Source organism: Coloeus monedula (genome assembly GCF_965178545.1).
Source record: "Coloeus monedula genome assembly, chromosome: 6".
Classification (NCBI taxonomy): Eukaryota; Metazoa; Chordata; class Aves; order Passeriformes; family Corvidae; genus Coloeus; species Coloeus monedula.
Window position 1 is genome coordinate 20,158,311 of NC_138786.1, and position 72,089 is coordinate 20,230,399.

The 72,089-nt window shown below is 38.5% G+C and overlaps 2 protein-coding genes across 3 annotated transcripts; one reads left to right on the top strand and one right to left on the bottom strand.

Moving 5' to 3' along the window:
- Positions 1–976: 976 nt before the first annotated feature.
- On the bottom strand, positions 977–16,640 carry APIP (APAF1 interacting protein). Of its 2 annotated transcripts, none has more exons than XM_082283116.1 (8): positions 16,374–16,640; positions 13,926–14,026; positions 11,012–11,060; positions 9,612–9,729; positions 8,425–8,560; positions 5,689–5,856; positions 5,026–5,148; positions 977–3,849 (listed from the first exon to the last, which is right to left on the bottom strand). In XM_082283116.1, the coding sequence occupies exons 1-7, from the start codon at positions 16,476–16,478 to the stop codon at positions 5,049–5,051; spliced, it is 777 nt and encodes a 258-aa protein (XP_082139242.1). In that variant the 5' UTR covers positions 16,479–16,640; the 3' UTR covers positions 977–3,849; positions 5,026–5,048. The 2 variants fall into 2 exon arrangements, with proteins under 2 accessions (XP_082139242.1, XP_082139243.1); XM_082283117.1 differs by lacking the exon at positions 16,374–16,640 and adding an exon at positions 14,874–14,897.
- A 113-nt stretch (positions 16,641–16,753) lies between these two features.
- PDHX (pyruvate dehydrogenase complex component X) lies at positions 16,754–53,476 on the top strand. Its single transcript, XM_082282746.1, has 11 exons — positions 16,754–16,940; positions 23,623–23,706; positions 28,393–28,493; positions 33,403–33,608; positions 34,881–34,979; positions 39,723–39,897; positions 41,324–41,471; positions 43,629–43,687; positions 46,367–46,525; positions 48,719–48,783; positions 50,775–53,476. The coding sequence occupies exons 1-11, from the start codon at positions 16,799–16,801 to the stop codon at positions 51,037–51,039; spliced, it is 1,503 nt and encodes a 500-aa protein (XP_082138872.1). The 5' UTR covers positions 16,754–16,798; the 3' UTR covers positions 51,040–53,476.
- Positions 53,477–72,089: the final 18,613 nt, after the last annotated feature.

The following is a 72,089-nucleotide window of genomic DNA, read 5'->3' on the forward strand; positions in this document are numbered from 1 at the left end:
AGAATTTATGCTTAACTACTCAAATAAATTCTTGTTGATCTGGTTTCTGGAGATTAACCTGTAATTTTATCTGTCATAGATGGGAGAAACTTGCTAGTACAACAGCACAGCATCTTAGAGTAAAAAACACAACACACATATGTAAGTACAGAGAGAGTGTTTGTAAACGCTACTCAGAGTATATGAACTTCCATGATTCCCCATCTGGACAAACACGCTCAATCCATTTTTTGTACTGAATATTAGGCAGTCACTGGTTTTCTTTGACTGCTCTAGCAAAAACTAGCAGATGCAATATTAAGTCTGAAGACTACAGAAAAATTTTAAAATTTAATATTTGGAATTGCTTTTGATTTCAATAGATTATAATCCTAAGAAATAGGCAATGGCTGTGGTTCCACTAGAGGTTTCACCTACAAAATAATTTTGCACTCATTATGCTGAAACCCTAGCATGCTTATTTAGCAGAAATACCACCCTATGCTAATCAAGTCAACAAAAAAATAGATTTTATTTACCATCCGTTTTATGCAGCAGTACCAGGATAAATGCCTGAGGTTTTTTTCAGTCTTTTCACTCTTTTATAAATCAGGTCAGGTAGCATTCTTCCTGAGTAACATTAAGCTTTTAACATTAAGCTGACTTGGAATTTAAGTAAATGTCCAGATCCATGAAGGCTTACATCAGTTGGTAGCAAAGTGCAGTCTCAGGCACCTCCACATGCTGTTACAAAAGTCTCAGCTCTGAGGGCTGCCCTTGGACACAACCTGGCTCTAAGACACAACTTCTATTTCACCTAACAGGTAAGAAAACAAAATAAAAAAGCCTGTGAAGGTTCACCCCCCCTTAGAACAAAAGTTAAACACAAAGTGGCTTGAAAAATGAAGCATTTTCCTAATTTTTTTATTGCTTATGAATCTGTAGAGATAATTCCCTTCAGTAGAAACACCTAAACTTGTGTCAGCTCAGACGTTTTTTAACTACTTTGAAATAAGGAAGGATTAATATCAAACTGTATTTTTTTCTTCTACTCCTCAATGTAAGAGTAATCTAGAGTGTTCCAGGGATCTTTTGTCCAAGGGAAAAAGGGGATCTTTTTTCCAATTTGACATCTTCTGTAAAATAGCAAAAAACTGTTACAAACCGGTTTGCCAAAAAGCACATCAAAAAAAGTTTAGAGGAAGGCTACTGGTTTATTTGTAATGTTCCATTGGTCAGTGGGCTTTTTTCATGTTAGTTTTTAAATGACAATTTCAGAGCTAAAGAGGATGCCAATTGTTCAGGCATTACAGCATTCACGACAGAACACACAGTGGCATCATAACTGCTTACGGTAAGTTAAGAGTTCTATCTATTCGCACTTCAAGATCCCGTATTCTGCAGTTTTATTTCCTTCTTGGAAAGCAAGCAGGATGTTTGCTAGGAAGTTACTTTTATTGAGAAATGTTGGAACTTACTTGGCTTTTTGGATGAGCCATTTGAAATGGGAATTATGTCATTTTGCCATAAGCCTATCTGGTGATACTAAACCTAGATAATCGGCTTCGATGGAGATCAAGTCTTTGCTGCAAACATAGAAAAATACCTAGCTGGCTTATAAGCCTACCATTCACATCAGAAAAACAGACAGACTTAAAATTATGTGAGTTAAGAAGCTTTGAATCATATGAGACATTTTCCTATTTTTGTTCTACATAATCAGAGCTGAACTGCAAGAGCTTTGTGAGCACTTCAGGAAACAGTAATCATTTCACAGGGTTATGAAGCCACCAGAGTTGCGAAGGCATTAATTTCTTTGATGAGGGTTCATATGAGAAGACATGAGAAGAGTGCATTTAACTCATTTTCAAATCAAATGGCACTCTGAGCATCTAGAAATCCTGTAGGAAAGAACTTAACTCCTACTGTAGAAATGTGATGATTTACAGATTTTACAAAGGATACAGAGTGGCAAATTGTAGCTGCCTGAGAAAAGTGAATATTGTAATTAACACAACCCCAGAGGAACATATTTGGCCAAAAATATCTTTCCTCATGAGTGTTCTTCTATGGTTTGTCATTATATATGCAAAACAAAAAGACACCAAATATAAAATGTTCTTTATCCTTACAAAACATCAGTATTATGGAATGATACAATCATTACCTATTTTGAAATCATCATCAGAATACCACACAAAGTTACTTTTTGCAAAAATCAGGCAGTTTTAATAAAAAATTAAAGGCCACAATAAATAGATGGCAACTTGATTTCGAGACTAATTAGATTGTCACATTAAGAAGTATTTTTTTAGTACATCCACAAGGAAGAAAAGCTGAGAGAATTACAGTCTGCTTTCCCTTCAGGTCAGCTGCACCTCTGAAGTCTTGAACCCACTTCAGAGATACTTTGTGCTTAAGTGAAGCAGCCTGTAAAAGTCACTCTCTGGTCTAAAAAACAGCATTTTCACACAAGTTTTACTGCAATCCACATACACTCAGAAGATGTGGAATCGTTGCAAAATATTTGCCACTGACAAACAAGTGTCTAATAATGAAAAAACATATAATATAGCCAACAACATGCAGTTACCTAGTGATAACCACTATTTCACAATAACCAAGGTCCCCTAAGGGTTAAAGGCTGCACACTGCAGGTACAGAGCTATGCACAAGAGGGAAGGACAAACATGCCTAACATACACAAAACACTGACCTTAATTGTGATCCCCCAGGAAAAGGGGGAAGTGGTGCTGCCATCTCTGGCATCAGCCATCTCCTCTCTTGCCCTGCCTCTGGTTCTCTTTAGACCCACCTTTGACTTTGTTCAGTGTTTTACCAGCGGCTTATTAGGAAATAACAGAAAAATTTTCTTTCTCCTATTCTCACAGTAGTTTTATTTTAGGTTGAAGAGTTAATTCACTTCTTGGAAGCTCAAAAAAAAGTGCCAGAGATGATGGAAAGGGAAGTGGTGGGAATGCATGGCCCCTAGCAGAAAACAGGGTCAGCCAGCACTTAGCCTGTCTCAATTCACCCTCAGGAGTGAGGTCTCAATACTCAAGTAGAAAGTTGGTCAGCTGAAGCTTACACTGATGCCACTGGGGGCCATGGCAGAAGATTTTGAAAGGAGACACTAAGTGTCACAAATATGTGAGATTGTATTTTAATGAGCAGTTTGATTAAATCTACCTTGGGGGGGGGGCTAATCAGAGGTCATAAAAAGCTGTTATTCAAAGTGAAGGAATTTTAAGAGGTAAGACCCAGAGCAGTCCCTCAGTAACAACTACAAAATACATGCTATAAAATTATGTGTTTCCTTCTCATTATAATGACAATTAGGAGAATTTAAAAATACATATGCTACAGGCTTAATTTTAAAAGAAAAAACAAAACCCATAAACACGATCATGGTACGAAGGAATCAACACTTCAAACAATGCTTTAAACTTTATTAACTTCTAATTAAGGGGTTGTCCTCACTTTTTTCCCCTGAAGAATAAAAGCTACAATAAATTTCAGAAATGGAGACTTATTTCAAGTTAAGTGGTGTAGCATTAGAGCAGGATCAACAAATGCAGGTTGCTGAAATATGAATTTTTAAGGCACAAAACCAAAATGTGACATTGGTTCTCCAAAGTTTTTCAAACTATTTTTGCATCTGAATTTTCATTCCTCCTACTGTGGCATTTGACAGGATTTGTAAATTGCAATGATTGTTCAGTACTTGGTTTTTTTTAACTCTCCTTATCTTCTTGGATGCGTTTAACAGTTAAAAGTGCCTGAGATTTGTCAATCAGCAGAGGACCAGCACCCCCTTCTGGCTTCAATAGTGTGGGGTGAAAGCTGGAACTCCCATCATCAGTAAGAAACCTGTACAGGAGAAACAAAGTAAAAGCAAAAATATTCTAAAACCACGCATAGTAAACAGGCAAAGGAATATTAATACCACTACAGTAGCCCAACTTATCCAGTTGCAGGGGCTGAGGAGCCACTTTAGAATGGTTCTCATGGGCCATGAGGTAGCTCTGCACAGGTGTGGCAGCCAGCGTGTCTTCATCACTGCAGGCAGTGGCAGCACCCTGAATACCTGCTGAGGCAGAGGCTCACTGACAGCAAACCTCCTGTCCCACTGCCTCCTCCTCTGGGGTGGGCATAAAGGCTGAAGAGCCAAGTCCCTGTCTCTTCTGGGCTCATGCTGCCTGAGCAAGCATTTGTTATTTCTTCTGAGGAAAATGTGGGTACAGTGAATTAACTGCAACATTAGCCGATCCTGTTTAATTACACCACTGCTTTGCTCAAGAAATTCCTTTATAATTTCAGTACTGGTACCTTTAAACTTGCTTGCATTTTCCAACTCTGCAGTGTTAAGCTATCACTGCATTTTGCCATATCAAGCTGTACATTATTTATGTGAGAATTGTTTCAGGTATCCTTCATGCAAAGTACATCCTGATCATGTTACCAATGGGGTTTTACTTCAAAAATTTCTTATGAAAACTTTCAAAACTGATCATTGCTATAGTAAAGTCAAGGTGATTTTCTGCATGAGGTAAGTGGCTGACACTAATCAGTGAAACTCAAACCAGCCAAGTCTGCTGAAGGAAAAAACAAAACCCCCTAAAACCCCAACCAACCCACCATATAAGTAATACCACTGAGATGGCCTGAAATCAAATCTGATCCTGCCAGCTGAAGAACAAATGTGGGTGTTCAGACATCTCTGTACAGATCAGCTCACTAGGCTCTGGCCTTTTTAGTGCATTGGCTTTTCTGGTAATGCTTTTGATACTATTTTGTTTTAAAAAGAAATCACAGTCCATGCTGTACCTTGGTACTAAATATGCACTGGACATACCTAGCTATTAATACATACACTTTTTGTTGTACTGTGTGGAAAAGGATCATTATTTCAGGCATAGATAAAATTGCAGACTGGGGGAAGATGAGCAATACTGAAGTTTCCTGAGTGGGAAAAGCAGACTGAAGTGATGGTGTCATCTGTAGACTCTCCCTCCAAACAGATCATCCTGCCAGACAAATTCACACCTGAATATAAATGTTGTTGACATTTACAAGATCCCATTTTCTCCAGCTGGATGTTTTGAAGGATCTAGCCCATGCTGCTTCATCTGCACTGCAATATCAAACAAGTAGTCATAACATTCACACCTAAAATAAATAGGGAAAAAATGCAATGTAAGTAAGGCTCAAGTCTTACCATGTTTTATGAAAATTAGTATTTTCCTTCCTTAAGCTTTTTATCACCAGTCTGACTGTCTGACTGGACAGCTCTATCATTGTTTACTTCCAATGCTGCGGAATGGAAAGTGCCCAGCATTTTTGCTACATAATATTGATTTGCTGCATTTCGATCAGCAGATGAAGTAAATTCCAAAAATGGGACTAGAGAGGGCCACACAAACAGTATTGGCAGGTATCATATAAAAGCAGGGACTGCCTGCACGTTTCATATGAGGAGGGACTTGTTGACTTGTCTGAAAGGAAAATGTTGGCAACCCTATGAGCCAGCAATGATATGAAAGGAAAAACAAGCAATGGAATCATGGATGAATCCATTCCCAAAAGCTCCCTATACATGCAGTGAGGCCTTAATATTCTGAATCATTGTCCATGAGCTGGAAATATACATAGCATTAAGTTCATTAAGATCTTGAGGCAAGAGATAGCATATTCCTGAATTGTACTCACATGGTTTTGGCTTTTTCCCATGTCTCTCCCCATACATAAACACCGTGACGTCTGACCAAGACAGCACAAGAGTCTGGGTATTTTTCCATTGCACGTGCCATTCTCTCCTTGAGATCCTTCTCTTCTGGTGTATTCTCAATAATAGGAACCACTAGTGTATCATCATACCTATAAAACAACCCCATGGTCATGTATTTAAAAAGCCCTCTGCTTGGATGTATGAAACCTTTCCCTAAGAAAGAGATTATCCTCTGTGTAAAATGTTAAGTTCTCAGCACTAGATTTTACGCTCTTCTCTTGTGAGTCATGCTGTAGCGTAAGAATTCTCAGGACCATCTCTCACAAAACACATATCATGCTGGCAATACCTGAGCTACACTTGAGGCACAAAAAGAAAATAACACTTTAATCTATTAGGTGTAGCTGTTTATTCCCATATCACTTTGTAGTTGGGTCCCTTTACAACTTTTTCAAACTTTTCATCCTGTATTGGCATCATCTACAAGCTCTACCTCAGATTAAATTATTTAAAAGAATCATATCATGAAGAAGGAAATTAAGTTGTTTGCTGAAGAGCAGAAAAAAATTAATTTAGGTAGTCCAAAAAGCCCCTGGAAGATTGTCCTGCTAAGGCATATAAATAGAAGGTAGAGTCAACACATGAAAAATAAATTCTCTGTGATGGAGTCATTGGTGGGCTACATGTGATCTTAAGAGAGCCTGAGAACCCCAGTTCCAAAGACAAGATGATGCACGTTACTCAGTGGAACTTGCCTGAGAGTTTCTTCTGAAGGAGGACTGGGATATTTGGCATTGTTTGAACCTTAATTAGCACTAGCAGAAACTTGTTTAAATAGTTTTAATAAGTCCCCAGTTCAGGTTCAGATTTATCATTGAGATCACATAGGTATTTCGTGAGTGGATGCTAGTTGTACTTTCTTTTGTAAACCACAGAAAGAAAGCAATGGTAAAACACCCAAACAGCAACAGCTTGTATTTTAAATCAAATATTCAGAAGATAAAGTCTCATCCCTTATGATTCTCAATGCTGATGCTTTCTCAAGGAAGGCTATAAAAAGTGAATGAAGAAAGTGAGGTGGCATTTGAAGCTTTACTCTGACTCTTATAAATTGTGATCACTAAAATTACACTTGGAGTGTTTGTTACTAACTGGGCCAAATGAGTTAATGGATCGGCTTCGTAGGTTCTGCTTTCTACTTGCACGTGAGCTTGGAAGCTGTTATGAACACCTAACTAATTCCTAATCAGGACCATAAGCTTTCTATCAAGAACTAATACCTAAAAAATGCCAACAAGACTCTGAATGAGCTAAATACTTGGTATCTCTTTTTAAAATTGAAATATAAGCAGCCTACATTAAGTCAAACCTTCATGTAAAATACCATGTGCCAGTCTGACTTTGAAAGCTGTTTACTACTGACCTAATTCTCCTTCTATGGAAGTCAAGGGTAAAACTAGTTTGGGGTCACTGGAATCATATTTAGGCCAACATATACTTCTGATTATTCTATCTGTAGCATTTTCCTGGACAGCTTTTCTAGAAAAGCTTTATGTAACTAGAAACAACATACAATCCCTTTTTTCAGAAGGTCCCATTTTGTACTTTGAATCCAAGGTCCCACTTTTCTTTTGAATTCAATGGGGAGACCTGTGTGAAGCAAGCCAGTGGAATCAGTTTAGTATGGATGAATATGTGCTTATGAGCCATATAACCTGGAGCTTTGATTTCTTTAGTTTTTCTGGTAAATTAATATAATGACACAGGTCGACTTGGAGGCACGGAACCCAATAAATACAATGTTTCCTGACTAACATATAGGAGTGTGTAGGAGTTCAAAATGCATATTAAAAAAATTGTTGTGGATTTTTTTAAAACCAGTGTTGTTAGACAATTCAATAAAAGGGCTTGTATTTTTACCACATTAAAAATGCACATGCTAATGGTGACAAGAAAGTAAAGTTGGCAAGTCAACCAAAATGGAATAAAATATGCCTGGGTGTAAAAATCACATATGGCTTGTTCCCTTGCCAAAGGGCAATAGTTAGATACAAAAATTAACATCAAAAAGTGGAAAGAATTCAGCATTTCAATTTCTCATCTCCTTGTCACATGTTATATAAATGTTGTTTGCAGATCCCAATTCAACACTCTGTGGGTGGAGACCTCAAAACAAGCCATCACACATAATTTGGAATAACTCAGCACTTACCTCAGAGCTCATCCTTGAAAAGTAATAACATTATCTTTAATGAGCTGTTTATTCTGAATTTTCTTTCAAACTCTGTCAAGTAAATCTGAAATCCTCTACTCTCTTAACATGCCCTAAACTAGCACAGGCAGTGATATGTGAAGTCCACCCAAATGTAGTTTGTACATGCTATCAATCCAACCTAGTGCTGGCTGGCTCCAGTTTCAGCTGAATGTTGTAGAGATGTGGTAACAGCTCAGGACGTAGCTCTTTATTTGGCTTGTTCCTGTAGCTCAACAGACCACAGCAGCCTTGGCATTACAAGATTTTATCTCAGATCTCTTCCACAGGCTTCAGACCTTACAGAGAACCAGTGACTCATTCATTCCAGAGGTTTTTTTTTACTTCTTATTCCTAATATTTTATATTACACACTTTCAAGTACATAACTCAAATTACTTGTATTTATATTGTTGAAAACAAATGATCAAATATCACGCCTCTTTTCCTAAATATAGAGGAGTACCTGTAATAGCCTCCTGAAGTACACTTCTGGATTCCTTTTATCATCTCCTGATGGGTAATAGAGAACTCACTCCCTGGGTAAAGAAGGGTAGCCATAACAGCAGCCTTGGAATGTGTATGGATCACTGCACCTGCCCCTAAGAGCAGAAAAAGAAAAAAAAATTAGAATTAATTTTAAAATATGTCTAATGAGAAAATTTAATGCATATTCTTGATTAATTTCCTTTGATTAGTCATCTTAGCAAATGGTGATCTGCTGTATGAGATGAAAAAATATACAGCAACCTAAATGAAAGAATGAGGTAATTACTCACCTGTAAGGGATAATTATGGATTGTCTTAGGACACTTGCGTTAACTTTAAGTTCGTGACAACGTCAAGGAGAGACACTACTTGCACAAATTCAAGCAGAAACACTACTTGTACATTTCTTTACATACTGCAGTAACTGAAACACTCTAAATTTTATCAGAGTTCTGAGGTTATGAAGAATTCCCAAACTTATTTGTGACATGAAAGTTTAACGCCCTTTACTCTTCGTCAATTATCTGCTGATTCTCTGAAAAAACACTCATCATTATCTTATTGTGTCATGATGGAAAGACAGGTAGACAATAATTATAATCTACTTATAAAGATGCAATATTGCTTTTCCTTGATTACACATGTAAGCTGCTTTTGCAGGAAGATCAGAAGAGACTCCCTAAATCCCCTCTAAAATAACATATAAATTTTACACAACATCAAAAGCTTTATTACTTTGTCCATCTGCAAAAGAAAAGTTTCATACTGTTTTCAGCTATTCATAATTTGTAACTGTTAATCTCAGCCAATGGATGCAAAAGGATTTAAACCATAATAGCTGAATTGGTGAAACTACTGATATAAAACTGCTGCAAATCCTGGGCTTCCCCTGCAACCTACCAATATTCTGCACAAAAAATCAGTGCTGAAAACATGATCACAGGCATAGCTACAAGAGAAGATTAAATTGCAAGTGACACTGACAGGATGTTACTATGGATTATATCCCACTCTATACATACCTTTGCAAATCAGTTTATTTTATAGTTTCATGTTTATTTCACTGTAACTTCTATGTATAAAGAATATGGTACTGAATATCAATTTTGTGGATGTACAAATACAGTGTTTCAGTCACTGCTGAACTACAACACTGCTAGATACCTCTCATAGTGTAGGCATTCATAAAAAGAGGTGTGCACTGGCTTTTCTTTAGTTTCTTGTGCAGTGGAGGACCGCTGATGTCCTGTTCATCCATGTCACAAACAAACATATCTTCTGGCTGTAAGAAAGAAGAAATTATTTTGACCTGTGATAACTCAAATAGTTTTGTTTTCCCTCTAGGGAAACAAATATATACAAACCACATATTTAATATAGAATGTGATTTTCACTTTGTAAAAGTGCTGTAATGCACCACATTTATTCCAGTTTCTAATACTACTTACTGACATTGTGTAATGGAAATTAATATTAGGTACTCTTTTTACTTAGATTGAAGCCACGCAGGTATTTGTAAAACTACAATTTTCTCAGAAAGGAGATAGTCTGTAGCTCAGTAATAACAATAGATCAAAAGGTAAAGTAGTAACTGATTCAAAATAAGAAATGTAGATGTACTTTTCCTTCCCTACTTAAAAGAACCAACAAATGACACAAGTTAAACTTAATACATTTAACTTGTAGAACTACTTCTTTTTAAACCTTACTTTTAGTAGCTGTACATGAATATTACCTTTGCATCAATTGGCTACTCATAATAGTACGAAGAATTGTTCAGGGCAGTAATAAAATTTTAATGTTATTTTAAAAATCAGCAGAAAATACAATCGCAAGAGATTTCCTTCCTCACTTTGCTTAATCCTCTGCTACTGCAAGCACAGAGCAGACACCATCCTGGTTATCTTACATACCTTTGCCTACCTTACCTCTCCACATCCCCAGCAAACACTGCTGTGAGACCCCAAGTTTCTATCAGTGAAGAAATTTCTTTCACTCCTCACTATTTATCCTCAGATTTATGAGATGACAAATTCTTTCCATGTATTACTCTACTCTGGGAGAGTACCTGCTGTCATAAAATAGTTATCATTTACCATTCTCCCCTCCTCTTACATTTTGGGGTTTTTGGAAAACAGACAGACAGACAAGGTCACCTTTTAATGGGGAGAGTATCAAGATAAATATTTGCAATCACTCAAACGAAAATAGACGGCAGTGAGGTGTTAATGCCTATTCACGCGAGCACCTCGGTGACTTGAAACTGTAGCCAGACAGCTTTAGCCAATCAAGCTTGACAAAGAATAAAGCTGGACTGGAGTAATGCCCCACTCTCACACTCCTTTGTGTTTATTTCAAGCAAAGAGATCATCAAGACTGGCCTCTGAAACACATACTGGCTTGCTATGATAGTGGAGTACTGGGAGAAATCACCAGTTGTTTCAGTAATGTAGTCAACAGTATAACAAGTTTGTTACTTCACATAAGGAAAAATGAAACTCTCAACAAAGGCACTTTTATCCATCTCAAGATGAGCTCTGAGGTAAAAGTACAGCTTAACATACCTGTATTCTTTCCTTCTGGACTCCTGAAGGAGCGATGTAGATTTCATCCCTAGGAAAAGTTGCAGATGGGAAAAGTCAGTAAACACAGTTGAGCAATGACTGTTCAACCGCACAGGCCTTAGAGCTCTTGAGCCACTGGAAAGGAAATAGCAAATCTAGACCCTCACAATTTAAAAACTTTCTTGCTCTTTCCATACACTGATAGGTAGATTATTTTCAAAATAGAACCAAATTGTACAAGGGCAAATAAAATCTGTAACTTGCAGGGGTATCAATCCCTGGTTTCAACTGGACAGATACCTGAAAAACATGTAAGAAGTGCAGCCTTACATTTCCAACACAGTAGAACAGCCTCTCCCTGCAATAACTCAAACTACAATTCAGAATAAAAATTAAATGAGAAATTGCAAGCAGATACTGCTCTGTGACAAAGGTGACAAAGCCATTACATAAAAATCCATAAACTATCTATAAACAGTAATAACTATCTGTAAGATTCGACACTGTAAATACTTTCTTTTTTAACTGTGCAGGTTAGGTTTCTAGTGCAGTTACGTATTTATTTGTGTTGATAAAGAGATAGCACTAATTCAGTACAATTAAATGGCTGAAATTTAAGTAGAAGTGCATCACTTCTTGCAAGGACTACATGAACAAAAACTGTAAAAACTGATCAAAACTAAAATGATTTCAAGATGGTATCTGCATTATTTTTGTTATTAGCACAAAAACCCCAACTAGATTCTCTCTCTCAATTGCAATCACTATTCAGCTTCAGCAGTCACATACTAAATTCAGGAGCACAGAGACATCTAGTGAATAAGTAGTCACGTTACAGACACATTTCCTATGGACCACGGGATGTTTCTACTTCTGGACAAGAGTAATGGAGCTGGGGAAGGGTCTGGAGCACAAGTCTTGTGAGGAATGTCAGAGGGAGCTGGGGGTGTTTAGTCTGGAGAAAAGGAGGCTCAGGGGAGACCTCATTGTCCTCTATAATGCCTGAAAGGAGGGTGTAGCAAGGTGAGGTTGGTCTCTTCTCCCAGGAAACCAGTGACAGGACAAGAGGAAATTACCTCAATTTGCATCAGGGCAGGTTTATATTGGATATTAGGAAACATTTCTTCACTGGAAGGGTTATCAAGCATTGGAATGGGCTGCCCAGGAAAGCAGTTGGCTCACCATCTCTGGAAGTATTTAAAAAACATTTAGGCATGGTGCTTAGGAATGTGTTTTAGTGGTCAACTTGGCAGTGGTAGGTTTATGGTTGGACACTTGAGCATCTTAAGGATCTTTACCAACCTAAACAATTCCGTGATTTTAATTCTTCCAAAAATAAAACTCTTAAGATGATGTACTATTTATAGTGGTAAAACGTCTGTGAAGGACAGAAAAATGTGGCTTTATCATATTTGTAATTTTTAACATTAATGAATTAACACTGCTGGCATTGTATTAATTTAGTCTTAATTCATCTGCATGAGCAAGATGAGAAATCAAGTGGTAATTCTGTTACTTGTGACAGACACACAATTTTTCTTAAACCAGTTTTTTATTTTTAGAACTTAACCAGAAAGGGAAAATCCAATGACAAAATAAAGTCTTCAAATACAAGATACCTTACAAAGAATTCTATATCCATTTTTAAAAAGCTATCCCACAACCAAATTGACTTTTTTTTCTTCCTGATAGTTGATATGAACTGCACAGTAAGGCTGATTAAGATTAGCTGGTAAAAGCAGTTGATATATATGAATCAAATTTCAATTGTTCTTTCACATTTTCCTATACAACAATTTTAAGTAAACAAGCTATAGAACTACTAAGGAAAACTGCATCACTATATTAGTGCATCCTCTGATAATGCCATTTGTCTTGCCACAACAGGAGTTGCACTGGAATGACAAAGAAAATAGGCTACATTTAGCTACTGATGACAAATTAGTGCCAGAAAGTTCTTCCCATAGACTACTTTAAAAACAAGAATTTACCCTCTTTTCATTCATCTCATTATTATTACTATTGTTGCTTTGCTTGCAAAATCAAGCAGGGAGGTTGAATGACCTGCACAAAATACAAACAGCACAAGTATGAGCATTTAGGGTCTTTTATTCATGTATATATAAAATATATATTTGAATAGTAATGGCTGTTTGTGCATGCATGCAAGTGTATACCAGAACAATGAGAGGTCAGATACTCTAAAGTTCGTGTCACAACCTTGTGACTGAATACAGAATTGCAGGCACTGTACAAGGCTCTTTGCAGAATGAGGACTTACCTTTTTTTTCAGTGGCCACTGAGAGGAGCTCTGTTTCCACTAAAAGTTTGGGAATTATGAATAGGTGGGAGACAAGCAAATTAAAACACAAAGTGGTGCTTCTTCATAGGAGATACAAACCAAAAATTATTGTTGTTACCTGTCCTGCTTTAATTATATGTTAAGTATTTGTCTCCTTAGAAATTACCTCAGTAGAATAGTAATTTCTTTCTTAGAGGAAATATCTGGCCTGCAAAATGTCCACGGTGAATTTGATCTTATTTAACCACAGGCATTTGAAAGCCATGTGCCTGATGTAACCCACTCTAAATTCCATACTGAATGAAATGAAAAGGGGGAATGCATTGTTCTTTAAAGACAATTCATCTACCTTAAACAAAGGTAGGAAAAGGACAGGATAAGATCACTCTCTCCAGCTGTCTCTCTCCATTGAAGGGTCTGCAATGATTAATTCAGATTATTCACCTCCCTTCTATAAGGTTAAATTTGGCACACTTCATTTCCCCCTCTAACTTCTTGCTCACTCTTGACTTGCAAACATTTCTCATGGAACTGAAATGCCCTCCTCAGCTCCTAAACACAGCCAGCCTCTCTCTGTAACTACCACATTATTTCTCTTTCATCATTACTTACCCATGTTTCAAGCTGATTCCTCCACCAGTTCCCGTTACCCAGCCTAAGCCATAAAACAGTCTACAAAGCTCTGGGATAAGATTCCTTGGATGTAACCCATCCTAAAAAGAAATTAAACAAATAAATGAAAAACCATCAGAAACACCTCAAACCTAAGAACTTAAGTTCTCAAACAGAGTTTAAAGGATTAGTACTTTTATACTGCAGCAGAAGTCTAATTTATGCTAATGAACTTCAATTACAAAATAATTGCATGTTTACACAATGCCCTTTAAGCTCTGCCAGGCACATTCACACCTTGAAACCAACAAACAAAACCCCCAAATAAGGTGCATGTCTGACTATCCTTCACAGGAAAGGGCTCATCTAAAATTTATTTGAGTGCAGTGGCCCATAGACATTACACCAGCAGGATTGTTATAGACTATTACACAAAAAAAAGAAAATAAATGCATCTAACATTACCCATTTTTACAAGCTCAACTAGTAGTTTTCCTATTAAATCAGTTCTTTTGTAGGTTTATTTTACTTGATTTACAAATTTCACTAGAACAGACTTTATTAGTCAATAGCACTCAAAAGTACCACACAGAAAATATAAGCAAATTACTTCATGAACTTTACATTCCTACATTTTTACAATACAAGGTTACTTTACATGCAGTTCAGCCAGAAGGCAAATTGCATTATTTTAATATTTCTTTAGAAGGAAAAAAAGGTTCCTGTATTTTTTCCACATTCCATTGTTTATTACATTAATATCTGTATCTATATACTAACCAAAGGTATCTCTATTGTCAGAGGTAAGAGTCTACCTACATTACAACAGTAATACAGCTGCTTTTATGTGTGCCTTCTTTTAGGTTTCTTTTTTTTTTTTAATTGCAGTAACTAGAAGCTTTAAAAGTTTTTCTAAAATGTCAAATGATTCGCTGTTCTACTGCTCACCTCAGTCATTAATGCCCATGAAATGGTATTTCCAAGAAAAATGTTTTTTTAGCAGCAAGAATCCACATTGGGGGGGAATATTTTGTCAACACCCGCAGAGCAGGGAGAACCAAAGCAAAAGCAGTGCACAGCAAGAACGGTAGGCACGTGGTTACTCAGTGCCAACACCTTTCCTGAAATACTCAGAAGTGCTTCCAGCTGGTGTTGGACTCGCAGTACTAGGGGTGAGGAGGCAGCATGGAACAGGACCACAAAGCAGTGGTTCTGAGGCAGGAGACTGGGAAGGTGAATTACTGGAGATGGCAGCCCGGGGCACGTTCAACGTTTGGAATCTCCTACTTTAACCTCACCTTTGCAACCTCCAATGACAGTGAGACACAAGATCCTTAGGCATTCTGTTAACTGTCCCAGGCTGGAAATATTTTCCTAATGCCTAGCTTAAATGTTGTTTGTTGTAGCTTGTTCTCTCTTACCAAAGATCATGAACATGCAGAAGATGGTCTTTTCTTTCACCTCTGTGGCAATGTTTTACCTATTATGACAACTCAATTTGCTGCTCTCTTTTTTCTTGTTGTTTTTTGTTTGGTTGGTTGTTTTTTGTTTGTTTATGATGAAGTATATTTTCTCCTTCTTTCCTGAAAGGCCGTATTACCTAGTCTGCTGATACCTCTCATCTCCCTGCTGTCAGTTCTTGCTGGTTTTGAAGCTTGGGCTGGTCTCTTGACCAGTGTCACACTGGAGAGGTGTTCCAAGCCTTGTCCAGGCAGTGCTTCCATATGCTCAATGTTCACTTTGTTTGATGAAGCACAGCACTGCCAACTCATGTTCTGGTTGTGATGATATATAAAACCCCAATCAAAGACCAATTAAAGAAAACCAAATCACAAAACAAACCTAAAAAACCCCAGTTAACATAAAAGAGGCATGAGTCCTGTAGATGCAGCCAGACTGACAGCTGGCAACATTTGGAAACTGTACTAAATTTTATAACATGTTTATATAGGATCATAGCATAGTTAGGACTGGAAAAGACCTTTGGCGATAACCTAGTCCAGCCACCCTGCCAAGGGAGGGTCACCTAGAGCATGTGACACAAGAAAGTCTCTAGTTGAGTTTTGAATGTTTCCAGAGAGGGAAACTCCACGACTCTCTTGGACATAACCCCAGAGCCTATTCCAGTGCTCTGCCAGCCTCAACGTAAAGAAGTTCATCGCCGTGTTGAGGTGGAACTTGTGTTTTAGCTTATGGCCATTGCTCCTTGAATGCTGGACACCGAGTACGCCTTGGTCTTGCTGGCTGAATTTCCTCCTGGCCGCCAGGGCACACTGCCGGCTCACACGCAGCTTACCATCCACCAGTACACGCAGGACCTCCCTACTAATTAGCTAATGCGAAGCTACTGGCTAATTAGCAAGGTTCAAGAACAGCCTCAGCACCCGCGGTTGCGGGGAGCTCTCCGGAGCGCTGGCGGAGCCGCGCCGCCCCCCGGCCCCTCGTTACCTGCGCCGCATCCCCGCCGGCGGCCGCCATGGCGCGGCCAGCACGGGGTCCTTGCTCGGGGCCTTCTTCGGGGAGCCGCCCGAGTGCCTGCGGAGCGTTGGGCATCCCCCGGCCGCAGGCACCGACCCGAGCCGGACACCGGCGGGCGGGATGGAGAGGGCGATGCCCTCCCCCGGGCCGGGAGCCGGCAGTGACTAGAAGGAGATGTGGGTACGCCCCGGCGACGAACAGCCAGGCTGGACGCGGGTGTCCATGCGGTTACATTCGGCCGTGCCTGGGACGATCGAGGCGGCCAAACCCACGGCCGGTGCTGCGGGAGGGGCTGGCGGGACACGGGGCTCGGTGACACGCGCTGGGGTGTGCCGGGTTATTTCTGCTCAGGCAGCCCGTGGGGCAGCCCGGCGCGGGGGGGCAAGGAGGGCAAGATGGCGGCGTCCCTGTGGCTGAGCGGCGGCGGGGAGCGGGTGCTGAGGCTGCTGCGGGTCGGGCGCTCGGCGCTGGGCGCGGGGCTCTCCCTCCCCGCCCGGGCAGGATGGAGGCACTTGCACGGCACCCGGGAGCTGCTCGGTGAGTGGCGGGCTGGTGTGGTGGCTGCCCTTCTGTAGGTGCGTCTGCGGGGACCTGCTGCGGAGAGAGGGTTGAGAGCGGGTGGCTGCGCTGGGTTGACCCTGGCTGGATGTCAGGCACTCGCCGAAGCCCCTCTACAGTTCCCCTCCGAAACTGGGCAGGGGAGAGAAAATGTATCAGAAGACTTATGTGTTGAGATAAGGGCAGGGAGAGACCACTCGTCGATTACTGTCATGGGCAGAGCACACTCGATTTGGGGATATTAACTGAGTTTATTGCCAATCACAATCAGAGCAGGATAATAAGGAGGGGGGGAAAACCCATTAAAAACACCATTCCTCCAGCCCTGCCTGCTTCCCAGGCTCTACCTTCTCCCTTCCAGCTGCGCAGGGAGACGGCAGAAACTGGATAGTGACCCATGGGGAGGTGGGTGAGAGGCTGTGGACGTGGGATCGTTTCGCAGGGTGTGTTTGGATTGGTCTCTGGAGGTACTGGAAGTGCATCAGGATCTGTGTGGGCTGATAGGAGAAAACTCGGAGAGAAATGTGAGAATTATTAACGGTCTAGAAAGCAAGATCACTGAAGGAATTGCAACCTAGAGGAAAATAAATTAAGTCGTCAAATACGAACTTTTTTTGTGGATAATGAAAAAGTTCCCACCATTGAAAACAGGAGTCTGTTTTCTAAGTGTAAGTATAGCTAAGCACTGAAAAAGAAAGCTTCTTATTTGGTGTTTTTGATCCATGTTTTCCACCACGTTTGTGACATTTCACTCTCCACGTAATGTTTCAAGTAACTGGAGAAGAGCGTGTAATTATATTTTGAGTAATTCTATTTGGGTTTTTTTTAATGGAGAGATAGAGTTTGAGTTTATTAATTGCATGTCTAGGATCCTTTCCTACACAGAACTGGAGGTGTGAGGTTATGACAACCTCCTTTCAAGATGCATTTTTCAGGAGTTTGTTGTTACATAGTTATCAGTCAGATCATCTACTCTTCCATGTTTTCCTCTGTCTCTAAGAGGAAATGAATGTGTGGATGGATCATGAATGATCCTGCAATGAAATGTGTTCTTTCCCTACTTGATCTGAAAGTTACAACTGGTAAAACATTGAAACAATCATCAGGTGCATTGTTATGAGCTCCTGGTGTGATGCTGAGCATGAAGTACGTGAACTCTGTGGGGTTTAAGTGTACTTATAAAAAAATGGCCTTTCATTAACCTCGTGTAATAAAACTCAGTAGTAGTTCAGAGACAATTTAATCATTGTGGTTTAGACTTCATCATTCCCTTCTTTCCAGCACTGGTTGCTTTTGCTGTTTTGCAAAGTGTGAAAATCTTTTCCTTTATAAAACCTGCTGTGTGTGATACAGGGAAGTCTATCCCTTTCTTGAAATAAATATTTATTTTCAAATTTTATTAGAAAAAACTTGCTTCTTTCTTCATATTATAGTGTACATATATAATATAATGCAGGGTAAGCTACTTCTAAATTGGTCTTTTCTTCTAAATTAGCTCCTTAAAGAACTTCTGTCTACAGTCCTCACAGACAATCTATTGTGTACTTTATGTTGAGAGTACTTAATATATAGCTGGACTTAAATTTCTAAATTTGGATATGCAAATGACTAAAATCTTCTGTAATTCCTTACAGTAAGCTTTTAAGTGTTTGTGTGGATAGGTTACACCTTTAACTCATTCAGGCTTTCCTTATTCTAGTGTACTTACAGCTTTTCAAGGTGGTGTGTATTTTGGTGACACCATTTTAGAGTTTATTGTTGCCTCTAAAATGAAAACAAAGAGGAGGAGTCATAAGTTCTCTGGTAAAATAGAGCTCTTTTGGACATAAAACTCTTGGCTCCTAGTTAGACAGTATCAAGTTAAGTCAGTTTCATTTTAGCATTAGCTTTATTTCTCTGTTTTTCTGTTTCTGAAAAAGCCACTATTTGAAGTATTGGTTCATGTGGATCTAGGGTTTCATGTCACATGAGTTTTTGTTTCTCTGTGTGTTTCTGTCCTTGTCTGTGGTGCTGGTAGGGGAAAATTTATTTTGCATAATTAATTCAGAATGGAATTCCTAGTTTGTTGGTCACAGAGAAAGAGGAAAAAATGAAAATAGAAAAAGTAGAATGACCTCTTTATGTTAGAGTTGTGTCAACTTTTCTTTGTTTTTAATGTTTCATAATCTTATCATTAGTGTTAAGTTGCAGTAAATTTTTCATTTCTCTACTGACTACAGAGTGTGTGTAGGAAGTTATGAAATATCTCTCTGGTGGGACACAGAGCATTTAAAGCATTTGTCTTCAGTTCATTGCAGGTTTTTTGGTTTGAAAATGCTGTAGTTGTTCCACATTAAAGGAGGTCAAAAAGAGGCATTGGAAGTGTTATGCTGAATAAGTACAAAATTGCCTCTCACTGAGGTTCTTAGGTTGTAGTTTATTGGAAATGATAGAGGTGTACTGGTCTGCTCTCTTAAAGCCCTGGTCTCCAGTGTTTTTGCTATGCAGCCTAAATATGCATTGAATCCCTTCAGGGAGAGGGAAGGCAGCAGAAATGTTCCCAGATTCAACTTGATTCTTGAAACGTGTGCACAGGAACAAATTCTCCTGGATACACAGCGAGCTGCCTTTGAGACAGCAGCCTTTTTGTCACGTGAAGTTTGTTTGGGTTCTTTTTAAGTCTTCCTCCATTTTTATTCGGATAATTGATGTGTATTAACACAGTTACTGTTGGTAGAAGTAAAAATCAGTGGATGGTGACTGGGAGTTCAGAGGTTTCGCATGCTTATGGTTCTAAATTCTAATATGCCCATGAACTCAGTCTTTGAGTTTCTGTGCCAATTGCCAGAACTTTTTCCTGACCCATAATTACAAAGCAACAATATTTACTTCTCAAAGTGCTTGTAAGGGCTGCCTGTATAGTGCAGCTAACTTACATGAACGCAGTGATTCTTTTTATTATCCCCCTTTTTAATTTAATGAGGGCAAATAATATTTGGTGAAGGCAATTCTTCACTGTAAGCTTGCTTTTCTTTGTAGAGGCACATTTAAGCCTGGTTTTTGTATGTGTATGGTCATTAACTGGAAAGCAATTAAAATAGCTTTGAAAGCTTTGTTGTAGCTGATGTTGTGGTGTATCTCGTGCTCAACAAGGCTCTTAATTGCAGCAGCACTGAACTTCTCCGAAGGTGGGCCTCTGTGCATAAGCATTAAATGGATACACACAGTACTTCCTTCTACTTTGTATCCAGTTTTATTTGTTTATTTATTCATTTCATGGGTACTTGCTGCTGGAGTTCCTCTTCTAACTTGATGAAAGGACCAGAATGGATTGTATGTTTTGTGATCGTTGCTGATAACGTTGAAGGGAAAATGTTGCAGTGGCACAAATTTGTTGCTCACTTTTGTATTTGTGCCAGAGATGAAGCATATTCTGGGAAATGGATCAAGTAGCTCTTTATGGAAGAGAAATGTGAACCACCATGTTTAAAAATTAATTTTTTCCTCATTAAAAATGTATGTTATTTTTACTTTTTTTTAGTGAGGTCTGTCCACTAGTTCTCAATAATCCTAGGTATTTGTGGGATATGACTTCAAAATAATGTTTTGATTGTCAAAGCCAGACTTGTCAAGTTAGACTAATGAAACTGTGAACAGTTCTTTGCAGCCTATAATGTATTGTTTTCTACTTGCTGTTATTGATACATACTATTTTTGAATAAATATGTATAGCCTAAGACAATTGTTAACTCATACTTTAATTTGTCAATCATACTTCAAATACTACAAAACTTTATTTGGTAAATAAACACAGATAAGCATTCACATGCATAACATAGTTCATTTTTCTTATATTAGTCCAAAATGAGAGGTTGCAAGAAGAAACTTTTTAAAGAAAGAGCTTGGAGGTAATTCAGATGGGATTTGTGAGTGTTACAAGGAACATTGTCTGGATACATTTCTAAACATTACAGTCATGAGTAATATTAAACTGAAGCTCCCATGGAAAGACTGATGCAGTCTTCTGGGAACATCAGCCATGCAGTTGAGCTCATTTCCACAAAACTCGAGTGTTTTGGGTAGCATGATCCTGATTGTGTTGCTGTCTTGGGGGCTTTAGGGAATAAATAACTCACTTTCTGCTCTTGGTGCATTTTAAAACATCGAGGTAATTGATGCTACTTAGGTCATTAGAGGTTTGCTACACTTTCCATTTCACATTTTTAAAAAAATTGTAGAGTGGTTTGGGTTGGAAGGGACCTTTAAAGGTCATCCAGTCCATCCCCCCTGCAACGAGCGGGGACATCTCCAAATAGACCAGGTTGCTCAGAACCCCATCCAACCTGACCTTGAATGTTCCCAGTGATGGGGCATCCACCACCACTCTGGGCACCTCTGTCATTTTAAAAATCGTCCTTACACCTAGTCTAAATCCTCCCTCCTTCGATTCAAACCATTACCCCTTGTTCTATTGCTGTTGGCCCTATTAAAAGGTCTGTCCCCATCTCTCTTAAAAGTTCCCTTTAGTAAGTATTGAAAGGTGGCAATAAGGTCTTCCTGGAACCTTGTCTTCTCCAGACTGAACAACCCCAAGTCTGTTGTCGTTTCTTCGTACAAGAAGTGCTCTGTGGATACAAAAATGCTGCTAGCAAGGATTTTCTTGCTATTTTCTAAGTCTATGAGAGACTTTTCTCTCACACAGAAGAGGTAGCAGAGTTCTGTAAACAACCAAACACCTGCAGCCTTGAAAAGTCTTGTTTATGGTATAGTAGAAAAATATTTTGACAATGGATGTTTTAGGATTCTAGCCAATCACCCCCAAGGGGTGGCTGATCCTTTGTCCAATTAGCCTGTGAAGAAAAAAGTCTATAAAAGAGTTGGTAAAATAATTAAATAAAAGCAATCTTGCTGCACAGTTCCTGCCTGCTGGATCTTCTCTCCTCCTCCCTACGGCTGCAGGACACGGTAAAATACCCTAGGGCATTTTTTTTAATAGTGCTCCATCCCTCCTCATTTTTGTGGCTGTCCTCTGAACCCCCTCCAACACATCCATGTCTTTCCTGTGCTGAGGATTCAAGAGCTGGATGCAGTACTCCAGGCAGGATCTCACCAGAGCAGAGTAGAGAGGCAGGATCACCTCCCTCCATCTGCTGGCCACACTGATTTTTATGTGTCCCAGGCTATGTTTGCCTTCTGGGCTGTGAGCCACAACCTGCCACAAGACAGCTTTGCAGCCACTAGTACCTCTAAGAGACTTGTCACCAATGTCCGTGGGGCACTGAGACGAGGACCGCTACCCTCTGGATGCGACCATCCAACCCATTCCTCACCCACAAAACGGTTCACCCCTCAGATCCTTATTTCTTCAATTTACAGAGAACAGTGTTGGGGGGGACCATGTCAGAGGCCTTACAGAAGTCCAGAGAGGTGACATCCATAGCCCTTCTTTGTCCACTGGTGTAGTCATTCTGTCATTGAAAGCCACTCGGTTGGTCAGGCAGGACTTGCCCTTGGTGAAGCTGGGCTGTCCTAAATCACCTCCCTGCTCTCCTTGTGCCTTAGTGCAGATTCTGGGAAAAATAAGGGGCAAAAAACAAAACTAGAAGAATTTTGATCTGAAAAGCAGGTAATAAAGGAAAAAAAATTGAAAAAGGATTAATTTCTAAGATTTTTTTTTTTTTTTAGCTGTTCCTGACTACTCCAAGCAGTATAGCAGCTGGGAGAAATGTGGTGTTGTTTCCTGCTGAATGATAACAATCCTTAATGCTGAATATTAGAGAAAGGGACTATGAAGCAGAACTGAACCTTGCCATTGTATACAATGTACCTTCTATGTGTCTATGTTTGTTCTGTAACTGAACACAAATTCAGACGCAATAGTTCAAGAAAGAGCCTCAAAAATCAGGTACTGGAAAGCTGCTTTTACAAAATTGTATCTAAAAAGATACTTTTTCTTGGCCTCATAACTATTCTTAAAAGTTCAGAAGGGTAGTATTGCTCATATTAATGTCAGAATACTCCTTTGGTATAGAGGATCAGATGACAAGAGGTGTAATTTCTGTGAAGCCAAGGACTGTGCTGTATCCTGAGCTCTACCCTCGGAAGAATCCCACTAACATGGCACACAGTTGCTGTTATGCAGTGCTGCTTCTGCATATGGATTTACTGAGCCAAGACAAAATCACTGACACTTGAAATCAATAGTTTCCTGCAAAGTAGATGAAGTTTTCTAGTAAAAAGAAAAAACATTAGAAAAGTTTATCAGTGAAAGAGGTAGATCATCAGTGTCTGAAATACTAGGATCACAAGGGCTTTATTAATTTAAAAGATATGCTTTGGTCTGGAAAAAATTCCACAGCCTGGGTCAAGGAGGAGAAGGAGGACAGAAGAAAGGAGGATGTGATGCTTTTGGTGGATTTCGAGATGATCAACAGAACTTCAGGTCTAGGAATTCAGGGCTCTTGAATTTCCATTTCTATTGTAATATGCCTTGTTTTCCTTTGTGCTCTGTGGTGGGCATGCTTGTATGTAGGCTTAAAAAAGGGAGCATCATAGTGAATCTTTTGTTCAATTATCTTTCAGATTCATGCACTTTTAGTTTCATTTGTGTTAAGCAGTTAACTGAGAAAAAAATTATACTGAAAAAATACTACATTGAGATAACCATATGTTTGTTTTGCAGGTACACCTGGTATTAAAGTTCTTATGCCTGCACTTTCTCCAACAATGGAAGAAGGAAACATTGTGAAATGGTTAAAAAAGGAAGGTAAGGTAGCATTTTCTGTGGTCACATTTTCTGTAATTTTTCAGCTATGTAAATCTATTCTGTAAGAATAAGATTATTCTTCCGGGTTGTAGATTAGTATTTTGTAGGAAAATGTTTGGTATATGGATGCTGTCATCATGAACTATACCTGCTTTGAAATTGTTGGTTCTTGAAATGTTTTTTGGCTTAATTGTCTTCCAAAAGGTTGCATTGATCATATTTTTGAAAAATTTCCATTCAGCTGTTCCAGGGTGTGAGTGTGTTGCTGTTTTTAATTCCCAGTGTTGTCGTGCTGAGCAGTAACTTTGGAAGTCTGGGAGCCATTGAGTTTGGGGAGGGTCTCTGTTCCATTATTCTGCTGTGTTAGGGAATACCATGAAAGACACGGTATTTTTGAATATATTTTTTAATATCTTGGTTATAGTCTACAGTTAAAGCTGAAAGAAGTTTAGATTATTTTCATAAACCTAATACCAAATGGGGAAATTTTTCCCTAAAAGAACCCCAACTGAAAACCAACCTACTCATCCGAAAAAAAGCCTGAACTCTGCACTGTGACAACTACGTGCTTCTGTTAAAATATTTTGGAGCAACGGGATAAAAAGTCTGTCAAGTTTCATCTTCACGTAGGTTGCATGTAAATGAAAAATGATCTGTAGAAAAGTGAGGAGTTCCTGTTCTGTCAGGACACCTTTTTCCTGTTTACTCTTCCCTGTCCCTTCTTCAATTTTATATTAAACCTGAATTTTGACTGTAGTTTTGGTTTCCAGGTAGCAGCTGTCCATTGGTATAGGATGTCTTGCAGAGTTTTGGGTGGCAGTAGGAATATATCTTGTTCACAGGCATTTTTAGAGAATTAAAGAGATGGATACATCTGGAGAAAAGAAAATATGTCGAAGCTTATTATCTTTGACAGACACAATTTGGATAGCTAAACATGTTTTGGCTATTGTGCCTAGATAAGCCTTTTCCTTTGGCTTACCCTTTTAAGTGTTGATACAGCTTCCATTATTGTGTTGCTGGAGAACTTTGCTTTCCTACATTTTGAGAGGTGACTGGATTGCAGCTTCTTGCTCCAGTAGTGGACTTGACCTTTTACTCATGAAACTTTTAGTAAGAATTTTTGCAGAATTTACTAGGAGCAATACAGAAGTTTATGTCTATTAAAAAAAGCACCAGTGTTCTTGAAGCTTCAGTTATGCAAGGTTATGCAGAGAGGAAAGAATGATCCAAAGTCCTTTTTATATTTGTTAGTTGTCAACAATTGTAAAACATTAAAAATCAACAGTAGCCTCTCTTACAGTAATTATAGCATTCAAAATTGCAAGAGAAAGCAAAGAGAGCTTGGTAGGAGTTGAAGTACATTCCAGTTTGCTCCCCAACAGGAATGAATCAGCTTTCCTCATAAAAAAGTGTTAGAATGTAGAAGCTATAGAGTGGTTTTTCTCAGTCTTTCCACTAGCCTTCCACCCTAACACCAAAGAAAAAAAAATCTCCACACCTGCTTTAATTAAATTAAAATCAAAGCTTAATTGATGATTGGACTTTGAAAGAAAACTATTTTTGTATTTTTATTGTTCTGTTTTCTATTTAGAAAGAAGACCAAACCTGAATATAGTATTTTGTCTTACTGGCCACATCTGTGACCATAATTAGTTCCTGTCAATACTTTTGTTTCCTCTAAGAATCTGGACAATAAACATAAAGACAATATTAAAAAAAAGAAGTGAAGATAAATTTTGAAGAAGATAGTGAAGTGATTTAATGCTTACACTCCTCTCTGTAAGGAATGCTCTTAACTACTTAATTGTCTAGAGCATTTGCCATGTAAAAGTAGTGTTATTGCTGAATATAAATGTTTGACAATCTAATATCAAAGAAAATATTTTTAAGCAGCTGACAGAAGCAAGTTGCTTGCATGTGAAATGTTTTTCCCACTGTATGACCAGAAGGGGTCAGTGTAATACTATTTTGATAATTTTTCTGTTCTTTGTGTAAATATCAAATGTTTTCATTTTACGGTTTCACAAGGATGGACAGATAATTTCACTACTGCAGAAGGGAAAGAGCTGAATTTAATTGACAGCTTTACTTTTCCTTCTCATTGTTAATGCAGTTTCATGTTGATTCCTGTGGGTAATAAAGTCATTCTCACAAAGATAAAATTATGTTTCGAAAATCTTGTATTTATTATGTATGAATTTAATGTTGATGAAAGATGGTAGACTGACAGCCCAGGAGATCAAAATCCTCTTGTTAATGTGGGCAGAAAACAGAATATACAACAGTGCTGGCAGCATCCACGCACTGTGTAACTCTTCTACCTTGTGAGACATCAGCTCCAGGGACTTCAGTATCTATGTTCAGTCAACTCTGTTTTTATTTGCAAAGAGTACATTAAGAAAGGCAGTTTGTATCTTGTGATTTGGATACTTGTCTGTCAGTAGTTGAACAGAGCACCAAGGCTATTGGATGCCCACTGGATCTGCTAGAAAGATACTCTGCTTCACTAGAGATCCTAACCATTCAGCCTACCTGTAAGAATTTAATCACTAAAAGCAAACCAAACCAAAAACAAAGAAAGAAAAAAACCCAAAAAACAAACAAAAAAGCCCAAACCCTGCCCAACTTTTTTCAAGGGCATTGCGCATAATCTTAGAGAGCTCCCATTCAGGCAGCTTCTGTTGCAAATACTGCTCTCAGTTTAAAGTGTAAGAGCAAAGATACACTTTGCAAAAATGTTCTTTCCTAATCCTAATTATTGGAAAAGCTGATTTGTAATTGACATCAAAGTGTGCATCAATTAGGAGCAATCAAAAGTTTTGCAATCTCTAATGAAAATAAGTATTGTCCTTTCTGTTGTACTTGGGTACTGAAACACACATAGGACTTGAATGCTGTGGTGAAGTATTCTTAGACTGCTTTTAGTCAATTGCCTTTCAAATTTATGTCAACTGTATGGCTTCAGCAATGAAAGGAAAACAAAAAAAAAGAAGTAGTGGAAAAGTGGTTTATCCAGTTCTCTGAAGACTTTTCCTCTTGCCTTCCCTGTGCAAGGTAACACTTAGTTTTCTGTGAACAGCCTCAGGTACCCAAGTTGGGATGTGATGTGTGACAAACGCATGGATGAAGGTGTTTGGCTTGGCTGGCCAACCCTGCTGCAGGTACTGCTGCCGGTCTCTGAGCACTGAGATTTCTTTTTAATGGTGCAGAACACTTACAGTCTGATGGCAGATTAAGATACAGAGTTAAGATCCTTTCTGCTTGCCAATCTTAGCTCTGTAAATTACAGAATTTGCCCAACAATTTGATTTCTTAACAGCTGAGAAGTACTTGCCTAATGAGCTGATATATGGGCTACTTGAATTAATGATCCAGTAAAATTAAAACACTAGTATAGAGCCTGGAGTTTTGACTTCCTCTTATAATAAAACTGTTCATGCTCTAGTTATTGCAAAGTGTAATGTGGCTGTTAGATTATTACATTAAAAAGATGAAGTATAGTTCTCTACCAATTTCTGTAATAGGAACGTTTATGACTTCTAGAATTATGTAGGTGGCTGAGTTTTTGATGTTTTCATTTAACACAAATGAGGTACAACACCTCATTTTCCCTTTCTAATTCATGTAGTTGTGAAACAGGAAACCTTTTTTTTATAGTGTTTGTCTCTTACCTAAATATAGGTGGTAACCTGCACTAGGTTTTAATTCTGCTCCTTAAGCACAAGAGAGTAGTATCAGTAGTTAAGCTAAATGCTTAGACAGGTAATGCTATTGCAACATTTCTGGTAATGGGGAAATATTAAAATTTTACTTCATATAAAATTGTAGGCATGTTTTAGGCTGGTATGTGTTGTCTCCATAAGGAAAAAAAGCTGTATTTTGTTGGAAGCCAAAACATTCAACTACCTTACAGTTTTTAATGTAATTTCAGTTTTAATGTTGGCCATCTAGTCAGTATTGATTTGTTGAAATAATCCAGACACATAATATCTTTATCATCTGCTAGCAGATACAGTTACTCTTCAAAAGCAGAGGAAGAGTATGCTTCAGAATTAATCTTGGATTTGTGTAATGTAGCAAAAGCAATTTGTAGGACTTGTGCATATTCTTATTTCACAAAGTAAGTATGAATGAATGAATGCTTAAAAAGACCTTTCTGAACTATATAGGAGATTAAGCAAGCTTGCAGCTGTGCTTTCCCGAAGACATTAAAATTCCTGAGGTTTTTATTTGAATGTCTTTAATAGTATAGATAGCAGTTACAGAACGATGATACCATTGTCATAAGCAGTTTTAGATAGCTTGCTCTGACTGGTGACATTCATTGACACCAGTGAATGTGGAAGGCTCAGTATTTTATTCATGGCAGTGCTATTGAGTATGGGGTTCTGGAAATAAATTTCATTGTGTGTGTACTGCCTCTTGGAAAGCCTACTGTAAACTTCAGTACTTGGAACATGTCAGTGTTCTGCCACAGCAGTTTGTGTTTCTTGAATCTTGGTGATTTTCTTTGGAAAGGAAAGATACAATATGATAAGTAATCATGGGGGATCAAGTAGGTATAAAATAGATTAAAGAATACAAAATGACTATATTAGATGGTGAATATTTATCTTCCATGGTTAAGTAAATCTAAAAAGAAGCTTAGGGGTAAGTATTCTTAAGTTCTGTTGTGTTTTGCAGGTGACACAGTGAATGTTGGAGATGCATTGTGTGAAATTGAAACGGACAAAGCAGTGGTTACCATGGAATCAAGTGATGATGGCATATTGGCTAAAATACTGGTAGGGATCCTGCATTTCTGAGTAGGGTGATGTAACTTCTCTTCAGACTGTTTGCATATTGCCTCAAAAACTAGTTTAGATAGCTAAATTTCTCCTCAGCATTCAGAAAAATGCACTTGCTTGCATTCCTAGGGAGAAATAATTGTTCTGTTTGTTCCACGTAAGTACCAGACTATTGGTACGTGGTACATGATTCTATATATATTTAATGGATTTTCACTTAACCTGATGGAATTAGGTTGTTTTGTATGTTTTACACCTTGTGAATTATGGCGATGAAATATTGTAGTTTATGACTCCTCTTACACTGAGTTTTAGGAAAACAAGTAACAATCAGTTGGAATATGGAATTTTGGGTGGTACTTTACCCAGGATGTGTCATCTTTGTGCTAGATTATCTTGTGCTATCAGTCAAGGTGGAATGGTATACAAGATGGGCTGACCCAGAGAACAGTTGAGTTAATAATATCCTCTATCAAAATTAGATTGATTAAGCTTAATATAAAGAAGAAGAACTGGGATGAGTTGCAAATTTTCTGAACAGTCTCAGCTGGTGGTGTATTGCAGCTGTTTCTTCTCTCCCTCCTCAATTATTTAAACAATAGGCTGAACTGGAAGAATTTGGAATAAAATAAAAATATGAGAGATGTGTACTTACAGTAAATATATCGTTTGGTCAGGGTGGTCTCATCTAGGGAATATCTACCCATATAGTGTGGATCACATAATTATACAAATTAGGCATACTAGTATTAATTGCAATCCAGCTACTTAGGAAACAGCAGAATGGGCATGGGTACAAACTAGTTCCTGGAGCCATGAGAAAAGTCTACCCTGCACACAGTGAGACACGTATTTCTGCTGCTATTACAAAAGCTTTTTAGATTGGTGTATTACACTTCCTATCTCTTCTACAGTTGCATTTTCTTACATCAGCATGTATTTGCACAGTTATCTTTTGGAAAAACAGAAAAGGGAGAGTATTTTCCTGCGTGGCAGCATTTGAGAAGTGATGTTCTGTTTAGTATCTTCCTTTTTTGTATAAGCAAAGGCAACATCCTTTGCAAAAGTGAAAGTGTCAAGATAGGTGTGGGGCTGGGTAGGAAGGAGAGGGGATGTAAGATGGAACTCAGCTGTAAGTGAACTCTATCAGGCTTAGAAAAACTGTCATTAGTGTTTAATTTCTACAGGATAACTTGCATTTGAGCACTAGTGTATATAGACAAGTAAGAGTTTTTAACATCTTTTTCCTTCTTTTAATTGCATTGCTAAATAGTATTTTTTTCACAGATGTTCAGTCTTTTTGTACCACCTTGAAACTTCTGAGTTTTTGTGTACAACTATGGAATAACACACTTAATAAGTTGCAGAGGATCTATTCTGCTATCCCTGGATGAAGTCTCACATCAGATGTATTTTTTAATGCGATTTTAGTCTCCATGTAGTTATTTAAAGAATTGCTGGGCAGTGCTTTCACTATTTTTAATTCTCTCTTCTTCAGTTTTGAATGGTTCTGAAAATTAGTTTGCCCCTAATAGCTGTGACAAAATCTTGTGCAATCTATTCTGCATTTGCAGACACTGCTTTGTTAGGTTATGTGAGGAGGAGATATGGGGATTCTGTCTGTCAAAGTATTAAAGAATTAATCCTAGGGAGATATTAAAAAAAACCCCCTGAAATTTGCCAAGTTTCTTTAATAGTAATTCATGATGGCTACAAGTAACATTAGTATTTCAGAAGCTGTGGGGTTTTTGTTTCCTCTCTTGTATGCAAATGCCTTGCAAATTTCAAAATTTCTTTGTGTGTATTGCTCCTGTGGCACGTTTTTTGATAGATCAAAGTCAGGCTTTCCAGCAGCTGCATAGCTTCCATGTAGCTATATCACTGTCATGGAGCAGTGACATTCAGCCTTAGTTATATCCATATCATCCAGTAACAATCCTATGCCAGCAGCTGAACCTGAGAAGGAGATTCCAGGAGGTAGAAAATAACTATAACGTGTTTCAGGATAAGGGAAGAGAGGCAGCTTTATTGGAGTAACATGAACAGATCATTATGCAAACCCAGTCTTCAGTGGATTCTTTTAATCCTTGGACTCTAGAAATGGTGGGCCAAAGAATTAGAGTACAGAATAGAGAGGCTTTTATTCCAGTCTCCTAAAAAGTACAGAAGAAACCTAATGTTTTAGAAACTGAAATAACAAGTGAGCAATAAGATCAGAAATTTTCTGATTTTCTTTTCTTTTTTCTCTAGCTCAGGTGTGATCCTTGGTTGTCTTTCTGCAGTATCTGGTGGATATTTCTGCTCTGTATTAGGTGTTCAATAGATGTTTGTGTAAGGCTTATAAAAAAAGCTGTGTCAGGTTTGTGGATGGGCTGATGATTACTTATTGAAAAGATTATCCTTCCAAGGGCCACTCAGAAGTTTAAGATGTGATGTAGTTGATGGGAATTTAGGAATGTTTTGTGCCTCTGAGCTATCATCTGGCCAAATTTTGCTCACTTTCTGAAAGAAATTAGGTAAAAATGTTGTGCCTTTTGATACCAGCTACAATTCTGAACCATCTTCACGGAGTTTGGTATGAAAAACTTGAGCCAAATAAACACGGTCTGCTTAATGCTTTGGGTTTTTGCATTTAAAGATAGAAGGTTCATTAGGTTGAATTAATTCATGTTCTGTAACCCTTCTTGGCTTTTCTTGACTGTATAATCTGTGTATGGTTTAAGAAAGAGCAGGCTAACGGTAAAATAGAAACTCATGCATATATATTTCTTCTCTATCTGAATAGGTCTTTTAATGATCATGTCTGATTCAGTGTAAAATGCCATAAAAGATTAAATAACTGAATGAAATATTAGAAGGGTAATTTCAGAATGATGATTATTCTTTCAGTAGAGTTGCTTCTTAAATTAACACTGATTTTTTTTTTTCCTAAAATACTTTACAGTTCAATTAGGAACCAAACAGATGATGAATGATTGCTTAAGAACTGTAATTAATTGTTGAGGGATAGACCTAGAGCAGGTAGCTGGGTGTGCAGCTGCAGTGGGAGCTGCAGGTTGTGCCCTGGGTGGGGAACATGGTGGGAGCCCCAGGCAAGGGGCCCTGACCTGGTGCTGACCCTTTGCACCACAAAGGGCAGAGGGACCTGTGGCACCGGCCAGGTGACCGGGGACTTGGACACAGCAGGAGCCAAGGACTCAGCAGGGAGACCCCAGACTGTCAACAACACAGACTGAGGGTATAAAAGCACAGGGATTCCTTTGTTCATGGTCCTTCCCCAGAGGCACGAGCTCAAGCTGGTTTTGTGTTACTGGGCCACAATTAAAATTGCTTTAGGGATCCAGGTGTCTGAGATTCTGCTATGGGGAAACCCAGGGCTGAGCTGTAAGGAAACCCTGTCTGACTGTGTGAGTGTGGAGTGTGCAGGGAGCCAAGTGGGACACCCATGGGGTCACTGGAGCCACCCACTGTAAAGGGGCTTCGGTCCCAGCTCACATGGTGGGACTGTGACTGCCAGAGTGGCTCCTGGATGGTCAGACAGGAAAGTTTCCCTAACATTAGTCTCCATTACCATTTTCTCATTCATGACCTAAATGAGGATTGGTATGGAAGCCACTTTGTGTAAAAATTCCACTGCAGAATGAGCCAGCATAAGCTCTGTCCATTTTTCTTCCCAGTGGAGGAAATAAACATTTACTTTAGTATATATTTGTTAGTGACTAAAGGATTATGCTGCAGTGGCAAAAGCTCCAAGGGAATTTTATTTCTCTGTACACTTAATCTCTAATTTTTTCTCCCTGTCATGGTCACCTGTGCTTTGTTGGTTTGTCAGCAGTTAGGATTTTTTTGACTCTTCTTGGCTACATAGAATCATTGAATGGTTTGGGTTGTAAGGTACCTTAAAGATCATCTCATTCCAACCCCCCTGGCAGGGATGCTGTTCACTAGATCAGGTTGCACAGGGCCCCATCCAACCTGGCCCTGAATGCTTCCAGGAATAGGGCATCCACAACCCTTATGGACAACCTGTTCCAGTACTTCTCCACCTTTGAGTAAAGAATTTTTTTCTAAGATAAACTTGCCCTCTTTGATTGTAAAACCATTACCCCTTGTCCTGCCTGTATAAAAAGGCCCTCTCCCCACCTTTTAGGTACTGAAAGGCTGGTATAATGTCTCTCCAAAGCCTCTTCTCCATGCTGAACAACCCCAGCTCTCAGCCTCTGTAGGAGAGGTGCTTCAGCCCTCTGGTCATCTTTGTGGCCCTCCTCTGGACCCACTCTTAGCAGGTCCATGTCTTGTTGAGGATCCCAGACCTGGACACAGCTCTCCAGGTGGGGTCTCACAAAAGTGGAGTAGAGGGGCAGAATCATCTCCCTCTCCCTGCTGGCCGCACTCCTGCATTTGCCTTTCTGGGCTGCAAATCCACACTGTTGGCTTGTGGCCAGCCTCTCATCCCAGAACCTTCAAATCCTTCTACTTACTTCAGCTCTTTCTACATCTGAGTTTCTGGGGTTCATTGAGGTTTATGCAGGGGTTTTTTTATTGTGAGTAATGAAAACCTAGCAGTGACTCAAAAATCCAGGAGATGAAAAGTTAAGCAAAATTATAACAAGTTTTCTTTTTCTATTTTAGTTCTGAGCTGCAAAGTCTGTGTCTATAAAAGGTTACTTTGATTTCTGAATGCTAACTTTAGGTGTATTGGATTTGGGGCATAACTTAATGTTCCTCTCCTTATAATAGCAATTATAATTAATTTCAGTCTTGAAATATCTTAATAATAGTAGCAATAAAATGGGATATATCTTACTGATGAATTGTCATTAATATGCCTGAAACTTTGACATCTACTTGTTCTAGTCATATTAGAGCAGACAGAGTAATATGTAACTTAATGTTCTTAATATAGGTGGAAGAAGGAAGCAAAAATGTTCGCTTGGGCTCACTAATTGGTCTGCTGGTAGAGGAAGGACAGGACTGGAAACAGGTTGAAATGCCAGCTGATGCTGGTGATCCATCTTCTGTGGCTCCACCAGCACTTTCAGGTGCCTCACCTCCTGCAGGTCCTGCAGTTTCAGCCCCTCCTAAACTGCAACATCAGCCTGGGAAATTGCAGTAAGTTTCTATGTTTGTTATGAAATGGAACTCTTTAGTAGATCAGTAGAACTGAACCAAGCAAAGTCTTCTGTCCTTTTTTACCTAGTAGTACGCTGTTAGTTTAAGAGTGATTAAGTATGAATGAGGTGATAAACCTTGCAGGCCTAGAGTATGTCTTTGCTCTAAAGCCCAGTAAGTCAATTCAAACAACATAATTGTATTAATTATTTTTTTATTAATTTAATTAAACATGCTTTTATTCGCTCATGCAATTGATTTATGAAGTTGTGCTGATATAGGATGGACACCAGTGCTTATGCATCAGACACTACGTGTACCTATGACTTGTTTTCTATTTGTTTGAGGAGAAAAAATAAACAAAGAAATGGCACATTCCAAAACCCTTCCAAGCTGTTGCATTTTTGATATTAGAAAAAAATTATTCAAATATTTTCATAACAGTGGAATGTGAAAAACTTAAAACAGTAGGTTTATGTGCTCTTTGTTAGTTCGGTTTGGATCCGTTGGTATTCTAAGCATTGCAAACACCTTGGATGGGGAGTCAGGCCCAGTGTTAGTCAGGTAGCAATAATCCATAAATCAGTGCTTCATATCCCAGGATATATCCTGTTTGGAGGTATCACCCCTTACTTGTGTTAAGGTTTTTTTTTTTCCCCCAAACCTCGTTACCTTTTCTCTCTGGCTTGCTGTGTTCTAAAATGCTGCCAGCATTTAGGCTTTTCTCGTGCAAGTGGAAGACAACTAACTGAAGTCATTGCCCAGGCATTACCTGTAGTAGGAGGATGATCCACAAAAGGATCCTTGAAAGGGTTATGTCTTTCCTTTTAGTACCAAAGAGCATCAGAAGTGCTTTTTCACTGCAACTGTTGGAGATGTATCAGCATGTTAAGAACCAAATGATCATTTATGATATGGGGTTTTTTTGGCAAGGGCTTAATGGACCATTCTTAAAATTCAATGAGGTGCAAATATAGTCTCCTTTAGGAAATAATAAGTAGGAGATTTTGTGGAAAGACTTGAAACCAAGTATTTATTCTTTTCTGAGTGTGTTGTTGCTTTGTATCTAAGAATTCTAAAACATTTTCTCTAGATATTGGCTTTTCTCCTAATTTCAAAAGGCAAATCGTGTTAAGATGCACTGGGTACTCTGTACCAATGTACTCTGCTTTGTAGTTCACCAGAGAGAAATATAGTTTCTCATGGTGTACATTAAGGAAATAAGTTAATCTTAGTATTTAAAAAATGTATTTTTTCCCATCATTTCTTCAGGGTTCGCGTAAGCCCTGCAGCTCGCTACATTCTGGAGACACATGGACTAGATCCAAGCAATGTTACACCTACTGGGCCTCGAGGAATCTTCACTAAAGAGTATGTAGATAATTTGGTAAACTTACAACTTCTGATACTAGAGCAATCTCCATTAGTTTGAAGTTTATTTATTAAAAAAGCCGTGTCTTTGTTCCATTTTTTGCTATGGATGGGCTTAGTTAAATTTGAAAAACCTGTTGAAAAGATAGGGAGAATGGGTTAGGAAATATTTGAAGAAGCCCTTAATTAGTAAAAAACCAAAAAATATATTTGCATTTCTTAAGTCCCATCTTAGCTCTGTGGTACTGCTGTCACATTTCCTGCAGCTCAGCCTAATGGTGGCTATTGCCTCCTAAGCACCACTGTTAGCTGCCACTATGGATCTCAAGAATTGTACTACCCAAGATGCATGCAGAGCCATAATAGAATACCAGTGGCCTGTTTTCTTCAACTCCTTTTCTTTAGGGAGTTCAGATCTTTTGCTTTTTTTGCTGCAGCTCTGTTCTGAAATCTGTCAGGATTTCATTTTTTCCCATTTTTATTAGGCTGGGGGAAGCAATGAAGTGTAATCATAAGAAATTCCAGAATTCTGTTTTTCTCCCACGTTTCCTTTTTTTCCTCTCTATGATTTAAAGGAGATTTGTTTACAAAGCTGTGGTTTGTTATGATCAGGCTTCTAGCAGTTTATTATACCTTTTAAGTATTCCAGTGTAATGATTGGCACTCCAGCCTTTGAGTGAGGAGGTTGTGTGCAAAAACGTGGTAGATCTAGTGCATTTAGCCTTGAAATGATGCATGTATGTTGTTGGAGGTGAGAATGTTGGCAGAAAAAAATATTTGTGTTCTCAGTAAAATTATTCCTTTTGACAAATACCATCATTCACTCACGCAGACTTTCCTGGCTGCTGTTAGTTTAGTTCCATTCAAAGACAACCAGGATCAGGTCAGTGTAACTTGGAACTGGAGCCAGAAAAGCAGCAGACAGTTTTTCAAGGCTTTTTTTTTTCTTATGATCTTTGGCAGAGTTGAAATGTAATAAGGAATTGAATAGATAGAATATCCTATGTAACAGCAAATCATCAGAGAGAGTTCTTTCTTAATTATGTAAGTGTAATGGTAATTTATGGTGTGTAACGAGGCTATGGCAGGTGGAAACCCTCTGGGACTTTGAGCTAATGAATTAACTTTTCCTAGTTGTCATGGAGATCTAACAAAGATTTTTCTGTAGTTATGAGAATTATCTAGCAAAATAATTTCTTTTAAAAACTGCTTTTTTCATACAAAAGATTTGACTTTGAAATTTCAATTTAAGATGAAGAATGTCTGGGGTTTTCTAACCATTCTTTTGAAATGGAGCTAATCTTTCAGATGCCTACAGACTCTGATATTATATTCAGTTTGAAATGAAATGTGCAGATTCTTATAGAGAGCTGCTGCAGCTATTCAGGGAAATATTTCCTTTGCTGCACTCACCAGATTACGAGAAACAAAGATAGCGAGTTGCGTAAGCAAGCAAGATTCTTTCCCCCAACTTTCAATCTTTAAATTCAATTCACTGTAAAACTTGTAACAGCAGCTGGAACTTCCACTCTACTGGTGTTCTCTGTCACGATCGACTCCCTTAGTAGGCCAATATTTTATTTATCTGCATACTTTTATTTATTTATATTGCTCATATGGGTCTGTTCAGTGTTGAGTTACTGTTGTCTTTTTCCTGCCTGTTTTGTTATTGTTGGTTTTGTGTGTGATTTTTTTTTTATGGAGTGGCAGGGTTTTTTTATTTGTTATTTCTAAGTAATATCTTCTTATATCACTTAATATCACTTCCATCAAAAACATCCTAGAGAATTGGTGCGCCAGTACAAAGTGACTCACAAATTCTGTCAAAGATTGTACCATTTTTCTACTCATCAGCTCAGATGCTGTTTGGGAGGGCTATATTAAAATTGATTGTTTCAGCTACTACTGCCCTTTCCCATTCTATTTAATAGTGATCTAGGGATTTATAAATGGAGCCATGAAAAGGCTGGTTACTGAGAACTGTGTTTTTCTGAGGCATGTTCCTCCCAGCTGTTGTTAAGTTAGTGTGTCTTGGAATCTCTGAGCTGCTCAGGCATTTTGGACTTGCAGAGAAAGGCCAGCACACGCATGCAGTGCTGTTTTTCTGGAGATTAAATTCATGTATTGTATTCATGTAAATGCATGTATTGAGTATGGACTGACCGTGGGATCTCTGCTGTGTGCAATTTGTCAGCTGCCATGTGGGAGGAATGGGTTCCTTCTATAATGTTGCTAGTGCAATAGGTCTGATACCTGAAAGTTTCTGATGTGCTCTGAAGTTCTGTTGTGTTCTGAATCTCTGCTAACCATTTTCCTTTTTCCAGGAAATCGTCTCTGAATTGAGTAAACAGGTGTAAACGTGTGAAAGGGGAATATGAAACCTGTGAAAGGGGTTGGGTACAATAAAGAGCAGTAACTGCCACCACAGGAAGCTTGTGTCAATCCATGCATCTCTGTTGGCACCGTTGGATCCTCAGTGATTCTTAGGTGTCTGTGTAACTAACTTGCTCATATCAGGGAAAGTATGTTTTGAACACAAAGTGCTCAGTTTGCTTTCACCATTCTTTGGATTTTGGCTAACCTGAAGTGAAAAGACTACACACTTCTGTAGTAGTGGTAAGCTGAAGTGTAACAGAGTTGCCAGAATCTCCATATTCCTAATAACAGTTTGGTATGGCATATTTTTGTTTATTAAATGTTTACCAAACTCTCATACCTTTTCTGCGAAGCAGGCTGCTCTTTCATGTTTGTTACCTCCTATCTTTCTCTGGTACTGTCTTGTGTTGATAGAAATTTATAGAGTTGTTGGAAAGATGTGACCAACTCTTCTTTTTCCAGTTCTAATAAAACATCTATTTACCTGACTTGTACTTAAAACTGTTTAATTTTATCTGCTTTGATTCCTCTTCTAACTTTACTCATATTCAGGCTTTCAGTGTTGCAACTATGAGAGTCATAACACTGCTGTACCTGTTTTTCTTAATCAGTTAAATCGTGTGGAATTAGTGGGGGGAAGCTCTATTCATATGTGTGTATAACATGCATCTAAATTTTCATTTGTATGTATGTGTCTTTTGTACAATACAAGTGAGTTTCAGAAAGTTTTGAGCAAATCTTTTAATCTAAAAATAAGCTCAATTTTGGCAATACGTTTTTCAGTTAACACTCTGAAAAACACCAAAACCAGATGGTCTCTCTGATGACTGCCAAGTGAAAACCCTTAACTGATTTTTGGTACCTTCTAATATGTTAACAAAAAACTTGCATTATGTCATGCAGTTACTTTTTGTATCTCAAATTGTCATGGTAGGGAATGATTTTCATTCCATGAAATCTAATTTTTTTCCCCTGATATAGTAGGTGTGTTAAATACACTTAATTTTAAAACAAATTTTGGCTAGCATGTTAATTTGGGAAAACAAGTAACAACTTTTAATTAGGAAAAATTTTATCTTGAGCTCATTCACTTGTTTGTTTTCAATATCATTTGTTGCAGTATGTGTTGAAGGTAAGAATAAATTGAAGCAAGTCAGCAATGCGAAAAGGCATTATGTAGAGCTTTTCAATTTTCAGTTCTTTGAAAATTGAAAATTTTTTAATTTTCTCACTCAGTGCTGGAGTGCTACTTTTTAGGAAGAACTAAGAATGCATAATGTTCTGAGATTTTGTTCCTCCTATAAAAATTTAATAACTCTTGGCTGCCACTCAAGAGTAGTCTCTCAAACAGTAATCTACTGAAATTAGATAGCTTTGTTTAGTATTTATGAATTGTGTTTCAAAACCGTGGTAGGGTTGTAAGTAGTCTGATTTTTAATTTATTTTAATTTCCTCTGCCAATTTGTGTAATTAAACTTTTGTGTACATGCTGTGTCTTCATGAAATGATAGAGATTTATCTAGGGTATATGATAGAGGCTTTTCTTAGCAGATCTGGAGCATAAAGAGAGACCTACAGGAAATCTACAACTGTCTTGCCTTGCAGCTGGCAGTGGTGGTGGAAATGCAGTTATTTCTGTTCAGCCTTGTAGGTGCTGATCTTTAGCTTGTTGCTTTATGAATGCAGTGCACCTAGAGCACCCTATCGTGGCTTAGAGATGGGAGTCTCATGTCTGTCATGCTGTGCCCAGAACAGGGAGATTTTGTGGTGGTAGCTGTATCAGTATAAAATCCTAGGAGAATGCTTCAGCTTTGTTTCTCTAATGTGGTGTTAGGAAGTATGGGCCTGTATAACATTAATGCCCGACTCTCCAAATTTATGTTGGAAAGGTACAGAGAAATGAGTTATAAATCTATTACTCAGTTTTCACTTAGCACTAAGTAATTACATTAAATTCAGATTATTTCAAATATAACAGATGAAACAGCTTTTATTTGAGGCTTTATAGCCTGAATAAATATACTCTTTTGTTCAGAAGAATTGTTAATGCAAATCAAAAATCGCTTTGCACACTCAGAAGTAATGATGATGATTGTTATGCTTCTCTAACACAAATGCTTTCTGTTACTGCATATTCAGGCCCTTTTATTCATGGAAATTAATGAGAATTTACTAAAAAGATACCACAAAGGCAGCACAAAATTAATATCGTTTAATAATAATTACCTTCTTAATATTTGGTTTGACAACAGAAATTTAAATGTACAGAAGTGGCTAATTAAATAGAATAAGTGATGGAATAGTAATGCTTAGGGAATTGTTAAATAGTTTCTTTGTTGTCAATATGTCACTGTGTTTAATCACCAGGGATGCTCTCAAACTTCTGCAACAGAAGCAGAAAGGTAAACCCAGTGAATTGAAACCTGTGGTTTCTCCACCTCCTGCTGCGGTGCCTTCTCCTTCACTAGCAACAGCCATGACTTCTCCATATCCAAGGCCAGCAATTCCAGCAGTTTCCACTCCAGGACAACCTGCTGCCCTGGTAACACTCTGCTAAGATTTCAGCATTGCTACAGCTGAATAGTGCAATAGCTACTTCAGTAGCTCTGAGATTGCTAGATCTGGAGAGAGGAAGGAAACTAAGGCCACCTAGATGTCAAGCTCAGTGATGTGCAGTTTTTAGTGTGTTTCAGTGATTCTAAGGCAATGTAATTAAAACTGAAATCCTTGAAATTATGGTCTGCATACTATTTTGTGTAGCTTGCAAATTGAAGCGATGAAAAAATTTATATTGCAGGCCTTGGAGAAACTGGAATGATGATTTATTTTTCCTGTACTTGATTTGTTTGCTTTCCTGCAAGTGTAAGTGTCCATTAATGAGTTGTCAAGAAGTGAGGAAGGAAAAGGCTTCTTGGTGGTTGCCTTGGAGAGTAATTTTGCAAACTCTAGAAGCTAAATAAGTTTCTATGTTAAATTGAAGTGTTAGAATACCAGAAATTATTTTTTTAAAGAATAAATGCCCTTGCTGAAGTATACATTAGTAGAAGTTAAAAAGCTTTTGTGAAAAACATTTTCTGGCTCTAGATCTAAATTTGATGTATCTTTTTAGGCTGAAGTTTACAATGTAGCTACAATTCATAATATTCAGAAAATGCTGTCTTTTTTTTTTTTTTTGCACTGTACAAAGAACTAAAGAACACACAAGCTCAGACCCAGATCCATTACAGAATAAAATGTTTCTACAATTGCACCAGAACATACATATTGCAATTTACTGTATATTGAGTACTATTGAGTATGTACTAAGGATTCTGTGAATCCTTGTATGTTCAAGGCATATGTGCTAAAGATTAGGTATGCAAAATAATGTTTTACAGAACCATTTATTTTCTTGCTTTCTGTAGTCACAAATATTTTGAGAGATTTCTGGCAAGCTGACCTCCTTCTAGAAGGAAGTTGGCCAGTGAAACATTATTGGGTATATGTGGAAGGAGGGAGAAGAATAACAGAAAAGATGCAGTAAAACCTGTCTTAAGGAATTACTCAGGGAACTGAAAAAGCAGTAGCTTACTGAGGAAATGTTCTGTTACAATTTAAATGGAACAAAGCATGATCTGAGCAATATGCCAAATCAGGAAGATGGAATAATGCTTATAGACTCTGGCTGAAAATTAATGCCTCAATATTTGGATTTTTTTTTTAAACAGGGTTAATTCTATACTGCAAAATGGAATTATTCTGTAAAACCTGATAGTTGATCCCAGTTAACAGGAATAGACTGGAACACTCAATGGTCTTAGTCATATTAATTTCAGTAGTTGGAATGTATCACTTTTGGATACCTAGGGGATAGCTGAAGTGGGCAGGAGTCGCTGATGATAATGCATAAATGCTGGAGTACTGTTTCAGCAAAGGGGAGGTTTGTTTGCTCTCCTGATATTTAATATGCAGCATCTGATTTCTTTCAGGGCACATTCACAGAAATCCCAGCTAGCAACATCCGAAGAGTTATTGCCAAGAGATTAACGGAGTCTAAAACTACCATACCTCATGCATATGCTGCTGCTGACTGTGCCATTGATGCTGTTTTGAAATTGAGGAAAGAATTGGCCAAAGGTTAGTAGTGTGATTTACTTGAAGGTGTGGTAATACTAATGTGGTTATAGTAATACATAATTTGTCTTGTTTACATAAACTTCCCCAGGAGGTATCGATTTTGTATAGGCAGACCACTATGCAGTCAAATAATTTTTTTTCAGTATTCTGTATGTTGGACTCAAGCTGTAGTTCCTGGCAATTATTGAATTGGACAGCTTGTCAGGATACAGGAAGACAGAGGTGTTACTTTGCCAACTAATTTTCCACAATGTTCAGGCTGCATAAGCAAGTAGTGACGCTCTGTTTGGTGATGGAGACACGCAGGCATGCACCTCACAGACTAGTACTAAGTCTGTGACTTGGGTAAAAAATCTGAGGGCCTGTTATTTTATAAAGGGAAGAAACAGCAGGCTGGTTTTTCTCCTACTACACTTTTTTTTTTTAAAGACCAAAGATTAGTTCTAAAGACTGAAGACATTCATGGGAGAATATAGCTGTCTGCACAAGAGAAAAGTACATAAACAATTTCACTTGGATTCTTCTCAGTGTTGTTCTATTAGTCCTTTTTTCTGGTACCATTTGCGTAGTTTGTTCTCAATAGTTCAGCTTTGAGATGTTTCTCATCGTTACCTCATTATCACAAGAATGAAAAATGAATAACTGTAGGTCTAAGACACTTCAAGTTTTGATCTAAAGCTTCACAATTGCTGTCATGGTTTGAAAGCATGTAGGTTCAAATAGTAGCTTTCCAAAGCCATGTGAGCTCTGCATTCAGAATAACGTAGCAGGATAGTGTTAATTTACATTTTTGTTGCTGTACTGACTGAGAAACTGAGGCCAACTGTTCTGTTCTAGTGACTAGCCCGTGCTTGTTTATCTGTTTGTGTGGTCTAAAATGAAATTTGACTGGTATATTCAGATTTTCAAGATGAAGATACAGGAACTGCTTCTCCTTCCACTGGAGTTTTGAGTGACTAATTTTTAATGCAACAGTATCCAGGTCATTTTTCTACCTGGTTTTTTTTCCTAATGGTATTTTATTCAGAAGTTAATGTCAAAGACATTTTATGATGCTGATATTTTCTTTAAACAGCAGCAGTTCGTAAGGAATGAACCACAAAAGGATCTTAGGAATACTCACTTGAAATTTTTCACACCTCTCCTGCTGTTGTTGATTCTTAATGAATATTTCCTTTAAATGTAGAGGTGGAAATGCCATATGTCTTTGCATGAAATTGAATTGCAGAGATTGTCCTGGTAGATGTTTATGTTTTCTCTGATGGAAATTATGGTGTTTTCTACTACTATAAACTTCAGTGACGCAGGGTAAAATATCAGACATGGATTATTTAACTGTGTTCCTGCTCTACTACTGGACAGTGACATTTTTGCCAAGGGTTAGGAATGTAGTATGTCAATAGAAACCAGTGTATATTTGATGACCAAGATACAGGTTTTTCTGATGTGAAATTCTGTCAGCGTAGCATAGTAATTGCAAATTCCATAATGTTCTGTTGGAATGCTGTCTCTCTTCTTATACATAGATTACTAATCATGGCAAATGTTGCAGGCCAGTTATGTGGTAAGTGGATACTTGGTTTGCTCCTCTAAATTTGTGATGACTTAAGAATGTTTCACTTGATACAATTTTCTATAAATAATTTTCCCTTGCAAAAATATTTGTAAAGATATGTGTGTTATATGCCGTAAACCAGATTTGAAAATTAAGCAGTTTTGCTGCTTGATCAGTTTTGCTAACAGCAGTGATCGTGGTGGAAGGGTAATGTAGGTTTTTTTTTTTTTTAATTGCAGAAATTGTAAGCTTAACACTATGTAAATATCATGTATTTCAGGGTAATCTTACAGCATAATCTGCATTGTATCTATTGCCCCTGCTTCTGCTGCCACTCCTTTAGTTATCAGTTTCAGTCTCCTGAAACTCTCCTGAGTGTCTCTGCATGACATTTTTCTTGATGGATATGCCTTTTGTCCCAAGGGGGAAAAGGTAGTTTTCTTGCTTTTATTATTGGAGTTTGAAGATGAGTGACTTTTTGGCAATGTTTCAAAGGAGTAAATCTGCTGAATCACTGGAATCTTGTCATCACACAAATGCTGATAAATCATATGAACAATGACTGTTGTCCTTTTTTTGAATTTTTCTGTTTCTTTTTGCAGATGACATTAAAGTATCTGTAAATGATTTTATTATCAAGGCAACAGCAGTTACTCTGAAGGTAAGCAAATAATTGACTTTAAAAATACATTTTAACTGCCAAGGAGACAAGAAAAGTATTTTGTGAGCCTATGTGGAGATACAAATGTGATCATAGTAAAGCTGGTAATTCTGTATTGCTTATTGCCAGGTTTTTTAGGTTTCCAGGTAGAATTCTCTTCACTGTCTATGCTGTGAACTGTAAAAATGAGAACTTCTTAGTGAAGATCCACCTACTGCAGTTAACATCTGCAAATCTCAGTAGTTACTTTGTCAGCAGACTAAAGTAATTATCAAGATCATTCATCTAATATTAGTTGCATCTTATTTCTCTTAGTTATAAACAGACATTTATCTTTATACCAACCTTGTTATTACCTCAGGTGTATTCTGATGGCACATTCAGTGATACCTGCATTGAAGTAAAAATTCTTCTGGCAACCAGTCTTCGCTCATTGCTAGGAATTCTCATTGCCTGGATTACCTCACAGTAATATAAAAACGTTGGAAAGGATGTGAGAGCTGTTTTTCTCATTTGTGAGGATAATTTTAACTATTTAAAAGTTGAGAGAGGAAGTTATGTTTAAGGTACTGGACTATTCCTATTCCTGTGGATGTATGGAATTGAGAGAACACTGGACTGGAAAATATTTAAATGATTTCTAGCTGAACATGTACTGAAAATTAATGTATAATTTTAAGAGGTATAGTTTAATGTATAATTGCAATTTGGACAGAAAATAGACAGGATTCTAGGCAGTTTCATAAGGAAGTGCCTGAGAGAAATGTGAGGCCTTATTTAGACTGGAAAAAACTCTGCAAGTTAATACTAAAAACATTAGTTTTTAGTTAGTACATGTTAGACATGTACATAACAAGAAGCTTCTTCTAGTGGCCTAAAGAAACTTTTGTGAGGAAATGGTGACCCCCAAAATTTATCATGAACTGCTGTGAGTGTTGGATAACAGATCTCTGCACCAGAGAGCCGGTGAAAGGAACAGGAGACAGAGAGCAAGAGGTTTTGTGTTCTGTCTTCTGAGGGGTTGTTAGTTTTTGAGATGATAATAATGTTGTGTTGATATGGAAGTAATCAATAAAATTCTCTATCCTATTGCTTTGTTAGAAATCTACGCTGGCATTTGTTTGACTTTTAAAATAATACATTAAAAAAAACCAAAACAACAGATTTAACTCAGTATATAAGGAAACAAGTTCATGATCAAGCTCACATCTCAGCATTCTGTCAATATTTCAGAAAAGACTTGAGCAACTGCTTTAAAAAAATAAAACCCACTTCCACTTGCACCTCCCCCCCCTGAAATTGGGTGGTGTGAATACATCCTCAAGTTTAAATTCAGTGCAGTTTCACTGACTCTTTTCTGGGCACTCTTCAAAGAGTGTTTCGTTACTCTTTTATTTCTGAACAATGAAAATGTGTTCTTTTAGCTTTAGTGAGCTGACTGCAGCTGGTTTGGAAGTTTATAATTGTTTGGCACACACCTCAAGAAACTGCTTGTATCAGTTCTTAAACATGCAAAATTTCTCCTTCACTTAGGATATCACAAGTCCAGCTATGGGTTCTGTGTTTCAGCTTGGTCTTGCCATTTGACAGCCAGAATTTTGTGAATGGCTAGTGGGCTCACTAGATAATAGCCCAGTAGAGCAATTCTTTCTTTCTGGAACAAGGAGGGAGAAGGACGGAGGAAGGAACGAAAACTTCCAGGATTATTCTCAAGTGGTTGGGCTTTGTAACAACAGCTCCTATAGCAGCTGTCCTTTAAAAATGAATCTTTAATTGTTGAAGTGACAAATTCTTTCCCTACCATCTCTTTTGAACACCCTTATATAAAGTTATAGTTGCACAGCACCCACTTGAGGGCATCTTACTGCTGTGTAAACTGTGGGACTTCTAGAACTTTATTTAGCTTGCAAAGTAGGATACTACATACCTTTTTCTTCTTCTCTCTCTTTTCTTCTTTTTCTTTGTTTACACTATACATTTACACTATACACTGAAGAATAGGAACTGAGGGTACTGTCACACCACTTCTTCCTAGGAGTGCAGTTACTTTAGATAGATATTAGAGTCACTTTTTGATAGTGTGTCCCTCCCATACTTTTTTCTGGAATACCTTCTTCATTTCAATAAACTCAAAAAACTAAATGAAATGATCAGTAAACATCTCAATTTTAACTTAGTCCATCAAAAAAAAAAAAATCTGATGCATTTTAGGAGAACTGCTGAATAACAGTGAGTGTACCTGCAGCATCTTTTATTTGTTGAGAGTCATGCTTGAGACACCAGTGGAAAACAACACATGGGTGTAGTAGGATGTCCATTTCCACGCTTTTAAATTCAACATCCTGTGATTTATTTTGTGGGAGAAATTGCACTGCTTTGAAGCTTACATGCTGGGCCATCATAAGGTGGTATCAGTGAAGGAATTTGTAGTAATTAGTTTGGTTTTCTTTTCCTAGCAACACCAAAAAAACTTCTGTCTGTCCTGGCATTTTCAGTTTCTGATGCATACATTCATGGTTTTTGACAAAGTAAATATAAATAAAATCAGTGCAACCTAATTAACTTGGTGAATGCCTGTATGTAGCTATGTGTCTTAAAGGCATTTCCTTTTTCTTAATAACTCATTGCACTGTTATTCTTCTAACAGCTGTCTTTTTTTATTGTCTGTCTGTGTTTCAGCAAATGCCAGATGTGAATGTAACGTGGGATGGGGAAGCCTGCAGGCGGCTGCAGTCCATTGACATCTCCATTGCCGTGGCAACGGACCGAGGGCTCATTACGCCAATTATAAAAGATGTTGCTGCCAAGGGAATAAAGGAAATTGCTGCCTCTGCAAAGGTAGGTCTGAAAAGTGCAGCAGGCTGAGGAATACAGCAGCTGTATCGCTTTCTGTAGCAGAAAATGTAGCGTGACCCAGATACACATCACTAATAACAAAGGCAGTGGATCTAAAGCAGTTTCAGCATTACTTATACTTCAAAATTTGTATTAATTTTGCAACTCTCTTCATTTTTAGCTAACAATAATATCATGTTATTTAGTTGAATGGTGGCTAGACTGCTTGAAAAATAAACCTGTACAGACTTTTGCAATTCAATATAATAGTATTTCTTTAATCCTCAAGAGAAAGCTACTTAATGCTCTATCTTTAGTATTTCCAGTCTTGGGGTTTGAGATTTTGGTTTTTTGGTGTTTTTTCCCTTTCCCAGAAAATTTCTTTTGTCCGCTTTTTTTACTCTCTTTGCAGTTATATTATCAAACATATTTCTGTCTGCATTTTTTTTCAATATGCAGTTCAATTAAGGATGTAACATTAAACTCCTCAGACTAATGAGCAGTATTTTGCATAGATCAGGTGCCAGTCAGAGTGATATGTGGCAGTTGTTGCCAGATAAAGGAATGGTTTTTGGTAGGTAAAAGTACAAGGAATGGTGAAATGTCCCAACACAGGCCTTTTTTTTGTCATTTAACGAGTGCTAATCAAAAGCCTGCAGCATCTGAAGAATGCAATGGAAGCAGCTCCTAGGGCATAAAACTGTCCCCAAACTAGACACCACTGCACTTTGTAAATCCTTGCCTTTTGCAAAAAACTACAGAAATCATAATGGTCTGTGCTAACAGAGGGGAACAGCCAACAAAGGTGTAGCAGAGAAAGATGGGTCATGCCACAAAACATTCATAAATGGGTGTTTTCAAGGTTTTTCCAGTCCATATTGCTTACTTTATGCTGGATGTGTTGTTAAAACAATTCCTTTCACTAGTTGAGGAGGAAGGCCAGCTGAGATTGTTCTGGGGTTAGTGATAGAATGCCAAGAATAAAAGCACTGTTGGATGTTGGGCTTTCATTATCATCCCCAATACTGTGCAGTATTGCAAACCTCTGCTACCACAATCAATGTCCTGCAGTTCCTGTGATGGAAATGCAGGCTTGTGTTACATTCGGTGGGGTGATGACAGTGAGCATTCCCCTTGCCTTTCCAATGGAATGTGTGTGTCACACTGCTCCCTCTAAGAGACACTGGGTCACATAGATTGCAGGTGTCCACACCAACATCATTTTGCTTTTCAGCTTCCTCACTGGATTACTGAAATAAATACATACCTGACATGCACATACACACTGTAACTGCAGCTGCTCCTCTATCAGTCTTCCTGTAGTTTGGCAGGCACTTTCTTTGTGTAATTGCTTATATATCCCCTTCTGCTGTAGGATAATTTTAACTTCTTTCCAGGTCATGTGCATCCAGGCACCATATTTTCATCATTCAAATAATGCAATTGCACAAATGCATCACGCTTATATTGACCCTGTTGTGTGAATGCTGTTCCCATGGCTATTGTCTTCTGGTTCACCAATTACTCAGAGATGAATAAAAGCCTAAATTAAAGCTCAGTGTATCCTTGTAACTTTGACATGCTTATTATGAATGTTAAAGTTTTGTACAACTCTGTGATCTTATCTTGGAACATAGCATGAACTTTTTGGGCTGTATTTGAACATTTCTTCTGTTGAATTTTAAAGAAAAGTCTCAAATGAAATGGAGATCACAGAAGGAGTGGCCTTAAAGGCACCCTTCAAAAGGTAGTTGAATGTTTAGCTGGAAGAAATACATTCTATCTGGTAGAAAGTTCTGAAATGGTACATGTCAGTTTCTTTAAACAAATATTTCTTTAAGCAGGAAAACTGTGAACTTACCAGTATTTTGCTAGACAATTTAAAAACACCCGGGAAAATGGTGGTTCCATTGTAAAACCTGGAACAATATTTGTAAGGTGAGAGAACAGCTTTTATTGAACAGCCAATATTGGTAGGAAAATGAAGTTTTGTGCCCTAGTCTCTCTGCCAAATCACTGCAGATACAACAAAAGTGTTGCTGAGGTGCTTCCCTAAATTCAAAAGCAGGTGACTTTTGCTGACTTAATGTCTGTACGGTACTTAAAATGTCTTACTGAAAAAAAAAAGAATTAGTCTATTACAACACACTAATTTCTTTCTTTTCTCTGCCTGTTTTCTTCTTTCATTTTCTTCAGGCTCTAGCAAAGAAGGCTAGAGATGGAAAACTGTTACCAGAAGAGTACCAGGGAGGATCTTTCAGGTAAATACAACATGGGTTCAGAACTGTTTTATCCTCAGCTATTCCACTGTCTTTTAATGCATTGCTTTTAAAATCTTGCTCTGTTTAGGATGAAACTCCATGTGATGATTCTGAGGGCCAAAACTAGACTGTTTTGTATCAGGGGGAAACAATTACCTTGGTGAACCAGGTGAAATGAACCAAGTTCATTTCATCTGTACTTGGCACTGGGGATGCCACACCTTGAGTCCTGTGTTCAGTTTTGGCCAATTCCCACAAGAAAGACATTGAGGTGCTGGAACGTGTCCAGAGAAGGGCAGTGATGCTGGAGAAGGGTCTGGAGCACAGGTCTTGTGAGGAATAGCTCAGGAAACTGGGATTGTTTAGTCTGGAGAAAAGGAGGCTCAGGGGGACCTTATCACTGTTCTCTTTCTGCCTGAAAGGAGTGTAGTTAATAGCGAGATGTGGGTTGGTTTATTCTCCTAGATAATAAGAGGAGGAAAGGAAATGGCCTCAAGTTGCACCAGGGGAAGTTTAGATTGGATATTAGGAAAAAAAACATGAAATGGATTGACAAGCATTGGAACAGGCTGTCTAGGGAAGTGGTTGAGTCACCATCCCTGGAAGTGTTCAAAAAGCAGGTGGATGTGACACTTAAGGACATGGTGTAGTGGTGAACATGGTGGTAGTGCTGTCTGATGGTTGGAGTTGATCTTAGAAGTCTTTTCCACCCTTAATGGTTCTGTGATTCTCTGATGCCAGCACTGGATGCAGCACTCCAGGTGGAGTCTCAGAGTAGCAGAATAGAGGGGCAGAATTATTGCCCTTGACCTGCTGGCCACACCACTTCTGATGCAGCCCAGGATATGGTTTGCTTCCTGAGCTGCAAGTGTGCACTGCTGCCTCAGGACCTGCTTTTCATCCACCAGCACCCCCAAGTCCATCTCAGCAGGGCTGATCTTGATTGGTTCATCCCCCAGCCTGTGTTGATATTGGGGGTTGGTTGCTCTGGCCCTGGTGCAGCACCTTCCAATTGGCCTTGTTGAATCTCATGAGCCCAATTCTTGAGCCTGTCTGGGTCCCTCTGGATGGCATCCCATCCCTCAGGTTTGTCAGCAGCACCACTCAGCTTGGTGCAGATTTGTTGAGGGTATACTTGAACCCTTTGTCAGTGTCACTGCTGAAGACATGAAACAGCACTGTCCCAATACGGCCCCGTGAGGGACACAACTTGGCACGAACGTCCATCAGTAGGTTGCCCAGAGAGGTGGTGGATGCCCCATCCCAGAAACATTCAAAGTCAGGTTGGACAGGGCTCTGAATGGCCTGATCTAGTTGAAGAAGCTTGTTGCAGTGGAAGCTGGACTAGATGACCTTTAAAAGTCCCTTCCAACCCAAACTCTTCCATGATTCTGTGCTGTTTAATCGTTTTTCCACTCTTTGCCGTAACTATAACCAGAAAGGAGGAGATGGTAGGCCAGCTTTCTCCATAGACAACTTGTCACAAAAGAGTCCAAGCCTTTCCTAATACACCACTTCACAGGTGGTGACACGGACGGAAGTGTTTGAGGGAGAAAGGCACAATGAGGCTTTCATGTGCCTGAGTGATACTTGGATGCCCAAATTTTATCACTTACTGGATACCAGCAGCCATTGTAACTTGCAGTTGTGAAGTTCAGTCTAAAAGGCATTTGACTTGGAACAGGGACAGGCAAAATATATTTAAAGATACTGCTTTACTGGCCTACTTTCTGGCTTCAGTGTGTGCAGTGCAAGAATATATTGCTGTAAAGAAATGGGACTTCTAAAAAGGTGCGTTATTTTTAATTGCAAAAATTCCAAACCCTTGAGAGTGTGAATGTGCTCAACTAAAAACAGTTCATATCTATTTTTAACTTAATAGGTTTTGCCTTGGAGGGGATTTAAATCATAGTAGTTGTTGAATATAGATAATTTCTTGTAGGGAATACGTAATTTCTGATGTTACTGAAACTCTTTTCTGTTCTATTCAGTATCTCCAATCTGGGCATGTTTGGCATCAGTGATTTCACAGCAGTCATAAACCCTCCTCAGGCCTGCATCCTCGCTGTGGGACGAGCAAGACCAGAGCTCAAGATTGTAGAAGATGAAGAAGGGAATGAGAAACTTGAACAGCATCAACTCATGACAGTGACTCTTTCAAGTGATGGTCGAGTGGTGGATGATGAACTGGCTTCAAAGTTTCTGGAGACCTTGAAAGCCAATATAGAGAATCCAATACGACTGGCCTTAAATTAAACTTGGTGAAGATTGCTTCCTGTTTTGACAACATAGATAACTATTATATACTTAGGGTTGTTTTTCTGTAAAGAGGAGTAAATAGCTGGAGATGGACAGTTAAAAATATTTAATTTATGAATTAATGTGAAGCACCCATGCTTTTAGTCTTCTGTAATAACCAGGTTTTATACTGTAAAGCTAAAAGACTGTAAAGTTAACATACCACGATTCTTTAAACACACAGTACCAATGGCCCATGTTTGCATAGGAAAGTCAATCTCATCTGTAAAATAAACTCAATAAAACTTTATGAAATATAAAAGGGAATAATAGAATAATTTGGGTTGGAAGGGACCTTTAAAGGTCATTTTGTCAAGCTCCTCCTGCAGTGAGCAGGGACATCTGAGCCCCATCCACCCTGACCTTGAATGTTTCCAGGGATGGGTGATCTTCTGCCTCTCTGGGGAACCTATTCCTGTTTTTCACCACCCTCATTGTAAAAATCTTCCTTATATCTAGTTTGAATCTACCCACTTTCAGTTTAAAACCATCACCTCTTCTCCTACTGCAACAGGCCCTGCTAAAAAGTTTGTTCCAATCTTTCTTAGAAGCCTCCTTTAAGTATTGAAAAAACCACAAGTTAATTGTGCAAGCAGTGTTCTCATAGAGGTCCCAATATAAGTGGTCAAATTTTGCTGATTAATGGTGTTCTTTGCATGGATGGAATGTAGATGTAAGTAGAAAGTGTTTCATCATCAGTGTATATTGAAATGTAACTGGGAGGCTCAAGTGCAGTGGCCTGAAGTTTAAATTAACAGAATTAGATTGGTATCTTTCTTACCTATAAATATGGAACCACATATTGCATGTAAATGTTAGGAAATAACTGTGTTTACAGGACCTCATGAGAATATAAATTGTCAGTAGAATTATGGGAGTTTGTCTTATTCTGGTTTGTGCAAGTGCTTTTTCCTAATGATTTGTAGGAATGAATTATGGCTGCAGCTCACCAAGTAAAACAGCTAATTGCAAGACAACCTTTACTTAACACTGAGTTGAGAGTTTTTGCTAAATGAGTTTGCTTCTTTTTCTTCTTCTGATATCATGAATTTCATGAAGTATTAATCTGACTGTAGGGAGAGATTTTGATTAGAAGATCTAGTTTACTGTGCAGGAGTGGACATAGCTGCTCTCTATTTCCAAGAGTTTCTTCCTGATAAACCATATTAAAGATTGGGTCCTGAGGATTAATTTGCAATTTGAAATGGTTAACTTTCAGTTTTTCCAAAGCTGTTTGTCAACCTCATACTACTGTGAAAAGACCGATGTCTGGGTTGTCCTTAATGTACAAGAAGCTCTCGTTATTTGCTGAATCTGCGCTGCCCAAGAGATTCCGCAGGGCGATTCACGGTGTGCTTTCCTGCTTTTCACTTGTGCACGCGTCGCTGCCGTGGTGCTGTGTGTTGCCCGGCCCCCCTCGGCCGTGCTCCCGGGGGTGAGGGCTGCGTGGCTGCTCTGCGCCGCTCGCGTTCCGCGTGGAGCGCGTTCCCTTCGTGCTTCGAGTGCCTTCCCTGCGCTCCCGGAGCCGCTGCAAGGCGCTGTTGCACGTAAGTATGGCATGTGTGTCCCGTCTCACCCTTGTGGGTGCTCGCATCCCTTGTGCTGTCCCAGCAGGCAAGGCAGCTTCCCCAGGTTAAATAAACCTTTGTAGCTTTGGAACTGGGCAAGGCTAATACAGGCTTGAATTCCAATTTCTTTACACCTGCCTGCTTGCCAGCATTGTAATTTGAGGTGGATATGATTTGTCAGTCATCAGCCTGTGAAGGAAATGTGTGGAATTTAGACAAGTGATAGCAGTCAGATCTCCTTAATTCAGAGGAAATGTACCCTTTGGCAACATCTACCACTTAAGCAGAAGTGAGACAACAAATACCTGCCCATACAGATTCAAATTTAACATTTAGTATCTTCTTGATGATTTGGGATAGGGATAATGGGTAAAATGGCCAGAAAGTGAGTAATTTGTAATGGGTATGCTTACTTTTGAAGCAAATTTGCCTCAAAATTTTCACAGTTGAAAAATTCAGCTTTTTGTGTTTTATTCTTTCAAATGTCTTCTGTCGGCCTATTCTTTACATACCAAAGCAAGAAATGCAATGAAGACATCTACTTTCTTGAGTAATTTAAAAAACCATAAAAATGAAGGAGTATACTAATATGTGCTGGAAATGTGTGCCTTTAGGATACTTACTATCTTTGTATCATTTCCCATTGCAGGAAGCATGATTAGGAAAAAAATAAAGGGTAGCTATTTTGGACTTTGTTGGCAAATCTTGAACTGTGTGTCACGCTTTAATCCCTAAATGCAATGTCAGAATATTTGACTTTTAGGTTGTTTTCTTTTTTTTTTTTCCCCTGCAATCGACTCCTTATGAAATAAAATTTCTTTAATTTATCTTCCTGCTTGATGCTGTGTTCTGCACCTCAAAATGCAGTTGGCCCTTTTGGCTGCCAGGGCACACTGCTGACTCATATACAATGATGTTCTATTCTGTTTGTCCCTAAAATGTTGAAGGCATAGACAGCAGATTCCTCTAAGCCAGTGTAGCAGTTACATCCATAATTGATTAAACAGGAAAAAATCTTAAAAGGTGAAAGTGTCTTTCAGCATGTTCTTAGTTAAGAATAAGTTTTAAACTTGCAACCTCTTGGGATTTCTTTGTCTGTAGTCATGCTTGAGTGAAGTAGGAAGATGTTAACAGTAGCCTGCTAGAGATGTGTAGAAACATGTTCCAAGAAATATAGAAACTTAGGATTTGGGTGAAATCACATGTTGATTAACTGGGGTGAAAATCATTTACTGGAAACTTGACAGGCTACTTTGCATGTTTACTTTACAAAATCTGCATCTTTCATCTGTATCAGTGAAAAAACATCATTGTTTGCTTGAACTCAGTTTGCGCTCCTTCACTTTTACGTCAATTTTGTTTTAACACATAGGTGTCATGGTACCTAATTATTCAGATACAATAACCATACTGTTCTTCCCTTTCTCCATAATAATGGCCCTGCCTGTCAAGTTAAACATTTGTGTCATTATGAGAAAATAACTAGCTGGAAAATTACAGGCATTTCTGTTTGTTCGGTACCTGTACTAAGGAAAATGATTCATGCTACGTTAATGAATACCACTATTTATCTCCTTAAAAGATAAGAGAACAAGAGAATATTCCTTTTCATACTTTGGAAGTTTCTCTCGTGGCTTAGACCTAGATAGGAAGAAAGGGCAGCTGTGAACGTTTTTATTTCTACTCACTGTTGTCTGAAGAATGTAGTGACTTGTTAGAGCAGCAGATCTCTCCTGCAGTTTCATGATTTTTGCATTGTCTATGTAATGTGCATTCAGCACACTATTCACTTCACTTTGCAGGGATCCAAGCAATTGAAGGATACTCTGCATTGACCTAATCATCAACTAATTCCTGTTTCAGTTGCCTATTTTAAGAAATAATTATGTTTCATTTTGCAGCTTTGGTACACTTTTAATTTCTTTTCTTTCCACGGAGGCCGTTTGCTTGTGCAGATGCTTGTACTTGCTGTGTCATGTCCCAGTCTGCATTAGCAGCATGCACTGACTTTCTGGAGGTTTCAGCAGACAGCAACATGCTGTTTCCTCCTCCTTGCCTGGAGAATAGGAACTACCACAGATCCCTGGGTTGATCAGGAAAATAACTCTTCTTACACTCTTCTGAAGTTTGAAACTTCTGGCTTACGGTGTGAATTTCAACCCGATATTCTGAGTGCAGTATGTTACTTACTTGCTCATTCTAGGAAGGAATTCTACAGCACCTTTACTATTCACTTGGAAGTACAAACAATGCACAGATTCAAATGAAAGTAACATTAAAATTGTCCCCCCCCCCCCCCCCCGCCAAGAGTATTTAGAGAGAGAACTAATTTGCAGTTACTTTGGAGTCAATTCAGAATCTAATTGGTTGTGCCCAGAGAAATTCATCTGATGTTTTAACACCTTGTGTTTCCCTGTTGACTAATATAGAGGAATTACAGATTTTTCAGGTAGGTTTGGAGTCTTTTCTCTGTCCATTCATATTTTGAACCTACAGTAACAATCACACTCTTCAAAGCAGGTGGTGTCTTACTAAAGCTCATAACAAGGGCTAACGATTCTGAGTGACTCCCAGGCTGGAGCAGAAGAAACGTTTCAGGATATGCAAAGTTATCCGAAACAATGCTCTAAGGTACCTCCTTGGCTGTTATCCATATGTATTTGTATGCCCTCTGACAGCTGCAGACAGAGGCCACAGAGGCTCAAGGCCCTCTTACTGAAATGGATAATACTCATAGGAGTGATTATTGAAATTCATCTGTCAGAGCTGTCTCAAATATTATTCACATGGCTTAATTTTTAAGTGCAGTCTGAGCTGAGAGAGGCACTTTAGCCAAAGACTACATTTAAGCAGTTGCAGGAAGACATCTTTAATTTTGAAGACAATCCCTATTCTAGAGGGTAGAAAAGATGAAAGAAAGTCAAAAGAAAGTAGTCATTTGCACCTGTACTTGAACAGCATTATTTTTATGGTATTTTATCTATTTTATTCATTATGAAGGAGTGCCTGGATTTCTTTAAGCTGTAAAGTATAAGCAGATGATCTCTGTCTATGTAATTGTCATGGGCAAACTCTGAAGGAAATAATACTTCAAAACTTTAATATTCCATAATGCATTTAGAAAGGGAATTTTACTTCTTGGACCTCCTTTTAAAGGAACTGCATAATTCCCATGTGCACGTGCAGGCCCATGTACAATCTCTGTATGTGCAGAGATGGGCTGGTAAAGACCATCTGCTGCTTTTTCAACCATGTTTGTTAAAGCCTTTCAGGTTTGGGCTACAGGATGAACAGGGACAGGCTTCTGAATTCCCCTGCTGAGACTTCAACATTTCTGCTTTAATGTTCTTGTTTCGATGTGGTGTGTACAGGTACCACACTGGGGGAGGCCTGAGAGAAACCTGCCCTGATTACATTGGAAGAGAGTAATTGCAACATCGCATCTGTTGCTCAAACATGAGTGATAAGACAGGTGCAATGATAGCTGGGAGCAAATACTCTTGGCTAAGAGAGATACTCTGAAGAATCTGTGAAGCAATCTGGGTGAGAAAGCAGCCTTCCCTTGTACCTACCTCAGTATAGTATTTTGGGGGCTGCAGAGGCAGAAAGAGTTGTCTTGTGTGTGAATAATTTGTCCGATGCACTTGAAGAGGTTTTAAGCTTTATTTTTTGTTAAATAATAAAAATTCTACTGACCAAGTAAAACATGCAATTGTTGCAGAGTACTTAACTTACAGATAATTCTAACAGTCCAAAAAGGGATATTCTGGAAAACATATGGTATTGGGACTGATTTAGACATAGGCTAAGCCATTATTTTTCCCTGTGCTTTTCTAAGCCTGAGTCCAGTTTAATTTTTAAGCTGTCCTCCTGTGGATGTGCACTATATACAGCTCAGTAGTGTGTCTCTGTGTATACCATTTAAATCAAACTAGTCATGGATGGTAATTGACAATTTACTTTTAATTTCGGAATTGAGGCATCAATGCCACAGGAAATTCCATCTCTAAAATAACAACAAGCAAAACAAACAAAAAACCAACCAGCCAACCAAAATCCCTCTCTTGAATAGCTATAATGCTCCACTGAGACAACAGGTTGCCTAACTAGTGACAGAAAGTGACATTAGGACAGGAAAACAGTAACTGTGGAGACCTCAGTGACAATAAAACTCTGGATTCTTGCAAACCTAAAGACTGGGCAGATGGGGAGTGTTTGTTTTGTTTTTTTTTTCAGTTTTTAGATTAATTAAATGCAGAAAAATGTGGCTTGGTAAGAAGTGAAAACTTTTTTTCCCATAGCAACCACAAGTCCTAATTAAAAGTTCTGGAATATGTTCTTTTGACTCTGGAAGTTTTAAGGTTTCTTCTGAAGTTCTTGTGGTATTAAAAATAATTGTTTTCATGTGGTTTGCCATTATTTTTGTGGTAATTTAGAATGCTTGGCTGGAGTTTCATAAGTGAAGAACAGATTCAACAACCATAGATTGCAATTTTCTTTGCTTGAAGTATGCAACTGCTAAGCAAGTGTTCTGAAGTAGGTGCCCCTGTCACCAATAGTAGGAAATGTAAAGATGGCCTTTTTGTAGGCTCTCAACCACGTGAGAACAGTATCTAATTTTCTTTTTTACCAATTTCCTTTTTTTTCCCCCAGTTAAAATTAGTTTCAATGTACTGAAATAATTGAGGACCTGGTTTACCAAAACATTTATAAATACAGAATTTTTTACAAAAGTTTTTACACAATTTTACAAAATTGTGAATTATAGCTCTACATAAAAATGCTTTCATTAGAATTTTATGGACATTCCAAAGATGTTCAGTTGCACAAGTTGTGTTTCAGATGTAGATTTATTTAAATAATAAAGTGTATGCATTAAGATTATTTTAGTACTGACCACCACTTTTAAAGTAAGAGGTCATTTATGTGTGTCAGCTGTTTAAATAATTGGAGGAATTTCTAATCTGGCAATCTGTAATCAGTTTTTACAACAATTGCAGAAAACCTTGACTCACCTCACCATGAATTCCTAAGAACTTGCATTATCTCTGAAATCTTTATACAAACAGACCTTTTTACAATGGAAGCATATTTGGACTTGAAAGAAATCTTCACCTTCTTTTGAAGCCTGTGAACAGTCAACTTTCTCACAGAGAGTTAAAATTTTTATGAGTTTCTCCCTATCCTTCTTTTAGTCACTGTTTTCTTGCTAATATGCAAATAGCATACAGACTTCTGAAATAAAAATAGTGCTGGGACTGTCCACAGAGGTGCCAAGAGACTGAAGAGATTAGGGCAGTAGCTCCAACTACATCTTAAAAAGCTGCCTTTGGCTTCCAGTGATAATGTGAAATACCAGTGAGGAAGCCCTTTATGTTCATGTGTCTCAGGTCTCCTGGGGCTGTTCACCTCTTTCAAGTAATCAAACTGTGAGAAGACATAGAAAACAACTGACCCCACAGCAGAAAGCTGAAGCATCTCTCAAACATTTACAAGCAATCCTGGCTAAACAGGGAGGTCCCAGCTGGAATTCAGCAAAAGGTTCACCCGTCTACAAAAAGGGTTGGTAGGAGGATCCAGGGAACCACATGTCAGTCAGCCTGACCTCAGTGCCAGGGAAGGTCATGGAGCAGATCATCCTGAGTGTGATCACACAGCATGTGCAGAGCAGCCTGGGGATCAGGCCCAGCCAGCATGGGTTTGAGAAAGGCAGGTCCTGCTTGACCAGCCTGATCTCCTATGACAAGGTGACCTGCTTAGTGGATGAGGGAAAGGCTGTGAATGTTGTCTACAACAAGGCTTTAGTAAAGCCTTTTACAGCGTTTGCCACAGCATCCTCCTGGAGAAGCGGGCTGCTCATGGCTTGGACAGGTGTTTACTGGGTGAACAACTGACTGGGTGACTGAGCCTGGAGATGATGGTGACTGGAGTTACATCCATGCTGTCAAGCATTGGAACAGGCTGCCCAGGGAAATGATTGAGTCACCATCCCTGGAGGTATTAAAATACATGTAGACACATCTTAGGGACATGGTTAAGTGCTGGACATGGCAGTGGTAGGTTTACAGTTGGACTTGATGATCTTGAGGATCTTTTCCGACTAAATGATTCTATGATCTAGTTCAGACACTTGGGGACGTTTTAGAGATTCTAGAAATTAAAGGTGAGAGATATTTTACCAGATAATTAGATTTATGTTTTCTTTGTGATAATTTCAACAGTGCCCCTGTACTGTATCTTAAATAATAACAATTTCTCCACCACCATAAATGTGAAGTTTGGGTATTCCTGGTGTTGAGCTCATTCTGATTGTGATTGAGATGATCTAGAGGCACTTGGTTTGTGTTTGTTAGATGTAAGTCTTGATATTTCAGCCAGTTTGTGAATATTATGGCAAAAACCCCACAGCCCTGCTGCCTCCTCTTCTGTAAGCCCAGGCTGCTGTCCTTTCTCAATCATTAGGTCCACTTCCCACTGGCTCTGGATAATCCTTGCACATGCTGTTTCTTCCTGAAACTATCTCCTGTGCCTACTGGCACTGGGACAGAAACTGGTTGATATTTATCATCACAGTTCTGCAAAAGGAGTAAAGCAGTGGCTTTAAGTAAGAATTGGTGATTATTTCCTATATATGTGTGTGTGTGCTGTTGTATTCATTTGCCTAGCCAGAAAACTCTTCAAATGGTTTGTTTTGAGCTAAGTACTGAAAACCTGTGAAGCAGGGGGAAATACTAAGATTACTTTATTTCCTCCTTTGTAAACTGTTCATGTAATCCAGCAGGATTTGCCACTCCTTCAAAAGAATTCCTTTGTCTATCCATAAACTGGTTTGCTTCTTTTAGATTCACTAAAGCAAGACTCATTAATAACATAAGGTGTTTTACATTTTAGAGCAGGGTACCTCTGACTGTTGCCAAATCACTTTGTTAGAGACTGTTCACTGACTGATATATGAAATACATTGTTGAAGCTAGCATGGTTTATCATTGTCTTTTACTGTTTTAATTTTTTTTCACCCCTCAAGCCATGTTGGGATTGCAGTGGCCCTTTACATCTGGCTTACAAAAAAAAAAAACAAACGTACAGGAATAGGGAACAATAGTTGCTTTTCAGCAGTGGCAGCTGGAGACTAGGTGGGATAGCCAAAGGTGTGTAAAATAACACAGAGGCTTGCATGTAAACAACAAACTCATTGCTGAGTTTGTTGAGTACATCACTAAGCACGGAGAGAAACCACTGTTAGGTTGGGACTTGCCATTTCTTGTTTCCCTAGAGAATAAACTTGAATGATTTTTTTTTTTTATTGAATGTTTGTTTTTTTGACAGGACCTTTCTACCTTCACTGTGAGAAGTCATCTTGAATGCTACTCCCAAGTGGATAACAAAGGACTTGCTGGAGATCAGCTTGATTTTATTATCGTTCTGGTAGGTTTCAGATCTTTCATAGCAGTGAACTGAATTCCAATGAAATAGAAACAGGAGACACTTTTGTCTTTTGATTAAATCTCATCCAATCTTCAGCATTAACACTACTGTGATCTATAACTTGGAGATTTGGATCAAGACTCAAAGAGGAGGAAAGTTCTGTCTAGTAAGTCCTGGCACAAAACTAACTGTATACAAATGACTGTTGAGTTTTAATTTTAGGTGCCCAGGAAACTCCAAACTTCAAACGTAGTATCACTCCAGATTTCCAAGGACTGCCTGCTCACCAGGTGCTTACCAGATGATTTACTGACTCATATGAAAGAAAACACAGAAATTTTTGAAAATCAGGAACTGAAAAACACATAATTGCTACTAAAACTGTGTAAGGTATGTGCATGCAATAAATTAGAAATGTACTCTGATTTCATATTGTGCACATCCAGCCAAGAAGACAATCATCCTCTTTATTGAGTATTTAGAGTAGAAATAAAAGTTTAAATAGTTGTCCTCAGTATAAGTGCATGACATAGTAAATTAATATGAGATATAGTTACTTCTACTGTATGCATTTTTTGATTTTCTTAAATGAAAAAACCCCTCAACCTAGACATAAAAAAGACAAAACTCCTGCTATAAGTATACTGACTATTTTGCAGCATACATCACTTTCCAAAACCTAAGAATAATTAGGTAGGCATCTCCTAAATACTTTGCATGTACACAACAGAGCATTTCTTTAGTGAATGGTAGGCTGACACTGTGGCAGGAGAACAGAGGGGGAAGAAAGCAGGAGATGCATGTACATGTTGGTGCTGATTACAACACACCAGCTTTGTTGTCTTAAACCAAGAACATCATCAAACCAATGCCTGTGATCTTAAACACCAAAGCAAATTAATTGCTATAAAATGCCCCACAATGGATTTTTTTTCCACTACCATTCCAGCTGATTATTTGGAATAAGAATTAACAATTAATTAACATTATTGTAATCCAAAGTTAGGTAATTATGACTGTAATTAGGTCTGATTTTTAGAATAGATGAGAATGCTATACCTACTATATTCCAAGGAAGATAAATTGTCTGGAGAGGGAGTACCTGCCAGCAGTTGCAATAGAAGGTTCCGGAAGGAGACCCATGCTTAGAGGGTTATGAATTCCAAGAAGTGAAACATGTCAGGTTCTAGAGAGGAATATCAAAAACAGAGGTGCAGGTCACCTGGCTGGCACTGTAGGAAGCAGAGCAGGTCTGGGGAGCCAAGGAAGAAGTTGTTTGCTTTGGTGGTGTTTGCTATCCACTTGTGCATTCCCCATGAGAACACTGGGCTTCAAAGATTTCCTGCCTTTACCTTCTCCAGCCACGTTACTCAATTCTGACATTTCAGAGAGACAATTCTCTTATCCAGATATCAACACCTTGTATGGCAGATTCTTTTATAAAATTGCCCTTACTCTTAGCTGGAAGAAAACATAATCTGGGTTTTACGCAGAAAACAATTTTTTCAGAATTATTAACAGTAGGGTGGGTACTTGTGATGGAGTTTCTCTGTAACAGCTAAATACATGTTATTGTATGTCATCACTAAGGCAGCATGATTAACCTCCAGTGGGGGTATCATTCATTCTTTCTGGAACTTTGGAAACAGCTGTAACTTTCCAGGCTGCATTTCACCAGTGTATTGTTTATCATTAATCTGACAGAACATTAAGCAGGCGTACCCTTGTATTCTGATCTTAAAGTATTCTGTAGCACCTCTTTCACCAAGCAAGTTCAGTTTCATTTACTGTAAAGTAACCTCTGTTTTCTGGAATGCACCAAAGGGTGTGAAAAACTGTCTAAATATGCCTGCACTAGGGACAGAAAACAGAATTACAGAGCAAGAAGAGAACTGCTGATACCTAACACTGTTTTAAAAAATCCACCTACTAACTTACTGTATTACTCTATAACAGCTGAGTGATGCAGGGAAGGATGTCTGGAAAATGGGTAATTTGCAATTAAGTATGGACATAGATACATCACTCATAAGTTTTCAAGTTCTAGTATGGAGAGAAAGAAACAGGAATCAAAGCCTGCAATACAACTGTCCCCTAGATTTGGAAGAAACTTGCTTCTTGTTGTGACCTGAATTTTCCACTGTTTTTTTTTTTTCTCTTCAGCTCATAATAGAATAAAACATTTACTATCTTAAACTTTAAGAATGTCAGGATTTCCATCCTTGACATTTAGATCCACTGCCAAACCACCAAAGTAACTGTTATCCTTAAAACAGAAGATTAGTTTCTATGGCAGTAAATTAGCTAAGGAAAAGACACCAGTGCATTAGAGAGAGGGTAAACACTGCTGTATCTTCTTGTGCTTCATAAATAATATCCCTCATATCTAGTGTTTACTACAGTGTTACTGCATCTCACTGATTCATTATTTGCAGTCTGTTTCAGAGAAAGGAAAGTGCTGTCATTGCTCTTTTGTCTCAGCAGCAGAATTGTTGTAATATGCCAGTGTGTTTCTAACAGCACAAATACTCTACGACCTATGAACACCAGACCCCTCTCTGCAGTTTTCATAGACGCCAGAAAGAACAGCAACTTTGCTGAGCTGGGTAAACATGTGGTGGTCAGACACAGCATTGTGACTGTTGACTGCAACTAAAACAAGGCAAGAGCCATCAATTCAATCTCCCACTCAGGGGCCATTGAAGTCTGGGGTAGATAGCCAGAACAAGGGGCACATTTCTGCTGAATGCAACCAGAGAATGGTTCTTTGGTAGTTAATTTTTTATTTGTATGGAAGTAGCCATAAGGCCTCTGTTTGCTTTGCAGAAGCTACCTGTCATGCCTGTTGCCAACCTTTGCAGTTCCAGCAAGCCATGTGCACCCACTGTTCTATTTTCCAGACTGCCTCATCTTTTCTCATATCTCTTTTCTTACCTTCTTCCCTTGAGGCAGTTTCCCTCCTTTGCTCTGTTTTGGCATTGGTAAGTATTTTGCTGGATGGGTCTTATGCTTATGTGATGACACAGTACCTCCAAAGGAACCATGGCAAATCATAAATGCAATATTGCTGAAAACCTTAGAGGGCTCTATCAAAAGACATCATCTTCATAAATTTGTGCAGAAAAGAACTCTTAAGGAAAATCATCCTTTTCAGAGTGCTTAAATGAATTTCTGAGGGTGTACATTGCCTTGGAACAGTCTCAGGTTGACCAAGAAGTCAGTACAGAGAAAAGATGCAGAAAATAATCCTGTTGAGCATGTTACTTGCAGTAAAGTCCTTACCTGGAGAAATAGCTCCAGAATTACTTAAATTTCTCATGAAACTTCTTAGACTGCAGAAAGCCACTTGTTAAGAAAAGTGAATTACAGACCTTGGACCCTGGCTGCAGGTAGCTTATCTCCTGGAACAGACCCTTTGGATGTACGTAGATGTGCTTACTTTTAATTATGGATTTTCAACTAAAAATGTGAAAATGGCAAAGCCCTACATCCTCCTTCTCTGGAGCCCATTAGCAGGTGCAAGATAAACAAGTTTTTTCAGCTTGCTGTGGATGCAGCTGCCTTGATGAAGGCTCCAGCAACCCTACGGCATCTTCAGGTGTTCTCCTACCTAGCTGACCATGCAAGTCTGGTTGTTGTTTTATGCTCTCTCCACTACCTTCTTTTCTGACAACTGGGCCTGTTTGCAGAGGTGCAAAGCTCTTTTCATTCAAAGCTCTTTCTTTCCAGTGCTGACCCAGGGAATGGTTAGCAGCCTTCCACTGTGTTGCAGCTCACCCATGGTGCAGCCAAAAGCCTGATGCAATGATCTGCCTGCCAGTGTGTTGGCAGTTCTACAGATTCATCCAAACCTGTGGGTCACCCTCACCTACAGGAATCTAGACCACTATTCTGTCTACTTTCCTCTGTGGCACTCAGTCTCTGAGTATAGAGGTAAATTAAGTTATCTCTGTGGAGTCTTTTCTGAGTACAGAAGTATTCAGGTGCAGAGAGCTTAGGTCCACTAGAACAGGAGTTCCAGTCACTTATTTCAGTCTAGCAATTTAGTCTGGGAGATAACAGTTCACCTCTGCATCCTGTTTTCTGTAGTGTGGTATGACAGATGAGCTAAAGTAAAACAGGAACAAGACACATGAGGAATCTATTCAAAGTTATACGTAGAGGTGGGGAGAGGGAGGGAATTTTCCAGTGATTACACCCTGGCTCATGAGACTTAATTATCCAGAACAGTCTGATAACTAATGAAATTTGTTTGCATAGCTAACTCCCATGATTAGTTCTGAGGAGGTGTAAGGCTTTCTTTCCACTTCAGGGAATTTCTTGTGTAAGTTTCTTCTGAAGGTGAAAAATACCGTATTTCCCTAACTGCAGCAGGCTCTGAGAAACAAGCTCTGAGAATCAAGCTCTGTGTTCAACAACTGAATTTTCAATTTCATATTGTTTGATAGTTTCATCTGCTACAGAAGCTTTTTTCTCCTTTTCAATACATACCTTGTACAAGTTGTTAGCTCAGTTCACTGTTTTCAGAGTACACCCATTCAGCTGTGACACCTCTTCCCATGATTTATCTATTCAAATCTTTGGCCCTGTATAAGAAAATACAGAATTATCACAACCACTAGTTTAAATGGCAAAAACCTTCTCTGAACACCAGCCTTTTTGTGCAAAACTTGATTGGATTGTCATCTAGATTGGGTTTGTTTTTTTAACAGATCGGCAAATCGTAGTGTTGATGCATGGTGATCTGGACTATAAATTGTTCAGTACACAGAGCAAGTAATCTCTTGACAACACCAAACTCTGCAGGTCAGTTAGTATGAGATCTCTTTGGTAATTTTTAAGACCTTCTATTCTGGTGTTTATTTTGATCATCTAAATATATTTCTAAAGACTTAATGGAAGGATTTTTATTTTTTTTCCTTCTGAAAGCAAAGGCCCCAGCCTGGCATGGCAAACTGAGTGAAATCAAGAAGAAAAAAAGTAGAACAGTAATAGTTCCTCTTTATGCTTGTCACATCTCCTTTGAGAGTAACTATTTGAAATGCTGACTGCAGCCCCGTATTAGCATGGGCACAGAAACAGAGATGAGTTAATCCTCCCACTGACTTCACGTCATGCTGGACTAACTGCATTTTAACAAACAGAACTCATATTTTCAGGATGAAATGGGATGCCTCAGTTCACCTACTTTCCAGACATGGACATTTGCTAATTCAGACAATGCAACATTTCCTGCTGTCTGTGTGCATATGTGTTGTGTTTTCTGCTGTCCTAATAGAGCTACTGGGTCATAATCAGGAGAGCATGCTCTAGTGATGTTATTTGATTGCTCACCTGAAATTGCCACTAACTGTGAATACAGAACAAGGAAACAGAATATTGCATGAAAGCTGACAAAGCTCAGAAAGGTATTTTTTTTTCCTTCTCAAAGGCATAAAGAGGAAGAACCCACCCGTCATGAGAACAGGACGTGGCGCTCCTCAGACTGGGATCGGAGGTGCATGCAAGGAGGCTTCTCATTCCAATGAAATCTTCGGGAGTAAATGTTAGCTACACATGAAGGAAGAATACAGGGTTTTGCTACGTTTTTATTATCATGGTAATGGTCTTGCTTGGTGATCTTTGAATGCAGAAGTGATTTTTTCTTGCCATCCAGCATCTGAACATTATGAAGGGGCAAATGAAGCACCGCTTGACTTTTGACACTCTGCTGTACAGATTCTGAGAGAATGTGTGCTTCCAAACAAGGCAATCAACTCACTGTTCCTACAGAAGGAAGAGAGTCCTTGGTGCATGCTTTTGTGAGAGATTTTCCCACACATATTTTGCACACAGCTGTCCCAGTACTAACAATTATATTCTTAATTCATGCCATGAGATTTCTTAGTCTCTTGGGCTGTCAAAATTACTGAAAATCTTGGAAGCTAGTGAGAGAAGTCTCAGATAAAAAAGGAATATATGGACATTAAACATCTTGCAATTGGCAATTGGACCAGAACTCAGTCTGGTTGTTTAAGGCAGAATATAGAGGCCAGTAGAGAAGTAATTCTTAAATCTGTCCTTTTTTTCTGTGCTTGGAATTCTAGTTATTCCCCAAGGTATAGGAAATTCCTGGTTAGAAACCCCCGTCTGGAGTTCAGAGGCCCATTTTCCCTTTCAAACAGGATTCTGGCTCAGTGGGGTGGAGTTTTTAGCATGCATTCGTCTGAAAGGAAATCTGACACTTAGACTTGCTCAGGAGTAAGCTTCTGTCTTATTAATTATCACTTCCTCTAAATAAAAATTATCTTACTCTTCAGTTTTGGTTGAACAGTAAAATCAGTGCTTCCCATCAATGGTAAGAAATCTGATCACACTTTAAAGTCTCATGACTTTGTATGTAAAGTCTCATAAATTTTGTATTGGACTTTCTCAGCATACTCAGTAGCAGAAACCAAAATTATTTAAATGACACAAGCCATAGATCTAATCCCTCTCAAAGATGAAATCAGATTGTTGGCAGTCACAGCCTTGAGCTGAGACCTCCCTGAATCCTTCCTGGTTTGTACGAGTCTGTTTTGGTCTGTCTCTTTGTAGGCATACATTTCCTGGGTTTGCTGTCTAATGGTGAATCAGTGCTCTGTCTTTCCAGTTCTTAGAGAAAAGAAGGGCCAAACATTTATCAATGAAAATAGACATAAGCCTCCTGCCTGCAGCCTGGTTTTCAGTGGGAAGTGATGTCTCCTGCAAAAGAAAGATGTAACTATCTTATCTTCTTTCTTTCAGTCGTAATACTCGATGGGAGAAGGTGAAAGTGTTGTCTTCTAAATGACTGACACCACTTTCTACAGGGGTTTCTTTATTAAGTGCAGCACCAGAGCAGTAAACATTTGAAAGTGCTGAAGGAATTGCAGCACACTGTGGCTTCACTATCAGTCTCTCTGGGTGGAATAATCCTGGCCAAAGATGACGTGTGTGTCAGTGAAGGAATTTGTCAAACACTGAGTGTGGTAGTTCACGACAGGTGAAGCAAAGGGAAGCCTTGGATTGTGAGGAGCTAGACTGAGATAACTGCAAAGCCTGCACTCATGGGTTACATGAGGATGATTATCCCCTGCCACAAAGTTTTCCATGATTATACTACATAGCTGCAATCCACGCAAACGTTGTCCTGCTATAGCAACATGACTCATTTGTTCTTTTAAAGACATTTTTATTACATCAGGGAGACAATTTTTGGAAATCTGATATTTTTCACTGAGTCAGTTAGCTGTCTTGCCTTTTCCAGATGTGTCTGGTTATCTTCTGAGGAAGCTTGGAGAATGTGAGCCTGAATGACTGTTGTTGGGGTCTGTCTGTCTACTGGCAGAAAACACCCTGAGTAAATACGTGTTTTGTATGACATGCTGGTATTATTCATGCACATACTAACTAGGAAAGAGAATAATTTAGCAAACCAGTAAATTTTTTTTTTTTTTTAGTAAATTGAAGAATGCCCTTTAAGGAAGAGAGAACTCTTCTTTCTCAAAGGAATTTTCCAGGTTGTTTGTGCTTGGAAAAATAATTTTCAAATTGGTTCAGAATAACTCCATCATGAAAGTCCAAATACTTCTTTGTGTTATATGACTGACACACAGATAAATCATAGATAGTAAGCTTTTAAGAACTTTAATGTTGATATGATTAAAATATGAGATTGTCTATCATCATGTTGCTTATTTTAAAATTATTTTTGTTATAACTATACAGTCCAAGGTATTTTCTCTGAATTTTTGGAAATTTCTGAACTAAAGTTTTTTACCTGAAGTCATGAAAAGAAATCAGTATTATATCTATTTCTAGGTATGTATCATTTTATTGGAAAAGTTTATAATAGAAGTTATGTATGCGAGAGCACATTGATGTGTGTGCTATTTAACAGAAGGGACAGATTTTCTTGTTTATGAAACATTAAGCCTGCAGTGGTCATTTGATATAAATCAGAACAAACAAACAGATAAACAAATCCCACTGGGTAAATTGAAAAAAGTTCTGCCTGCATGCTGCCCATGTGATTTGTGTGTAAATGGACAATGACATACCCTTGTAACTGGAAAATATAAAAATTAGAGTGAGGGAAAGCTAGGTTTTTTTAAAAAAAAGTGTTTTCTTAAAATGGCTATAACTAGAATATAGGCACTGATTTTTAAATACTGTTGTTGTTTCGTTGTTTCACTGACATAACTATTCTGCAACAAAAAAACTGTGTGCTCAAGAGGAATTCGGGCAGTGCTTGTTGTAATTCTCAGTTTCAGGTAAATCTCAGCCTAAGTACTTGTGGAATGGCTCGTGACTGTCTTGAAGCTGGTAAGACTTACAGTATGGAAACAGAACAGCAGGGAATTCCCTAGGCTTGGTGCTTGGTAACTTGGAAACACTGATTCCCTTAATTGAAATTGCTTCAAAAGTGTCTCCTCCATCCTGGAAAACTGCGTTATGCAAGCCTGGAGCCAGCAGACCACTGCTGTCTCGGGGTACTCTGGTGTGCTGCTGGCACTGCAAACATTCCTATGACTGCGTGGGGAGCTACCAAGTAGGAGGTTTGCTCAGCATCGTGGCAGGCAGAGGCAGCTGAATTAGGAACTGCTCAGCTATTAATGCTGCTCTCGCAGGATCACCATAACCAGCTCCTAAGAAATAACATGCCTCAGCTTGCTGGGTTGCCTTTAGTTTTACTTTCCTGCTTGCAAAGGCAGCTCTTGCTGCAGCAAACAGGAGCATTTTGGGCTTCAGCTTAATCTTAAAATACTCATAAACTTTGTAATGAAATGATTCTTTCGAACTCTTACTTTATTCTAGGACCCTTTTAAAAAAAATTTTAACACCCTTTGCTGTTTGCTTTTATGCAAAATCAGACAAACCAGACACCTGTGAAACCTGGAACAGAAGTTGCAACTGCTCACAGTTATATGGTATCTGCCTGGCATTTTACTGCAGGTATGTCAAGATTAAAAATAACAACAGAGAGGTCCTAATTAACACATAGGTGCTGTTTTGGCAACCAGGAGCTCTTAAAAAATGAATTCACTGCATCAAGCTCTCTAAGATTTTGTCTCCCCTGTACTCCAACTTTATATGAAAGACACATCTGCAATTAGCTTTCTGCAGTTATTCACATTTGCTTTAAAATGTAGTTTGCCTAGTATCTCCACAGAAGTTTGCATGCAAATCATCTAAGATTAGATTTTTCTAGGCATTGATTGATCCCATTTGCCTGGTGTTTGGACATAGAGCAAGTGAAAGAGCAAAGCACGAGTTAACTCACTCTGGGTTGTGTTACGGGGAGGGTACCACATGCTTTAATCCTGCTGATGCAAGACAAAAAACAAGCAAGCCTACAAGAGGACACAGAAAGCACCTGGAAAAAAAACCAGCATAGGGAGAGGAGGTACAAAAATGTCTATGCATTTGTCTGGGGGCTGATTTTGTATTTCTTCAAAGCAAACTTTATTTTAAAATATTTTGCCATGGAAAAAGACAAGCTAGGATCTTTAACACTTGAGAAAATAATCACTTGTTTCCTACCTATTTTCTCCTTTTTTTCCACTAGTTTCCAAACCTGTTTTGGAAATATTTTTATTTTTTTAAAAATCATTACAGGAACAGGCCAGAAAGAAGCAATAATTATATAATGCATTACAAAACAAGGTACTGTTGAAACCAGAAAAGCAGCAAAGCAACCTGCTTGTGGTTTATTTCCTGGGTGAGAAAAACAGCTTAGGGTGTGACTGGGAAGAGGAGGTTTATGCCATGGAAGTGTAGCAATCACCACCCGTGAATAAGGAGCTGTTGGATAATGGACAGTGAAGTTTTGGGGTGCAGATGACTAACATTAGACCTAATTTCATTCCCTTCATCCTGCCCATGACTCTGAGAAGGGTTCTCCATATTTTTTGCCCGTCTGGCTGTGCATCTGGGTTGTAGCCAGGATTAAATCAGCTGCACACAGAATGCTGATGATTAACTTGCTGTAACTATGTAATGAACATTTCTTTGCATTTAAGAGCAGGACCCAGAACTCTGATCAGATTCCAAGTCACCATGTTCTTCCTCCTTAAATTCTAACATATATTCATCTGGGATAAACAATTGTCAAAACAATATGCTTTCAATCAATTGCTGTATTGCAGTGACAAATTTATCCTCAAATGCAGCCTGCAGTTAGAATGAATTGATCATGATGGACTGCCAAATAAATAGCAATTGTTGTCCATTATAAGTGCCCATATAATAAACATTGACTAGATATTGCTGTGTGAAACTGGTGGATGGAGAAAGTGAAATTGATGTGGTTTGTATTTTACTTGGCAGTTTTAAAGCGGAGATGTGAATTATACAGTATATCTGATATGAATGCCAAACATCATCCTAAGTTAGTTTACTTCATGCCAGTCAAAAGGTAACAGCAAAATCCCATGATTCATTAGCTATAAAATGTGAAGGGCACTAAAATAAAGTTCATGTCTCTTAAAGAGGCAAAACTGGTGGTTCTTTGAACATAGTGATCAGGAAATTAAAAAAAAAAAAAGAAAAATATTACTAGAATGGAAAGTAAACCTAATAGGAAAGTGAACTTCACTATTAGAGCCTACTATGTTAATTAAATTTCTGATGAATAATGCTGGATTGGCAGCTTGGAATGCAGAGGGATTTTTAATGAAGAAAAGAAATTCTGCTCACTTGAACAGTACTTTAGAAATGGCACTAGATCAGTAGTATTGTGCTCTATAAATAAACAGATAAATAGCTGGATTGCTTGATTCTTGAAAGAATATATGTTGCCAGGTCTTCTTCTCTTCCCTATTAGACTGCCACATTTTGCTCACTTAAGATATTACATTAGATGGTCCTTTAACGTAATTCCTTAATTCCTTTAAAACTTCACATTTTTATATATGCTCTTCAGGAGTTCTTTTTTTTTTTTGAAAGTCCATGTATATGTGAATCACAGGAATCTTCACTAGTTCATATTTTGGGCGGTTGTCACCAATATGTAACTTGATTGATCTGCATTTACTGCATTTAATTTGCTACTTAGGGAGAAAAACATTTAAAACACCTGCAGAACCTAGGATTTTCCCAGTTTGGCGTAATTTCCCATTGCCAACTTAAGATAATTCTGTTACAATCTGCTGTAGTAACTATCAGCTGGTGTGCAATCAGATAAAATTGTTATTAATAGCCACAGAGCTTTCTTTAGTTTATCTCTCTGTTTCTCTCTTGGCACATATGATCTCCTTGTGACTCCCTAAGATTAAACTTCCCGCTAATTGTATCAGGACATTCCCCAGTTGATAAGGGAGGCTGGAACAGGAAAATGTCCACTGTGGAGCAGGAGTGGAAAATGTTCTACAGTGAGCTCCAGGAGTTTTCAGGCATAAGTTTATTTCTTTGTCAAGGATTTCCTCCCACTGAGCAGTACAGGAGGAATGTGTTTACAGGATTTATTTTTTTAAGAGCCTAGATACTGTCTAAAAATACTGTAGCTGAGGTATTAAAGTGGCATTTTCATTTGAAAGGGCCTCTGCTGCTCTGCCCTGCAGTGGTGCTGCAGAGTGAAATTGGTGTTTGGAGGAGAAAATCACAGCAGAATTTTCTAGGCTTGCTCAGAGATGGTTGTGTGCAGGCAGAGCAGTTTTAGCCCCTTAGCAAGAGGCTGTACTTTATTCTAGATGGAAGACATATGAAGTTTGTTGGTGAGAGATGCTCCAATGTGTGAAAGTGGTGTGCATTCAATTCTGTCTTACCAGTAGAGGTTCTTAAAGGACACAGCCAGTTTGACTGGGATGGGTTCTTTCTGCTTAAATATGAGTTTGGTAAATAATCTGGAAATTCCAGGGAAAATGGGGATCTTGGGGTGTTTTTTATTAATCTCTCTCCTTACTAGTCATATGTGAATATGCTCATCTCAATAGCTTAAAACTCATTACTCTCTCTCCCTGTTGCTTATTTTTGGTTTCCCCACTGTCACTGTCTTTAACCTGGCAATTGATATCC

Coding starts and splice junctions, on each gene's coding strand:
- PDHX (XM_082282746.1), top strand. CDS start 16,799: ATGGCGGCGTCCCTGTGGCTGAGCGGCGGCGGGGAGCGGGTGCTGAGG. Junction 28,494..33,402: donor GCATATTGGCTAAAATACTG/GTAGGGATCCTG, acceptor TTCTTAATATAG/GTGGAAGAAGGAAGCAAAAA. Junction 39,898..41,323: donor CAGGACAACCTGCTGCCCTG/GTAACACTCTGC, acceptor GATTTCTTTCAG/GGCACATTCACAGAAATCCC.
- APIP (XM_082283116.1), bottom strand. CDS start 16,478: ATGCCCAACGCTCCGCAGGCACTCGGGCGGCTCCCCGAAGAAGGCCCC. Junction 14,027..16,373: donor CCGGCGGGGATGCGGCGCAG/GTAACGAGGGGC, acceptor ATTTCTTTTTAG/GATGGGTTACATCCAAGGAA. Junction 5,149..5,688: donor TGGGAAAAAGCCAAAACCAT/GTGAGTACAATT, acceptor TATTTATTTTAG/GTGTGAATGTTATGACTACT.